Consider the following 72,089-nt stretch of genomic DNA (forward strand, 5'->3'; position numbering starts at 1 on the left):
ATGTCCTAATTAGTTCAAATGATCCCCTTTTGAGCCACATGTCCTATTTCTAGTTTGATCCCCTTAAGCCACATGTCCCAATTACGCCCATCACCTTAAGATTGCCTCATGTGTCCTGATTAGTTAATTTCCCCTTAAGCCATGTCCTAGTTAACTTAAATTCACCCCCCTATTTCCTATATATAATATATATCTAACTATTTTTTATTGTTGTAGGTTTATCTAAGTTATTTTTGTTTGTTGGTGGCATTTGAAATGAATTCATGAATCTTTAGAATTAAATCAAGATTTCCAATGAATTGGTAAGCATCATTTTTTTGTTAAATGTTTAGTTTTAATTTCTATATTTGATCTTTTTCAATGATAAATTGTTAAATTTCTTTTAATAAATTTTGAAACCATTTTGTACACTTCCATGATCTAGATTCTAATTTTATGTCCCCTTAAGCCATGGCTAGGATTTAGTTCGATCCCCTTACTTGCCACATGTCCCAATTATGTAGATAGATTCCCTTACAATTTTCCTTGTCCTAATTAGTTCAAATGATCCCCTTTTAAGCCACGTGTCCTATTTAGTTTGATCCCATTAAGCCACATGTCCCAATTTTACACCCATCTCCTTAAGCCTCATGTCCTAGTAATTAGTTAATTTCCCCTTAAGCCATGTCCTAGTTAACTTAAATTCACCACCCCTATTTCCTATTTATAATATATATCTAACTATTTTTTGTCAAACTTTGTAGGTTTATCTTAGTTTTTTGTTGTTGGTGGCATGTGAAACGAGTTCATGAATCTCTAGAATTAAATGAAGATTTCCAATGAATTGGTAAGCATCATTGTTTTGGTTAAATGTTTAGTTTTAATTTCTATATTTGATGTTTTTCAATGAGAAATTTTTTAATTGCTTTTAATAAATTTCAACTATTTTGTACACTTCCATGATCTAGATTCTAATTTTATGTCCCCTTAAGCCATTTCCTATTTAGTTTGATCCCCTTCCTTGCCACATGTCCCAATTAGGTAGATAGATCCCCTTACAGTTTGTCTTGCCCAAGAATTAGTTCAAAATATCCCCTTTTAAAAGTCACATGTACTATTTACTTTGATCCCCTTAAGCCTCGTGTCCTTATTAGTTAATTTCCCCTTAAGCCATGTCCTATTTAGTTTGATCCCCTTAAGCCATGTTGCAGGTTTATCTTCTATTTTTGTTACATAGGTGGCATGTGAAACCAGTTCATGATTCTAATTATATCAAGATTTCCAATGGATTGGTACATGCATCATTTTTTGGTTAAATTTGACTTGGTTAATTTTTGTACTTTTAATTTCTATATCTAACTATTTTCAATTGTTGTTCTAGGTTTATATCTTAGGTAACTAAATGTTGTTGGTCCAGCGTCTAATTATATCAAGATTTAGACTAATGAATTGGTAGGCATCATTTATTTGTTAAATTTATGAACTCGACCTCAAGAAATTGAATTACTTTTAATATACATGTACATTTAATAATTTAATTCTAATTAAGTTTTGCTTAAATTTTTTTATGCATGTAGATACATCGTGTGTACAGGACAATTTAATTTGTCTCTAGGCGGAGATCTAATTTATCTAGATCGCTTTTGAAAATGCTTTTAATGTCTTAGATTGCATCAAACTTATATAATACTTTAGATTTCAGAATATTGAGTTCTTTAATATATATATTTAAGACATGTGTGGATCTTGAAAGTTTTAAATTTGAGATGTGGACCAAATTTTTATTATATTCAAGAGATGCACGGATTAAACTTTTTTATATAAGCTTTTAGTACATATGTGTACATGTGCTATTTTTAAAAAGATCAATTGCTTCATTTATTTTTAATGTATATACATGTGTACATGTGTGCTATTTTTAAAAATATCAATTGCTCATGTGTATATATGTACGTTCTCTAGTGAAACAATTGCAAGCTTCATTTATTTTTAATGTATTTATTTATTTTTAGTACATGTACACATACATATATATAGATTTAAATTAAATTGTGTATTTATATAATTATATTTAATATACATACATGTCAATCATTTTTAACATTGCACATGTATGTCATGAAATACATAGCTCCAGATGATTATAAATAAATAAATATACATAAATATAATGTCCATGAAACATGTACATGTGTACTAGAAGTTCTCGTAAAACATATATATATCATGTACACATACATATCAAATCTATGTGTGATGAAACAAGTCCACATGTGGTCAACATGGAATATAATCAAAGCACGCGCAAAATAAACAAGTCCATGTACACATATACATATCAAGTCCATGTGTGATTCAAAACAAGTCCATGCTCAACATGAAATATATAATCAAAGTGCACAAAATAAACAAGTCCCATGGGATGGAATGATCAAATGTCATTAATTAAACTGCATGAAAGATACATGTAACAAAGATATATGTATATATTCCTCTTCAAGCCACGCGAACGAGAATGAGGAGAAGATCCACTCTGCAAGACAAAAATGAAATTTGGTGAGAACTACATAGTTCATACATTAATTATATATATTAAAAATAGTTGAAAATTTTTAATTAGCACATACGTGTACATGAGTAGGCTCATCTCCTCTAGAATCCACTAAGGGCTCTACATCTCTAGGTGCTATAGGGGTTGTCGATGCCACTACTATCTCATTCTATATAGTACACACACATATATATAGATTGATCAATTATTTAAAATAGAAATTTAAATTAAATTTATATTTAAAATGTTCAATTTGAACTCTAAGATAAATTTAAATATAACTAAAATTTTTAAAGGTGGACTACCTGTGTACAAATCATATTTAATTAGGTGTTTTTTAAATTTATTTAATTCAATTTTTAGGACCTACATAAAAGAAATAAATATATATATATATATATACACACACACATACACATACTTGACTGAGATCATCTCCTCTACGCAATGTATCTTGGGTGACATCAACAAAAGCTCCACTATCAACAAGATCCTACAAGGTATTAAAAAAGGAGTTGTATGTCAATTATATGCACACACGTGCATATATATTTAATATATACAAATTAATTTAATTTTTTAATAAAAACTCAACTTGTATTAAATTTAAATTTAAATCAACATTCACCTTAAATGCAAACGATGTCTGCAGAAAACTAATAAGCGGGTCAGGATGATCATATGGCTCATCTGAATGTAAACCCATCCTGATGGTCGTGTCCACTTGTACAACAAAATTAATTATCTCTAAATTAATTACATGTTTAAATTTATTTAAAATATCATGTACTTGATGAACAAAATTAATTAAATCTCTCTCTCTCTCTCTCTCTCTCTCTCTCTCTCTCTCTCTCTCTCTCTCTCTCTCTCTCTCTCTCTCTCTCTCTCTCTCTCTCTCTCTCTCTCTCTCTCTCTCTCTCTCTCTCTCTCTCTCTCTCTCTCTCTCTCTCTCTCTCTCTCTCTCTCTCTCTCTCTCTCTCTCTCTCTCTCTCTCTCTCTCTCTCTCTCTCTCTCTCTTTATATATATATATATATATAAAGCTAGAGTGTCAACGTACAGAATCTATAGGCTCATTTGCAGCAATCGATGTTGGAGGAGTTGCACTCACCACATTGGCAGGTGGATAATCCGACATGGAAGTCGGTGTCGTAGTGGACGCAAACATGGGTTGGAGACATACATGTAAATAGTGAAGATATATATAAATTTAAATATATATAACAAACTGTATGTATATATTGTAAGACCCCATACATGTTTACCACGTGAATCATGATCTACGGGATGATCATCGACACAAATAAAATCGACATATGAACCAATATTATCATGATCAGTGGATTCTCCCCATGCAACTGAAGAGGATGGACCGTGATGTGAACTCGAAGCAAGGTCTGGACGATCACGGGGCCCATAGCATAGTCGATGGAAACTCATACAAAAATGAGGTGTTGATGTGCGTGGAATGGTTGTACTCATGTCAACATCATCCTCACCTCCTAGTACATCTCCACCAGTGTCAATGTGGCCACCTACTGAATCAGATGTCTGCTTACTAAGGCTGCCAGTGAGTGTGGTCAATGAATCCAATGTGGAGATAACAGAACGATGATGAACAGTCATAGGTATAACAGGCATAGGAGCCACAATGGCCTAGAGAGAAACAGGTTTGTTGGGGTCAATACGTGCCCCCAACCTATCTTGTGCCATGTCACCACCAACACCCTAGAATGCTCTAATATCAAAATAATTGGGCTTTAAACCCAAAACAAACTCTGCATAATTCTCTCCAAAAGTATAAAGGGCACTCTAAATTGGCATGTGGTGGCGAGTCAAATACCATCTGCCACCAATCCCAAAAATTATCAGCCATGCCCCGATGTGTACACCACCCCATGGATATGTGGGATTTGTTTGGTGGAATGGGTTCACCTGTGACGGGGCTTGAAAAATATGGAACTAAGTGAGATTTGTCTATTTTTAAGTCCAAAATATCCCTATAGGAGAGGCCATCAGAATAAAACAAGAATCTCTCTTCTCTCCATGCTCGATGTGAATCGAGCTCCACATCTATAGACCTAACTGCATCAATTACGTTTTATATCTTCGATGCAAAACGCTGCATGTGTTGGGGACATATGTGGTGCTCTAAGGATCTCATTAACTTTTCCCTGTATGAAAATAACATTCTCATCAATAATGGCTCGATATCGAGCCTCATCGCAACTAGGAGGTGGAGGTTGATGCATGGGTGGAGGTGGAGGTGGGGGTGGGTGTGGAGGTGGAGGTGGAGGTGGAGGTGGGGGTGGGGGTGGAGGTGGAGGTGGTGCACCATGGGCAGGGTCATCTAGCGGGGGGGGGGGGGGGTTGAGCCCCTACTGCATTAAGCAAATCTTATATATCAAACTCATCCATGATTATGTGTATGTAATCTGAGCTTTGCGTATATATATACATTTAATTACAAATCAAATAAAAATTTAAAAACTAACTTTTGAAACTAAAACATGAATAAATTATAAATAATTTTAAAACATATCCAATCTACATATGTACATACATACAAGCTCTACAAACAAATAAATGATCAAGAATATATATATACATACATGTGTACAAGAAATCAAGAACATCTTTTTATGATCACATAAGAATTTCACATTTAACATCTACGAATTTTGTAATTAATCATAAGACACGTGACTTGAGGGGATTGGCCTAACTAGGACATGTGGCTTAAGGGGATCAAACTAGAATTAGGACAATTGGCTTTTAAGGGGATAGGCCTAATTAGGATGTATGTGGCTTAAGGGGAAAAAACTTTAAATAGGACACACGTGTGGCTTAAGGGGGGCGTTTTAAATAAATAATTACGACCATCCCCCTAAGACATGTGCATGTCCTTATTACATGTGTCTTAAGGGGACATGTCATAATTAAATTTAACATCTACAAATTTTATAATTGGTCATTTAAGACACATGACTTAAATGGATTGGCCTAACTCTAGGACACATGGCTTAAGGGGGTAGGCCTAATTAGGATGTATGTGCTTAAGGGGAAGAATTTTTAAATAGGACACACGTGGCTTAAGGGGTACGGTCATAATAATACATGTTAAAAGGGGTATGGTCGTAATTAGTTAATTTCATACTTAGAATAGGAATTTCAAATTTAACATCTACAAAATTTATAATTAATCATTTAAGACACGTGACTTAAGGGGATTGGCCTAACTAGAACATGTGGCTTAAGTGGATCAAACTAGTTCAATAGGACAATTGGCTTTTAAGGGGATAGGCCAAATTAGGATGTATGTGGCTTAAGGGGAAGAAACTTTAAATAGGACACACATGTGGCTTAAGGAGATCATTTTAAATAAGTAATTACGACCATCCCCTTAAGACACGTGCATACATCCTAATTACATGTGTCTTAAGGGGACATGGTCGTAATTAAATTTAATTTGATCATAATTAGTTAGTTTCATACAGTTAATAGGACCTATTATGTCATTAGTATATGTCATTTAATACATATAGTTAATAGGTCCTAGTATGTTAAAAGGGGTATGGTCGTAATAGTACATTAAGAGAGGTATGGTCGTAATTAGTTTAGTTCATGTGTACTTAGAATAGGAATTTCAAATTTAACATCTACAAATTTTGTAATTAATCATTTAAGACACATGACCTAAGGGGATTGGCCTAACTAGGACATGTGGCTTAAGGGGATCAAACTAGAAATAGGACAATTGGCTTAAGGGGATATGCCTAATTAGGATGTATGTGGCTTAAGGGGAAGAAACTTTAAATAGGACACACATGTGGCTTAAGGGGTATGGTCGTAATAATACATGTTAAAAGGGGTATGGTCGTAATTAGTTGATTACATACTAGATATGTTTCTTAAGGGGATGGTCGTACAATTACGACACAATGTGAGATCTTATGTGGTCAAGTTGGGTCATAAGGGGTATATAGTTGTATACACTAATGTTAAAAAGGTGACATTGTGTCCTAAGGGACCGTCATGTATATATATGTGGTCCTAAGGGGTTGGACGCATGTGTTTTAACACATGTGTGACCCCTTAGGACCACATATTCAGCCATTTTTAACATTAGTGATCCTAAATTTTGGGACATGGCTTAAGGGGATGCAGGCCTAATTGGGACATGTGGCAAGAAAGGGGATCAAACTATTTAATAGGGCATGTAGCTTAAAAGGGGAATGAATTTTAAAATAGGGCATGGCTTAAGGAGACACACATGTGTTCTAATGTACATGCATGACCCCTTAGGACCACATAATATGACCCCTTAGGACACTATATGATCCTATGGGGTCATACATGTACATTGTCCTAGAAGGGGTTGAACGCATGAGTTAGAATGTGTGCATGTGTGTGACGGGCCTTTAGGACCACATTGAGTTCTAAGGGGTCATATGTGATCCTAAGGGGCCACACATGATGTGTTAGAATGCATGTGTGACCCCTTAGGACCACATATGAGCCCTTTTAACATCCTAGTAGTGTATGGCTTATATGTGGTCCTAAGGGGTCACGCATGTGTTCTAACACATGTGTGACCCCTTATAACACAATGTGGTCCTAAAGGCCCATCACACACATGCATGCATTATAACTCATGATATAATATGGACATGGCTTAAGGGGATGCATGCCTAATTGGGGTCACATGTGGCAAGAAAGGGGATCAAACTAAGTAGAACATGTGGCTTAAAAGAGGAATGAAATTGAAAATAGGAGATGGCTTAAGGGGACACATGCATGTGTTCTAGAATGTACTTATGTGACCCCTTAGGACACTATGTGATCCTATGGGGTCATACACATGTACATGGTCCTAGAAGGGGTTGAATGCATGAGTTAGTTCATGCGTGCATGTGTGACGACCCTTTAGGACCACATTGTGTTCTAAGGGGTCATATATGTGATCCTAAGGGGTCACACATGTGTTCTCCTAAGGGGTCACGCATGTGTTAGAACACATGTGTGACCCCTTAGGACCACATATAAGCCATTTTAACATCCTAGTAGTGTATACAATATACCCCAACTACTAGGATGTTAAAAGGGCTCATATGTGGTCCTAAGGGGTCACGCATGTGTTCTAACACATGTGTGACCCCTTAGGATCGTGCATATGACCCCTTAAAACACATTGTGGTCCTAAAGGCCCGTCACACACATGCAAGCGTTCTAACTCATGCTATAATATGGACATGGCTTAAGGGGATGAATGCCTAATTGGGGTCACGTGTGGCAAGAAAGGGGATCAAACTAAATAGGACATCTGGCTTAAAAGAGGAATGAATTTGAAAATAGGAGATGGCTTAAGGGGACACGTGCACGTGTTCTAGAATGTACATGTGTGGCCCCTTAGGACCAAATATGACCCCTTTAGGACACTATGTGATCCTATGGGGTCATACACATGTACATGGTCCTAGAAGGGGTTGAACTCATGAGTTAGTTCATGCGTGCATGTGTGACGACCCTTTAGGACCAAATTGTGTTCTAAGGGGTCATATATGTGATCCTAAGGGGTCACACATGTGTTAGAACACATGTGTGACCCCTTAGGACCACATATGAGCCCTTTTAACATCCTAGTACTTTATACAATATACCCCAACTACTAGGATGTTAAAAGGGCTCATATGTGGTCCTAAGGGGTCACGCATGTGTTCAAACACATGCATGACCCCTTAGGATCACATATGACCCCTTAGAGCACAATGTGGTCCTAAAGGCCTGTCACACATGCACGCATTCTAACCCATGTGTTCAACCCCTTAGGACCATGTACATGTATGACCCCATAGGATCGTGCATGGTATCCTAAGGGGTCATGTATGTGGCCCTAAGGGGTCATGCATTTACATTAGAACGTGCATGTGTGACCCCTTAGGACCACATACATGACCCATTAGGACACTATGCACGATCTTATGGGGTCATATGTGGTTGTAAGGGGTTGAACGCATGTGTTAGAACACATGTGTACATGACCCTTTAGGACCACATATTCAATGACCCCTTGGGATACTAGGATGTTAAAAGGGGTCATATGTGGTGGACTAAGGGGTCACGCATGTGTTAAAACACATGTGTGACCCCTTATGACCAAATATGACCCCTTAGGACGTGATGTGATTCTATGTGGTCATAGGGGGTATGTTGTATACACTGGATGTTAAAAGGGGTCATATGTGGTCCTAAGGGGTCATGTGCATACATGTTAAAACACATGTATGACCCCTTAGGACCAAATATGACCCCTTAGGGCGTGATGTGATCCTATGGGGTCATATATGGTCCTAAGTGGTCGCACATATGTTAGAACACATGTGTGACCCCTTACAGTCCACTGTGATCCTATATGGTCATATTGGGTCATATGGGTCATATGGTCATGTATGTGATCCTATAAGTTTTGGTTTTTCAACATTTTTATTTTCATTTAAGAAGGTTTTGGCTTTGGTTTTTATATGTTTTAGTTAAATTTCTATGTTTTGGTTTTCGCTTTGGTAAATTTTAATAATGTTTTAGTTTCGTTTTTGTTGTAACTTTTTGGTTTTGGTTTTCATTTTGATTTTTTTTTTTTGGTTTTGGTTTCGTTTCAAGGTTTTCAACATTTTTATTAAATTCATTCATCAACCATGAAAAAATAATTTTATAAAAAAATTACTATCATTAAAAACTAGATTAACATTTTTAAAAAATCCTAATCTAATCAATTCATAAAAAAAAAATCATTATCAATAATTAAAAAAATAAATTTCAAACTAAATTTAACTAATTTTTAAACTAAAAATATAATTTTCTAATGAAAAAAATAATTTTTAAACTTAAAATCTATTTTTTTAACAAAATGGATTAATTTTTAAACTAAAAATCTAATTTATCTAAGATTAATTTAAATATGAAATATTGAAAAAAATATGGTATAGGGCGTACCTGGAAGACTTGTTGGCGGCTTGTTGGCAGCTTCTGGGGAGGGCTCCACTCCTTCAATTAGGATCCTGTATGGCAAAAATGAACTCCACTTAAAAAAAAATTATATATTCGAAACGGGATCCCGTTTTAAAATGAAATGGGATCCCATTTCATTTCAACACGGGATCCCGTTTCATTTTAAAATGGAATCTCGTTTGGGATTCTGAGCTCGAGATCCTGGGTCCCACGAGATCTCATTTGGTTTTTCGGCTCGGGATCCCAATTTGTCTCCTATTGACTCCGCCCGATTTGCACATTTTTTCTAAGTCTAAAACTTCCACATTAAGTGGACACAACTTCTTGCACTTACCGAGTGTACAAATAAACATAAATACATATGGGTCGTATTATTTCATAATCCCTTGATTCCCATAGTGGTTGACTCAAGTGTAGTTCACATATACACAAGCTGACTAGCTCATACACATCACATATACATAAGATGACTAGATCCAACATTTGTCATATGTAAATTGTGACTAGCTCCAACATACATAACAAATACATATTAACTTCCACATACATCACATATACAGAATGACTAGCTCCAACATACATTACATATATATAGTGAATAGCTCTAGCATACATCACAAATACACATTGACTAGCTCTAACATACATCACATATACACATTGATAAGCTTCAACATGCATCACATATACACGATGACTAGCTTCAGTATACATCATTAAAACATATCAAGTGGCTCATACACAATGGTTAGCAAACACCTACCCATAGTCCACCCTAGATAGCCAAATTGATTTGGTGCATTGTGCACTACACCATGGTTCTCATTCTTTTTCCAAGTATTCTATACTATCAAGTAATTGGGAAGATAATTTGATGTATCCTATACTATATTGAGGGTGCATCCTCAAGGCAACAAGGTCAAGTATACCAACTGACAATTGGGAAGAGAATTCGGTGTATTCCATACTACACCAAGGTTCCATCCTCCATCCCAAAAATTTCCACAAGTAGTGAACCAACCTAGCTCGATGGATTCCAACTTCAATCACTTATAGCCCACTAGTGGTCTTAGTCTACCCACCTAGGAAGAAATAGTATTCACATACACCACTTGGTGACCTTAGTGATATTTTTGGCTATCTTCTTCACAATCTTGAGTAGCAGAACTTGTTATTACTCACCCTCATGTTATAGGTTACTATTTTCTAACCTTCTTGATACAACAATTATCTTTGGTTATCATTAACTACACAGTAGGGTAACTACCCATACAATCATGACCGTATCATCTCTAGGGTGGCCCTTGGTAACCTTCACCTCTATGAACTAGGTGAATGTTGGATAATCCCTTGTAGTAGCCTAGACATGATCATCGACATGGTCCAATGATTGTTTATCATTGATCAAGCATCCCAAGGTTCAATTTTGTGAGGTTCATACAAAACAAGATTCACAATATCGGTCAAATGGACTTAGATAAGCATACCATAATCAATTGATTTAAGAGTCTATACATAGAGCCCTATAGGTCTAAAGTTGAATTTCACAAACACATAAGAATTACATAGAACCAATATGAGATGGTCTAGACTCAACATTTGCATGGGTAAGTGCACCAAGATGGTGAACAAAAAGGGTGGTATAAATGGTCACTTTTTTCTGAAAACGATTAAACTTGAACTTGGAGGAGCTATTTGAGATTCGGCCACTCAAGCTTTGAAGATACCAAAAGAACAAGAATTGTAGTACTCTGAATCTAGTTTCTAAACTACTAAATTTTTTCAAAAATGGATAAGATTAAGGGGGTCAAATCTTTTATGCACACAAAAGTGTTCCTATTTTTTTCAGCAAAACATAACATAGTGTTTGGTGTGCGCATGAAAAAATGTATAGTTGTATTTAGTAATTTTAAAACCCCTCTCATAGAAAGATATTTAAGATTGAGTACTAGAAGTTGTGTTTTTTTTTTGTTGAGTTTTTTTAATGATTTTTTGAAGTGGACACGCCCTGAAAATCAAATACCTATTCATGCGCATCTCATAACTTGCACTAAAATAATTCAAAAAAAAAAAAAAAAAAATTCAAAGTGTAAAGAATAAATTTTAGAATAATAATATATAATTTTTTTAAAATTTAGATAAATAATTTAAAGTTATTAAAAAATGATACACTTATGTCTCTGAGAAGTCTAGAGACATTGGTAAAAGATTAAAAATTAATATGTTAATGTTGTTCAAATCTAAAAACATTATATAGTTAGAAAGATCATAAACTAAAAATTATATGGTGGTAGTTTTACAAATACCCACTTGATAACATGTAAACATGATGGTGATGAAGTTGAGAAACTAGATTGGAAGAAGAAAACATGTAAAAAGAAGAGAAATGAAGCTCCCAAGCCTAAGGCTAAGTACAAGGCACAACGCATAGGTGTTATTTTAATTAAGAACCCATGCATGTTATTTAAAAAAATGCGTACATGATTTTATGGGAAAAAACATGCACGCATTATAATGCATACGTGTTAGGGTTAGCAAGCAAAACACGTATGTGTTTTGTTCACATTAGGCTAGAAAAAGAACATGGCCTTAGATGCTAATTATTTTGGCCTTCCCTTATTTATTTTTTTATCGAGGTATATACATAAAATATAACATTTAATTATAAGTTATCTTTTATGTATATAATGGCAAGATGTTTGAGAGTGGTTTCAGATCTCTAGGAGTCATAATGCAAATTCTAGATTTTAGGAGATCTTATAATTTTCAGACAATCAGAAATATATCCCTATATTTTCCTCTCTCTCTCTCTCTCTCTCTCTCTCTCTCAACCTACACCTCTCTCCCTCCCTACCTATTTCTCTACCTCTCTCTTTCCTTTTCTCTCTACTTATCTATATCTACCTACCTCTCTTGCACTCCCCTTGTACTCTATTTATCTAAATACCTAGATAGATAGAGAGAGATGGAGAGGGAAAGAGAGAGGTGAGATATATAGAAGTGGAGGGGAGATTTGAAGTGAGGGGGGGAAGGAGAGGTATTCAAAGAGAGAAGGAGAGAGAGAGAGAGAGAGAGAGAGAGAGAGAGAGAGAGAGAGAGAGAGAGAGAGAGAGAGAGAATGGAGAGAAGGGGGTATAGAGTTATGGGAGATAAAAGTACAGAGGAATGGAAGGAGAGGTAGGTAGAGAGAAGGAGAGGAGAGATTAAAAGATAGATAAAGAAAAATAGAGCTCGAGAAGGAGGGAGCAAGCGAGAGAGAGAGAGAGAGAGAGAGAGAGAGAGAGAGAGAGAGAGAGAGAGAGAGAGAGAGAGAGAGAGAGAGAGAGAGAGAGAGAGAGAGAGCAAGATTTATGTAGATGAATATAGGTAGGAAGGGAAGGAGGTAGAAGTATGTGGAGAGAGGGAGAGGGGAGATAGAGGTCATTAGAGAGGGAAAGGGTGAGAATGAGATAAGTAGAGAAGGAGCATGGACAGGTGGGATGGAGAGAAAGGGAGAGACAGAGAGGGAGAGGTATGTAGAGAAAAGATGTAGGGAGGGAGAGGGAGAGAGGAGATATAGATAAGTAGAGAGAGAGAGAGAGAGAGAGAGAGAGAGAGAGAGAGAGAGAGAGAGAGAGAATGTGTGTGAGGTGGGTAGAGAGTAGAGGGGAGATATACAGAAGGGTTAGAGAGATATGTTTAAAGCTTGGGGAGAGAGGAGAGCATGATATAGAGAGATGGGGGAGAGAAGGGGAAACGGAGAGTGATAGGGAGAGAGATAGGTCTAGAGGTAAAGGGAGACAAAGATAGTGAAATAGAGATAGAGAGAGAATGATAATAGGAGCTTAGAGATTACTGAAATTCGACTAAATTTGAGAAATTATAAGATCTAGAGCTTGGGGAGAGAGGAGAGAGTGAGATAGAGAGAGATAGAGATGGAGGAAAAGGAGATCGGAAAATAGATAAGTCTAAATCTTTGGGGAGACAAAGAGCATGATATAGAGAGATAGAAAGAGAATGATGATATAAGCCCATTGATTACTGAAATTTGACTATCTGAAAAACTTATAAGATCTCCTAAAATCCAGAATCTACATAATGACTCCTAGAGATCTTAAAGCACTCTCAAACATTCTACCAATATATACATAAAAAAACTAAGGGAAGGCCAAAGGAATTAGCATCTAAGGCCATGTTCCTTTTCTAGCTTAATGTAAGTAAAACAAATACGTGTTTTTCTTGCTAACAATATGTAACACGTATGGGTTATAACATGTGTGTATTTTTCTCTCATTAAAGAACATATGTGTTTTTATTTTAAATAGCATGTACGCATTTTTAATTAAAAGAACACATACATGTTTGGCTAGAATTTTCCAAGCCTTAACACGTACGTGGTTTTGAATTTATCAAAAACATTCATATGTTTTGTCTGTTTTAGGCAAATTTGTTGCTAGTGGCCACTTTTTTGTTCACCAGCTTGGTGCACATACCCACATGTAGATAGATACTAACTGTAAATTAATCGAATCTATTAACTTTATTTAGTTTATTATTTAGAAACACAATAAGTATTGAGTTTGATTTATAAAGTTTTCTTAACTCATTCCTAACCATCTAATACCCATTTCAACTTTGACTAAAGCTTGCAAAGAGAGAAGGTAAAATAGATTTTGAACGATCCCAAACTTGGGAGTTATCCCCCATATGGATTTACATCATAGGGTCATCCTTCAGCCAAGGACAATCCAAATAGGATCGGAGTCAAACATAGTTCTCCTTGCCTAGTTCTCAAATGACTCATACACATAGGTTCCCAAGTTTCCATTTTATCAACATTAGGGCTAAGCTTCTTACCCAACGTGATCTTACATTGATTCACACAAATTCATAGGAGAGCACTTCCATTTGAAATTCACATAATAGGTTCAATTTTGAGGTTCTTAAATATTAAAGAGTTAGTAGATATCTTGTATTCGTCTAAAAATCTTTACACTAATTGTGGCTCTCATGCCATGCCTTTACCCTCCTCTTTTCATAGATCCCATGGATTTTTTATAACTGTAACTCCTTATTTTCTTCTCCTATCGTGGCTCTCATACCCATGCCTTTACTCTACATCCCCCTTCCAATATTATTTAGTTTATATCCTATGTCTAATGGTATTTTTCTGAGGATGTGAAAATATGTATCTAAAACTTGGCTTTAAGGGTGCTACTTTTGAATACCCCAAAGGAACAGGCCCCCGTGCACTCCCCTAGAATAAAATGGACTCCAAAACCAATTGCAAAAAAATCCAAATAATAGACCTTTAACAAGATCGAGCTCCGTAACTAAAACCAATACCATTTAAATATTTTAGACCATTTTCCCATTACTAAGATTCAAATTCCAATTGAAACCTCCTAGGAGTTGGATAAAGAATTGTATATCTTCCTGGGGCTTACTTTACCAAAAATTTTATCATCCCACCATTTCAACTTATCAAATATGCCAATCTCAAAATTGAATTAGACTAATTATGATAGGATCTCCTAAGCATTGAGTATGTTTCCTTGTGAGTATGAGGCAAGTCATACTTAGTGTTGAGACTAACCCAATATTCATGTTGATTGTCATTCATAATGTTTCCAAAGTCTTTCACAACTCTACTATCATAGTTCTTTTCAACACCCTTGCAAGAGAGAAGGATTTAATTTTCCACCACATTGATCTAAAGATGTGCAACTTACCACTCTCCTTGTCATAAAATTTATTTCCTTTAATAATTCTTTTGACTATCTTCCAAGCCTTCCACGATACTCTTAAAAAAATTAGAGCTAAAAAGGGATGTGTGAAATCAAACAAAATCCTTCCACTTTTTGGCGTGTCTAGGAACAACCACCTAAATGTTATTTCTCAATAGGAATTTATAGGGCTCATTCCCACTGTGAAATGCATTTAATAATTCATATTACTACAAGTGAAATGAATTGCATTTTCAAATCATTCAAGACAATGCCAATGCCTCCACATTCTCTAAGACAAAACCAATCCTATTTAACAACATTTATTTTCTTCTTTCCTTTTTCATTATACCAGACAAGTCTCTTGATGCATTTCTTAATTTAATTAACTTAATACAATGAAAGAGAGTATAGTTCCAAGGAAATAGAGGATTTTTGCAAGAAACTAAGGATGAAGAGGGGATTAATAGTTTGATACAACCCACACTATAAGGGTTGCCAAAGCCATGATTCATGACTTGAACTTGTGGATGTTTTTTTTGGGTGGAAGAATGTTTTACAATAGTTTATATTTGGAACTTATGTCTTCATACTATTTTGGAGTACAACGCACTAGAAGTGAAATTCAATGGAGTGAAGCTTAAGGGGATTCATTTTTGCATCTTTGATTGTCTAGTTTACATACATATACTTGTAGATAAGAAAACAAATTATTTGGAACCTTCCAGTAGAAACAGTTTATTTGTGGATTACAATGAGACTTCAAAGGCCTATAGTCTTTATTTCAAAGTGGGGGATGGTACTAGTTAGTACGAATGTAAATTTCAAAGAAGACTTTGCATCCATTAAGACAACTGAGATCTTTCTAGTGATATAGAATGAGTAGAAAGCTCTGAAGGTTGGACATAGGTCTCTAAAGACACTAGTGGCTTCCAACTCAAGATAACATCCTTTAGATGAGGTAATTAGACCCTTTATTTCTATCACAAGACCTTAATGGTTCACATGGACATTGAGGGAAATTAGTGGCTCCTCTCAAGATGATGAATCTATGCCAAACCCAACCCTACTAAATCTCATAGGCTTCACACTAGTATAAGGCTGGGAGATATATTTAGGAAGACCTTTCTTCTACATTTGTACAACAACCCATGAAAAATTATCCAAGCTATGTGCGCAAAAGGAACATGGAATGACAAGGCAAATAAGTCAAATGTCAAACCACCACCATATGAGTAGGTTGAAGCTAAATTGAAGTCAAAGGCATTGCAAATTGAGTGACAAGAACAAGAAGTGGACAAAACTCTCCAATGGAAGTTGATGGAGCAATTGGGAAAAGATCTGCTAGTCACTCCAAAGGCTCAAGAACCAACACCTTAAGAAGACTAGGCATGTTTAGAGGATCCATATTCACTATAATTGTGCATCACTTTAATTTATTTTGATAGGTTGTTTGGGTTGTCCCATGGCTCATGGTGTTTGCTTTGCCTGCCAATTCACTGATTTATTGTACGAGTTCAAGCACTTTCAATCTCACTTTTATCAATACCAAACATAACCCCAAGTGTTATTGACATCCTCCATGATACTATACACAAACATATTGGCAACCTAACACCTGGCAACCTAACACCCACCCATGACGAAAGGAAAATCAAGTTGGTTAATCATTTCCAATATTTATTCATGTTTTTGTGAGGTCTAGTGCCCACAAGATCTCATGCACCCGTAATTGATAGCATCAACCACAAGGGAACCCTAAATAGATTGCAGCACTCACAAATCAACTCGTATATTACACTTAGAAGAGGGCACACTCGCGCAATATAAGCAAAAAGATCTCAAGGAAAAAGATGAGCAACAGTAAATGAAAGATAACACAAGTGGTGAACCAGATTGACACTCCCAAAGTTGATTGTCTTTAAGCATCAACCACAAGTGTACACACTAGAGATTGCAGCACTCAAATCAACTAAAATAGTTTTTCAAGCCCTCCAACAATGCGTCCGAGCCCTAGCAACAAGATATTAGGATGACGTATAAGCAACAAAAATCATAAGATGGTCACCAATGAGAACCTACCGACCATCATATGGCATGAGAGGAATATGCTATTAACTAACTGATCACCAAAGACTAACCTTCTAAAGGTACACTTGTCATCCATTAAAGGCGTCCTAACTAGAACATCATAATGTAAGGGATTTTCTGGAATTGAATAGCAGAAGAGTTAATTTCGCATTACTCCCTTAGCCATTCTAGGCAAAGTAGGCGATACACGCATCAGAAACAATTGGGCAATTCAACTTTAACATGTAAAATCCCATTCTGCTTGTAAGCATTTGACTTTTTAAATTTTCCAGGCACATTACTGTACATAATACAAGACCTCATTCCAGATGACCGTACGCAAGTATAAAACCACATTCCCAATGAAAGGAGTATTTGTGCTAAATGTGGGGGCGTCTATGCCTGACAACCCAAGATGGAATCCGTGTCAGGTTACTTTATGTGGAACTACTAGATCTACAGTATTATGGAATCCATGGAAGTCTACTGTATATCTCCAATAATATGGAATCAATGGGAAGCAAACCCCATTCCACATAACTGTACACAAAAATAAAACCGCACTCCCAGTGAATGGAGCATTTGTGCTGCATGTGGGGGGGTGTCTATGCCTGACAAACCAAGATGGAATCCGTGTCAGGTTACTGGATCTATTTATGTGGAACTACTAGATATACTGTATTATGGAATCCATGGAAGTCTACTGTTTATCTCCAATAATATGGAATCAGTGGGAAGCAAACCCCAATCCACATACACAAATATAAAACCACGCTCCCAGTGAATGGAACATTTGTGCTGCATGTGGGTGCGTCTATGCCTGACAAACCAAGATGGAATCCGTGCAGGTTACAGGACCTGTTATGTGGATCTACTGTACTATGAAATCCATTGAAAACTACTCTGCATCTACAATAATATGGAATCCAATGTAGGCTGCTGGATTTCCTGTAATATATGTGTTGTAATATATGTGTTATGGAGTGAATCATGTATGATTGTTACTCATTTGTTTTAGCTTTATGTTATGTTACAACAGTTTTTGGTTTATGCATAACAGTAAAGATATTGTTGTTAAAAAGATTTGAAGTACTGATTCACCCCTCCCCTCTCAGTACTTCAAATCTTTTTAACAACAATATCTTCATGGCCCTGCTTGATGATCGAATTACACCATTCTACATTTTTCTTTGACACGTACAACACATTGTCATCCAAGTTCTCCATCAGTTTCTCAGCCAGGAATTTCATTACTCCATACTTCTGAATATCTTTCATTTGTGCTAGGGGGGATAAATTGGAAATCAGTAATGCTATATTCAGAACTATAAGTATTAAATCACTTTATAATACTAACTAACTATGGATTATGATAGGGGTGTGATTTGCCTAAAGGAAAGAGGCGATTATGGAGGGATATGTGTGGTATCCTTTGGGAGTGCAACCTATCATATTCCATGGAAAACCTACATTTTCAGAACTTGCAGTGTAAATTAAATAACTAACTAATACCTATCATTCTTAAGCAAATTAATTTTGACATCTTTTGAATCTGAATTCAAACACATCAAATTCAATATCAGAATGACATACACATTTTACAACAATAAACACAAAATTGCCAACACCAACAAATTTCAATATACTAACCCATAAACAATATCAAAAAATACACAAAAGAGTATATAAGAGACCAGTATAATAAAATAATTAAATTTTTTGCAGAATTAATATGGTACAAAAATAACACAAACATAATCTATCAGAAAAGAAAGCAAACAATCATAAGAACTTTTTTGAAATGGTGAAAAGAATGTCAATGTAACATAAATTGTATAGTAGACATACAAAGTTTATGTCTAGCATACAATTTATTCCATGTTAGATGAATGGAAAATTTAAACAATACTAGACATTTGTAAATCTTTTACAACTAATTACATGCTTCTTTCTGGACCAAATTTGACTTAATCATTTGACATTATATAGAAAGCAATCTTACAAATTCATGCCACAGAAACATGTCATGAAAATGGAAAAGTTGTTTTAAAATCATATATACCATCACTAAACACTAGACCCTTCTTGTCCAGTCAGTAACATGTCAACCCATTTCCCTCTGCTAGAATTAAAAGAATACTGTGATACTCCAAATTAAATGCAAAATTGAAACATTATTGCCAGAGTACAAAATCAAAGAAATAACAAAAGTGGAACTGTATATCCAAAAAATCAGATCATCTACCACATATAATAGAAATACTAAACTAACGAGTACACTGCTCCTCAACCTCTTCGGAACAAAAGTGTCCTACAACTACGTCCCTAAATTTATGTAAACTACAGTTCCCAATACATGAATTACCCCGGAAATTTGAATTGGACTACCACCATCTTCTTGTACAAAACATGTACTTGCAAATCTGTGGCCATGCAGTTAAAACTAGAAATCCATAAATCAATTGCTGTATTATCAATACACCTGTACATTATTACCATTTATGGTTCCTGCCGGTACTGTTCCTTCAGTGCCTGTAAATTGAGAAGAATTGTCCACAGACACATTATAATTTGGCACGAAAGCTGTATTAGCCACCACACCTGGTGGAGTAGGCTCAGCATAAGTCTGTGTATTGGAGAATGTGTTAGCAGAATAGGTAGCTGAGTTTGCATATCCTGTTGTATCTGCATAGCCTGCTGGGTTGGGATATGTTGGTGGAGGACCATTATTATACATTACAGGAGCACTTTGCATGGGAACTTCATTTGTCATGGATCTGTTTGGCTGACGAAGATTATTTGGGGGTCGCAAGTCACTTTCTCCATGAGCAAAATGACATTTGTCTCCAAAGCGGCAACCTTCAGGAGTGTTGAAACGGTTGCACAGTCGAGTTTTATAACCATTAACAGTCACACTGGGATCTGCAGATGGTCCAGGCTGTTTCCTTGGTGGTGGCATCACATTGTTAGGCATAGTTTGAACAGGAGCCAGACCAAGAGCGCTGATTCCTCCTGGCACATGATGCAAAAAATGGCAACTTTCACCATATGGACATCCAGATGTGCTGTAACAAGGAGCATGAAAGATGGCAAATTCAGTGACCAATTCTACAATATATCTCAAACTTAATTATGCCATAAAAGAAATGCAACTCAATATATATAAAGAATAAACAAGTTACTGGATACCAGATATTGGTGTACATAATGATAACCAAAAGAATGAGATAAACAGGTTGAAACAAAATTGCTCCTCACGATAGTTGTATGGTGACACAACCAACCTGGATACATGTTTTCTGCAGCTTGCATTCATCTTAGGACAGTTTATTAAATATTTATTTTCATTAAAAAATAATATATTATGATTTGATTGGCTTCTTAATAAATTAAGAGCTTAAGACTACTTATATTGTTTTGCATTTTTTTCTTTTGTGTTAGAGCTCAATATCCCAAAGGGAACCTCAAAAAAAACTAATTGTTTTATCCACCTGATTCCATCAGAATATGTTTGTTTAGGTTCCACTCAAAGAAGCTCTCCCAATTTTCACTTAAAGACACTATTCTTTTAAATTATACCAAATGAAGAAAAGTTAATTCTTTTAGGTTCTTTAAATGAAGAAAACTTGTTCTTTTAGTTCCTGCTTAAAGAACACATTTGATTAGGCTTCACTTAAAGAAGGAAAACTATTCTATTAGTTCCCACTTAAAGAAGCTGTTCTTTTACGTTCCACTTAATGAAGCGGATACTTTGGGCACTACCAGACCATGTACCTGATATCAATCATCAGAACTTCAACACAGTCTGACACATGAATCACAGAATAAATCACTTGCCACTGAAAGCTGATCTCAAAGTAATACTGCTGCCTTCAGAGATTTGCTACACCTGAAAGACAAAATACTAGTACAGTTCAAGCTCTTTGGACTTTCTATATCTTCCTTTTTATGCCTTTAATTTAGGGTGTTTAGCAGGGTCTCCAGGTTATGCATGTGTGTCAAATATGAACATCGACTACAAACTGCAAGATCTATGTAGAGGAAAACAAAAACGAACCTGAAAAACTTCATACAAGGTTTTGTCTTGTTTCCAGATGGAGGCATTTGATGACCCAGCTCCCTGTCATCTGAGAAAAAGTCATATAAAATTTGATTATCATCTATACATGTTTATAAAAAGTAAGCAAGCACATGGATTCAGGAGGTTGATAAAGTTACAAGAAAATCTTCAGACAAATAGAATAAACATGATAAAAATTGTGCCACAACCACAAGTTCTATCATGGTACTTCAGTCAAGCACACATTTCCTTCTCTACCTACCTAGGATGCTAATACCAAATATATAAATCAATACAGAAACCAAGGCAACCAAAGTTCCTTGTCAGTTATTAAAAAAAATCAGCATGCAGTAAAAAGGAAGTTTCAAATTTCAGAAGGTTCATTTTGGTTTCCTAATGTATCATTCCATCCCTAAACAATTTCTTTACACATGAAATTTTCAAGCCAGAATCCTGATTATAAGTAACAAAAATTTAAGTTACGTTATGCCTGAAAGTTTCTTATGAAATACTTCATGAAAGTGGTATGTATACCAATGCACACCGATGCATATTCAAAATTCTTGATTGCATGAGGAAAATCAGTAATCAGAGAATCAATCCCCTCAATGATGCTCAATTTTGCATTAAAAAAATAAAAGCACAGTTCAGTGGGTAAGAAGCAAATGCCTAAAAGATAAAACTTCCAAACAAGTAACTCCATACAAACATTACATGATATACATAACAAAGAGCATGTTGATAAACAAACACAAATAAGCCACCGGAATGCAGTCTTTGTGAATGCCCTGCAAATTTGCAATCTTACTGACTCTTATTATCTAGTTGTGTGTATTATCGCAGATTCTCTTAACGGATTCTATATTCCAAATCCCAAACTATCGTGAAAATTAATAATGCCATGCAGCCCCTTTCAACAGTTAAACCGTGAAATACAAGTTGGAAAACTTGACAATATAATCCAAGTTCTAAGCCTATCAAGTTTACATTTTTAGTACACTTGTTTATGTAAATTAAATGCTAGTAGACATAAACATTCACAATGTTTAATACAAAGGCAACAAAAAATAGACATGTCATATATGCCCCTCATCTTAGGGGAGCTTTCATGTTACAAATCTGGAATCATTTGTAAGGGAATCAACAGAAAGATTAGCAATTGTCACTACCAGGACTTTCACCTGATAACCAGGACTTCCAAGAGGTCACACACATAAAACTACTCCACTTCAGGGATGCTTATCCATGGCATTTTCCAAAAAAATCAAGTGCACTTGATTTTCCTAGAGTGATGAGAAACGGGTTATCCAAGAAATGACAGAAATACTAAATAACCCTTGCAAAAGAAAAACTAAAAAGCCTACACATTGCTTGATAAAGGCTCATGTAAATTCTAAAGCATAAATAGATTATGTCTGGCAGGCATCTGGAAATAATAGATAATCAACAAATAGAACATCAAACTACATATGACAAAACAGTTTTCTTTAAAATACAGAAAGATTGCATCATGTAATGAACCTCTCAGTGCATTACAGACAAGCATTTAATAGATTGTTAAATGAGATAAACAAGTTCCAAAATATCATACACGCTTAGATTCCTTAAAGAGATGTGAAACGGGTTACGAAGGAATTGCTAAGAAATACTAAATACCCCTTGCAAAAACAAAAAATTCTGAAAAAGTATACAATTAGCTTGATAAGGTTCATGGGAGTTCTAAAGCATAGATAAACTATGTCAGGTAGGCATCCAGCAACAATAGATAATCAAAGGTTAGGTTATCAGACTAGAGGTGAAAAAAAGGTTTTCTAAAAACCCTAGAAAGATTGCATCATGCAATGAATATATCAGTGGTTTGAAGAAAGGCATTTAATAAATTGCGGAATGCGATGTACAAATTGCCAAAGACTCGAGGGCTACTATAATCTCTGAGAGTTGTTCAGTAATTTAAAGGCAGCCATTTAATTAAATTCCTAAATGGGAAAAATAGTTATCCAAAGCTCTAGGAACGCTGAACGTTTGAGAGTATATCACTAAGTTAAAAACATGTTCAATCCTCGAAGGTGAAAATAACCTCATAAAGCCCTGCAATCCGTGACCCAAAAACAGGGATAAAAGCTCAATTTCAAACACGTCAAAAAATTAACTAACAGAATAATGAAGCAGAAGAACTACCTGTAGGACCATGTTTGAAGCGGCAGTTAACACCGTATGGACACCCATCTGGAGTATTATAGCGCCTGCACTCCATATCACCACTTCCATTATAACCTTGATTCTGCTGTTGAAATCCCCCTCCAACGAAATCCCCCCCATTATTCTCATATGACCCTGGCCCACCCATGTATGGCCCTGCAGTAACCGGAGGGAAAGAAGAACCCATGCTAGGAGCCACCTCATTAACTCCCTGGTTTGGGTTAGGGTTTGGGTTTGGAATATAATTGTTGATCCCAGGGCCAGGGTTAGGGTTCGGACTAGGGTTAGGGTTAGAACCAGTACTGTAATTATTTACCCCGGCAGCAAGATTATTAACCCCAGGAGTCCATGATAAGCCATTTCCTGCTGCATTTCCTGTGTCGTAGCCTCGGGGCTTCTTCATCATAGGCTCGAAGGAATCCATCCTATTCGAAAGGAAAAAGAAAAACCCAGAAAAAACTTCTGTCAAAGAAAAACCCAGATGAATTTTCAATGCCAAAGAAAAACCCGGAGTGTTTTTCTCTGTAAGAACAAAAACCCTTATCAGCTCTTTCAAAACGCTTTTCGGATTCAGTGATAAAAAGCGATTGGTTAGAAGGGTTTGGTCGAAAATATATTAAACGGGTAAAATGGCAAAATCCCAACTGACCAACAAGTAAAATAGCGAAGTGTAAACAAGATTGGAAGATGTTTTCTCTATCAACAAGCTCGGCCAGAATAGGTTAAAAAATGGTGATAGTTGGGACCAATACTATCAGGTAATGAAGTAATTGTTTGAAGCTCTGAAGCTTTGGAGCTGGACTGATGCTGACGTATAGAGGAGCAAGGTGCACGGCATATGAATTTAACTCTGAGATTTGGATAATGTTTGCAATATTTATTTTGAATTGCCTAAAGTTGGCTCAAACAACTGTGGTATGTCAAGGTGCACATACACTCCAAACAATCGGGATTAAATCTACATTATTGTCTCTGGATATTTGAGCTCTTTAATTAGGGAATGTTTAGTTTTTTAATGAAGAATTTGTTATTTATAACAAAATAATTATTGTTTTTCTTCAAAAATATAGATGAAAATGGGATTGCATTTTTAAGTTTTGTAATAAATGTTGGGGATGAGGTCCTGAGTTCATAGGTCCATTCAAAAGAATTTATCTCCATTTTAAAAAAAAATTAAAAAAAATTGTATAAATTATCTTAGTTCTTTTGATTTGCCTACGAATGTGGCATGTCCTTCTTAGCTTGAAGTTGTGGTCTTTATAATCAACTTGTTGACTAATAAGTCTAATGAATTAAGGAATTGGGTCAACATAACCTCAAGATCTTAAAATTGTTCTTAATTGAGCTCAATAAAACAAAGTTGAAGTCATTGTTCTTGGCCAAACGATGTTACTAAGGAGGTGGGAAAACTAAAAAAGGGAATTTTAAAACGAGATGAAAAATGGAGATGGTAGAGAAGGGCTTTGAGAAAAATCGATACAAATTGGAGGAGATTGGTGGATTTCAACAAGGCATCCATCAAAAGTATTGAAATGTTGTAATGAATTTAAGATCTAATTCACACATGATTAGGTTGGACCCAACATGAGAAAATAGGGGATGATGGCCAAGGAGATGCAAAAGGAAAATACAATTAATGTTGTTGTGATGGACAAGCACCTTAAAGTGTTGCAAGAGGAGTAAGATGCTTCCATTGCTCTCAATCAAGTCAAGTTGCCTTATGGGTTTTGTTGTGGTCTATTTTTTTTAGGCTCTTTCTTTATTTTGAGTTGATCTTTTGGACCTTATTGTTAGTATTTTGTTATATTGTTCTTATTGTCTACTTGTATTTGGGTTGTTTTGTTCTAACTTTCTCAGTTGCTTCTATACAGGGGTTGAGGCCCTTTCAAAAACCTCCCACTTACCTTTTATCAAAATGAGAGTATTAAAAGAACAAAATTAATATACAAAATAAATTTTATCTCAAAATTGATTAAAAAAACTTGTAGATTGAGGGTTTTGATCATCAAAGTTATCCTAGCTTCCCTAAGGGAAGTCATTTCCAACATTTATCAACTTCCAACCAATGGGAGCATTCTCTTCATCATCACGTATGGGTAGTGATAACATCAATATCTTAGTTATCATCATTTTGAATATTTGGAAACAAGGTGAGTAGACACATTCAACTGAGTATATTTATCCTAATGAAAGGTCGAGCCTAACTATATCACTAAGAGGATGTTAAGGAATGATAATTGGTGTGGAGAGGAGACCAACTAATCTTTTCAAGGTGGAGAGGAGAATAACATATGCGTTGGCTAGCTCACAAAGAAGAACCACCTCTGGTGACTATAGAGCACCATCGGGAGAAGATAGAGTGACTCTATCTTTGGCCCCATCAATGTAACTAGTAGAGAGGAGTGAAGCCAAAGAAATGTGTGTGATGATTCATAAGGTGTTCCCTATTGATCCAATAAATTTCATAAATTAGCTACCTCTAGGTCACTTTATTGACCTGGACTTGGATTTCCATTGGCACATCTAAAATCACTAGAGATTTGGTGTGAATGGTAAAGCCAATATATAGTTAATTTTTATTATACTTTGCAATGGTGTGGCCATATTAATCTCATTTTATCAAAAAACTATACTTTTATTTTTCTTGCCAAATTTAGCATTTGCATGTACTAAGATCAAGATCACAAGTCACTATTTTTGGTTAGTGAAATTCGTAATAGTAAGTATAAAGTGCTAAGATCATATGTTGTGGGGGGGATTATAAATTGAGTGAATTCAAGGGTAATCTTCTTGTGTTTTTGGTTATATTCTTCTTGATTATGTTACTTATCTATTGCTTCAACATGGAAAAATATTTGATTCCACTCCTAACACCGTACAACTTTCTTAAATGAAAATTAAAAATAAACAAATTGTTAATAGTAAAGAGGTTGTATATAATATTGGTGAACTAATCAATGATGAATTCAAAAGGGAACAATTCATTGAATAGTTGTGAAGAAGTTGTCTATTTGTTCTTGTATGTCTCTCCTAAGTAGTTATTTCACATTGAGCACTTGCTTACACCTATGGTTATGTGAAATTTGAAAACAGATAAAATCCAAGGACATTTTTTGGAAAATGAACTAATAAGTCACAATCCATAATTTTGACAACATACAAGACTTCATCACTAAACTCAAGTCACAAAATTATAGTTGAAGGGTTCTAAAGTTAAAAACTTAGATACACAATTTGTACGATTAAAGTTAAAAACTTAGATACACAATTTGTACGATTAAAGTTAAAAACCTAGATACACAATTTGTACTAAGTGTTCTCTCAAGCTAGGACCTGAATATTCAATGTTTGTGTCTACCTTATATGCTAAAAAGAATGTCTTTCAAAGTGATTTTAAGATGCACCTTCTTTTGAGAATTTTGCTATGCAACTCACTAGAGATCAAGATAAGCTTATTAAAATGGTCCCCTTCAAGCCTTCAAAATCACAAGCCTTGATTACAAGGGATGAGAAGACTTCTACTAGCAAAGATAAGAAAAAGAAAAAGCCTAAAAAGAACACATAATTTACATCTACTTACATTCTAAGAATTAAAAAAATTCTTCCACCAAAGGGTTGTAGCTCCTTTGGTTGAGCATAATTGGTGGGGATGATGGTATATGATATAGAGGTCATCCACCAAAGTTCAACCCTTTGGAGATGCATTAAAGATAGGTTCGACTCTTAGGTGAATTTAACATCTACTATATTCCCATACAAGTGCATATTGCAAGAAGATTGGACATGAAGAACATTATTATAATAAGAATGATTCACCCCCCCCCCCTCCTCAGTGTTTATTGATTCCGACAATTGGTATCAAAGCCAAGTTCCTCAGAAGAAGTCTAACAACTTGAGGAGGATCCTGTAAGTGAATCAATGGATTCTGGTAGTCTTAGAGAGCAACTACTTGTTGCGCTTGATATCTAGATCAGTCCAAAGCTAAGGTCAAGCAATTGAAGGAAAATCTAAAAGATGCTGAGAACTTTATTGAATCACTAAAAGATCACTTGAACAAGTCAAGAGACAAGAGAAAGGAGCTTGTTGATCAGCTTCAGGAGAAAGAAAGTCAAAGCAATGATGAAGAAGTTCTAAGGAAGACTGAAGAATGTGAGAAACTTGCTAGAGCTAATGCAGTTCAAAAAAATGAAATGGAAGCTATAGTAATGAAATTGACCAAGGAGATTGAAGAAAGGAAGAATAATGAAGAGAAGCTTGCTCAATCCCTGAAAGACAAAACTAAATAATGTTACAGACTTGAGAATGAGAATGGATAGTTGATAAGTGACCTTCAAAATGATAGAGAACATGAGGAAGATCTTGGAAAGTAGGTCCTACTTCTTAAATATGATCTTGATGTTGCAAATGAGTACAAGGAGAAGTTCTGGATCAGTTCAGCTAAGCTTGATGAAATGTTTGTCGGTCAAAAGAATCCTAATGACACTCAAGGACTCGGTTTTGAGAAAGGTGAAAGTTCCAAATGAGCTCAACAAAATAATAGTTCAAGAAGGCCTCTGGTAAGGCAACCTAATGCTCATAAATTCAATGGTAACTACTTTGTTTGCAATAAATTTGGTCATATGGCTAGTCAATGCAGAAATAGGATGATCAATAATGCTACATCTTTTACCGGCTAATGTTTCAAATGCAATAATATAGTCATAAGGCAAATGTATACAGAACTGTGATGAATAATATTCCAAATAGAAGAAATGTCAGATGTTATGAATATGGTATGTTTGGACATATTGCTAATCAGTGTAGAGCAAGAAGAAATCAGATGAATTTCAGGCATATGCAAGGAAATGTTGTTTGTTATGCTTGCAACACATCCGGTCACATTGCAAAATACTACAAAAGCATAAATATGAATAGGAGAGGTCTGGAAGACAAGAACAAGAATGTGAAGCCAGATGAGAAGGGTAAAGAAAAATTTGAAGAGATCAGAGAACAAATGAAGAAGACTTGGGTAAAGAAGAGAAGTGATAGTGCAAGAAGTGGGTCCACACCTGATTCTGGTGTTGTAACCTCATCTTGTAACTAAGCTAAGGCTCCAAGCCTTAGGGGGAGATTTTCATGAAAAGCTTTCAAACCCCTTGTTGAATATTTGTACCTAGTTTGGACAGGTTGTAGATGCTTGTTTGGTGATTTTCCAGAAGAGTTTGATGGTCCACATAAGATTTCCTAAAAATTTGTCGGTATGTACGGTAACCAAAAGAGTTAGGGATAATAGCATTTATTATACCTAAAAGTTAGGTATGTGGTGGATAAAAGGCAAATAAACCTTTCATTTCTCAACTTGCATTCGAAGTGAAAGAGCGATAGAGCGAAAAAGAGCAACATTTCTAGAGATTTAGAGGATAGAAGAATCATCATTCGATCTTGCATCTAGTTGAGAGTTATTTATTGACTGACACTTTTTTAGTTTGAAGCTTGAAATTTCGATATGGCATCCTCTAGTATTGCAACCCCATTGGTACTTGATGTCACTGAAAGAGCTAGACCCATTTTTAAGAAGCGTCCTTATAAGTCTATGGGAGATGATCCGAGTGGTTCTTTCCCATCCATTTTGTATGGAGTATTGCACGTGGAAGACATTAGGGCTTACATCCACTGTAACATTGAAGAGATTAGAAGTGCCTAGATGTTGAATTTATACACATAGCACATAATTGATGGAATGGGTAACCTAAAACCTGAATTCAAGTCAATTAAGAAGAAGGGTTTCACACAGTTTGTTCATTTTCTGGTGTTCGATGAGCTAGAGTGGGTTCGATACATTTTGAGCAAGATACATGATGAATTCATGTGTCTTGAAAAACCTTACAAGATTACTTAGAGTGAAATCAAGGTAATAACCTGTTTAACTCAGTCGATGAGGTGCCTACTCTAAGAAATGTCAAGAATCAGATGGTTACTAAGGCAACCAGTTCACAGTTTGACACCAGATCAATGACTATCCATGATATTGTTGAATATGTCATCTGATTTGCATCTATGGTGATGGGTTACAAATTATATCAGACCAGTCGAGACAATTCAGTATCCAGTAGAACTATCTATGTGGCTTATCATATATTGAAAGAAGATAAAAAGTACGATTTGTGTGAGGTGCTCTGAAGAGATCCATTGAGCAATTTAAAGAAAATCAAGCAAGATAAGAAGCATGTATTCAAATTTGGAAACTTGATTATATGTCTATATTTCTATTTTATGAATGAGATTTTGGGAGTTGGAAAGGTGCAGTGGGCCTATGGCAGGCCGATAGTAGTGCAAATCAAGGAAACATTGTATGGTCTTGGAGATGCTACAGTCGGGAATAGTATTCTATGGGGATACTTTAAAACACTTCAAAACATGATGTAGAGCCGTGAGAGAATTCCTAAGGAGATTGTGGAGAAATATGAAGACTCAATATACTTCATGGTTGATATTGACCAATGTCTTATGGAAGTTGTAGAACCTAGAGCCTCATGGATCATGCCCATGGGATATGAGTCTGAAGCACAAATTCTTGATACCTATGCTTAGCATTTATTAAGAAAACCAGTGGATATTTCTGAAGAAATATTTGGGACTTATAAATAGAAGAGCTTGGACTTACACTCTAAGTTGAAGAAGCCAGAGATGGAGAAAAGTCAAGAAGGAAGTTGAGCAACTGGCAAAAAATATGGGAATTACCAAAGAGGCTATCTGGAGAGCTAGGGAGAAGAATATTCTGAAAGAATAAGATATGGTCAAGCCAAAGAAGGCTAAACCAAAAGATCATATTCCTAAACCAAAGTAGCCAAAGGGTTTTGCACCCTCATCCAGTGGTCAGAAACCTGTTAGTTCACCTAAGCCTCAAGTCAAACCATCTAGTGAAGGTAAGAGGAAGTGAGGTCAAGCTAGAGAAATCCTTGATGATGAATAAAAAATAGAATTAGATGATGATGTCAAGGAAATAAAGGAAACTGTTAAAACCGCCATAATTGTCAAAGACAAATCATCTAGTGAGAAGCAGCCCAACAAAAAGACCTAGTTAAATGACTCTGTTATGACTATTAGAAAGCTTAAGGAAACCATAGTCAAGGAAGGTAACCTCAAACCTATTTCTAAATATTATGAGCTATTGGATGATGTCGGAAAGAGAAACATAGAAGAGGCAACCATTAAATATCTGAATAAATATAATAGAGCTTTAATTGAGATAATATCAGAGATTCATTGAAGTTTATATGACATTATAGACACGAGGAAAGAAACAGCTAGGATAGAAGAGGAAAGGATAAGGGAATATGTGTTGGTCTAACTCTGTCCTAGAATAGCCAAGGTAGAAGCTGACAAGATTCTTGATGAAAACAAAGAAAAATTTAGAAGAAAGAAGAGAGTAAATAAAATTATGACTGGTACAAGTGACGAAGTTAGAAAAGAAACTAAACAAATTTTGAGGGCAATTCTATTGGAGAATCAATATGAGGTGATAAGTGATAAATCTCAGGAAGATGTTGAGAAATCAGTCCTGGAAGAAGTTGAAGTTGAAGGAGATAAGGTTGATAATCCTTCAGTCGATGACAAGAATGCAGACTCAGAGGAGAATGTAGTTCAGGAGGAGTTAGAAGTTAAGGTTACGACTAAGGAAAGAGACACTAAGGATTTGGTAAAGGGGAAGCAGATTTATTTAGAGGATCCAAAATTCATTCAAGGCCCCATCAACCTTACTTCTTTGTCCCCTATTTAGGTGCTTAAATTGGCCGCATTTTGTCAAGACAAAGCCTATGAAGCTTTGGAAAAATCATGTTTAGAGAACAGTGAGTTGATCACTTTGGCATCCAGTGTGTTGGAGAAACCCATGCCTTCATTTCAAAAGGACTTATCAGACACTCCATCTGGTAATCTGAAAAGCCTAATCAAATCTGTGGATAGTCACTTTCAATGATTTAAAAAATTTGTTGAAGAGAAGGTTTGCAATGAATTCTATGCTAGAAGGACACTGAAGAATATGATTGCAGATGATAGAGTCACTCTAGATGTTGGTATAAAAGGCATTCAAGATGCATTGTCTGAGGGTGGAAATATCTATAAGTCATGTTTAAAGCTACCCAAGTTTACCCAGGATATTGAGAGTAAGATTAAAGTGCGTGAGGATCAACTTGTCAAATTATTTCAGTCATTTGATCCATTATCAGTCTCTTTGAGCAACCTTGAAAAACAAGTAACATCTTTTCTTGAGAAAGTTAGGAGTTTAAATTAGGAAAAGGAGAAAATAATCGGTCAAGTCAGTGAACTTAGGAGCCTTATCACTCTTAACCTGGATATTATGCTTAGTGGTTTGGAAGATGCTCAAGTTGCCATGAAGTCCTCAAAGCCATCCAATCTAAGATCAATAGAGGCACTTGCATACTTGCTCAATGGGCTCACAACTATGACGGAGAGTCTTAAGAAGAGTTGGGATAGCCATCTAAACTCTCTGAGAAATTCTTATGCAGATATTTTTCATTTTTTGTGAGTATAACTGTGTACATATGTATGTAGCATTTTTGGTTTAGATTTTTGGTTTCCGGAACTCTACCTTTGCCATTGATGTCAAAGGGGGAGAGTAGATATGTGAAAAATGTTGATCTTAGGGGGATTTATTGACTTTTGGAGTCCAGTAGTCATATTTCTAGTTGCAATGTATATATTTTGGTTTTCATCCGACACTTAGTCATTTTTCACTAAGTGTTGCCATCAATGCCAAAGGGGGAGATTGTTGGCAAGAGACACTGCAAGTATGTTGAGATGTTGTCATTAATGGAAACTCATATCAAAATTTACATCTGCAATTCATGTTTTCATCATCCTGGAAGATTTAGTGAAGATTTATTGAGTCTGGTGAGGTCCGGTAAGGAAGCATGACATCTGGTAGAACGATCAATGTTTTCGTTGGCGGATTATTTTGGTCATGTATTTTTCTATGCAGATTTTAGAGAAGGTTTGTGGACATGTAATATGTCTTATTCCAGAATTGTGGCCTCCGGTAATGAGTTTCATGATAGTTGGGAGATCCAATAATCATGTTTTTGGTATGGACTATGCATATAAGTTGTAACGTGTGGTAATTTAGTTCGTGGATCTTGCTGATTGATTTTGGTGATTGTTTATGTGTTCGAGGTTGATGAGCTATCATATGGGAAGCACGTGGACATATTGTTTTGGTCCGCATGGGTGTTATGATAGGATTGAGCTGACTTATGCACACGTTTCATCCTTTGTGACGTGTTCTTAAAACCACCATGAGGTTGTGACTTAATTGGTGATGCGAATATATAAGAAAAGTTTATTTAGTCATTTTGGTGTGTGTTATTGATATGAGTGGTGGGTATGAGTGATTGTGCATATTTTCACATGTGCAAGTGTTATATTTGTGCTCTGGATTATAGTAGAATATCATATTAGAGCAGAGTTGCGGAGTAGTGCAAGGATATGCTATATGTGCTTAACCAGAACTATATCCAGGCATTTGTTGATGCTACTTCATAGTTAAAGCTTCATTGTAATCTCTTACAAACATTTTGTAAGGTAGTGAGCCTTTCAGGTTGTATCCCTTATTGTAAACATTGAGCATAGAGCTCTAGGTAGTGTGCCTGAATGCATGTGCATCCCCTTATGTAATATTTTTATACTTTTAGTAGAGTATATTAATATTGTGGGTTAGAATCCCACCGTGGTTTTTCCCTTAACTGGGTTTCCACGTAAAACTCTTGGTGTTATGGTGTTGGTGATTGTTTGCTTTATTTCTTGCATATATCTTTCATTTAGTTGCTTCAAGTGGATTAAGAATCAATTAATGAATGTTTAGTATTGCAAAACACTAATTCACCCCCCCTCTCAATGTTCATTGATTTCAACAAGGGGGTCTATTGTTATTTAGGAGGACACCTTCGATGTTTCTTTGTGTGTACTTTACTTGTAAAAAAATCTCCTTTCCATCTATTAAATCACCTATAATAAACAAGGGAAGGTTATGAAATTTATTATTTAGGAGGACACCTTCGATGTTTCTTTGTGTGTACTTTACTTGTAAAAAAATCTCCTTTCCATCTATTAAATCACCTATAATAAACAAGGGAAGGTTATGAAATTTATTCCTAGTTTAGTTATCATTAAATATTTGGATAGTAGAGAGATTATTGTTATTAGGATGGTTGATCGTGCATCTTAGTCACACACCCTTTTAGACTTTGTTCCTCATGATGGCTTTGATCCCTTGGATGATGATCACACTTTCATTGTGGACTTTAATTTGAAGGAGAATTTTGGTAACTTGAACTAATGTATCTCACAAGTGATCTAGTTCTTCAACCTTGTTTCTCATCTCCTCCATCTATTGTTGCTTATAATAGGACTAATAAGTAGCCTTTCCATAACAAACTATAATAATTAATCACGTTATTCCTCCTAGGCCCTCATTTTAGAAGTCATTTTCATGTAGGATGCCTTTGTCTTTGAATCCTCAATCCCCCTCTTCCACATTGGTTCTCTGAGTTCTCAAATTTATTAAGTACAAAATGATCAGGTCAGGTGTATGAAGCCCTATGAACTACTAGTACTCTTTACATTTTATATGAAAATGGGGCAATTTTCTTTGTTCATTTTGTACATCATGCCCATCTAGCATGGAAGAGGGTTTTAAGGGTTTGTTCCTCTCAGGTCCTATGATCTTAGGATTCATTTAAATTCATTTAAACTCAAGCATATCTTCTTTTGGCATATAGTCGCATCATAAATTCATATTATTTGCATTTGCCATGTAATATATTATCCATTATTGCATTTCATCAACATCTAGACCTTACTCATGTGTATATCCATACAATTCATTTAAAACACATATAACATCATGCATAATTCCACCCATGCAAGTATATCATCCACCTACATCACAAAACATATCATTATCATCATGGATATCATGTATCCATCTCATAGGCATAATTGCATATATCATAATCAACCCATCATGACAACATCCATCCCACATCACCACATATTAGTCTCATATAAATCACATCACATACAACATCATACATGATAGTCATATCATAAACATCCACCTTGCATCCCAAAATGTTAGTCACATTATAAACATGACACATCATAATAGATCATAATATCATCATCCACATCACAATATAAAAAAACCCATCATAAAGTCCATCATAAATTTCCATGAACACAATGCCTAATCGCCATCAAAATCATGCTCATCTGATATGTATATCAAAAACTAATCATAATGTGTCAAATCATGGTACATATAACTATTCTCATAGGGTCAAAAATGGCTATGTCCATAACAAAATCCCTATCAAGCACTCTCTCCATCTGATGGTGCAAGGCCTACCCATCCTAAGCTTGGTCCTAGTGGTGGTGGTTGTAGCACCCTTATCGTAATTGACCTGCTTGATGCCTCTAGTCTGGTTCTCTTGGATCATGTACTCTTTGCATATGAAGGAACCCTTTGATCTGTTGGCACTACCTAATGTTATAAATCTTAGTTATACTGTGCCTCATGACTGACTCACTTTTTGTGTGCCCATGTAGCTAATGCATCATTGAGAACTTGTGGGATTTTCTAAGGTGATAGAATTTGTTGTGTTGTATCTCTCTCTCCCCTAAGACGAGTCTCATTTGCCTTTACTCAAACTAACTGCGCTCATAACCTATCCATATCCATCCTCATCCCCTTCATCTCCTCCACCATAACCACCCTTCCCAACTCCTATAGGGACTCTTACACAACATCTCTCTCAGTCTTATAGGCATCCCTCTATTAAACGGTTGTGTCTAATATCGTCTATAGACTATCCCTCTCCATCTGCAACCCATTTTCTCAAGCCCTCTCCTTCTCCACCTCTACCTATAGACTATCCCGCTCTACTTGCGGTGTGTTTTCCCGAGCCTACTCCCTGTCCACCTACATCTCCTAGCTCATGGCTCTCTCTCTCTCTCTCTCTCTCTCTCTCTCTCTCTCTCTCTCTCTCTCTCTCTCTCTCTCTCTCTCTCTCTCTCTCTCTCTCTCTCATTCCATCAAGAGATGATCCCTTAACCCCTAAAGACAATCATAAGCCTCTTGTGTCACCACTGGAGCTCCCCTCTATCGTCTCTAGGCCCCACCCTTTTTTGCCCCTCCTACTCTTGCATATGTCCTTGTACTTATACCAGTGCTTGTACCTATAACCCTACTTATCCCTATCCCTGCACTGGAGCACTCACATGTACCTATGGTTGTACTGGTAACTGAATCTATATTGGGGCATGTCTAGCCCCTCCTACCACCCCTCTCCTCTGCCTCCTCTACATCGGTACTTGTGGTGATCTTTGTGCTCATTCCTATCCTATTGTTGAGGTCTCGACCATTGGTACATCTCTTTCACCATCCCCTTTGTTGTCTCCATCACCACCATCATCTTTATCTCCTTTCACTACCTCATCCACCCCCACCCCTCCCTCATTTGCTTCTAATACAGCGAGAATAGTCAATCTGATAGGCTTGTATAGATCCAACCATGCTACATTATCTAGACTCATCCTTGCATATAAGGATCCTAAGGCACTAGTGTCATGCCTAGAAAGATAGAACAAGGCCACATGATGTCAATCATGTCTCCCTAAACACCTATCTCCCACGTCACCCAACGATGTGTCAACTCCTCTCCTACCTCCTATCAGATACCGAATTGGCCCATAATCTTGTGCGATAGATACTAGTCAATGACATGACCATCTGCCCTATCAACCAGCAATCGACCTGCATGAATGACAAGTAGTCATCCTTTTCCCATACCTCCATAGTTGTGTAGGGTCTCCATGTAAAATCTTGCATCTCGTCTAAACAATGTCACCAATATCCCAACACAATTCACACATAATACGGTAAACCCCCATATCTGAATACATAGGACTATTATGGCGGTCTATCCCTCACTCCTAATGGCTGACAAATGACTATGTGCTCAAACACCCATATGTGAAGAAGTGTCACCCCTGTCCCTAAACTCTTGTACCTATGATAAACACACATGTGAATATCATGGTACAACTAGCCAAGCAAAACATAAACCTAGGCATAGCTAAATACATCCCATAGCATCATGTATAGACACCTATATTAGCCAATTGATAATCCATGTACGCTAAGAGTGGGGATCAAGGGCCAACTAATCAATCCAGCTACATATAGGGGTACCCTTAGAATTTGTTGATGCCTCTCCATCGTTGGATTAAGTCACATCCACATTTGATCTATTGACAAATGATCTATCTCAAACACCAATCGCATGTAATGCTCACTATGGTCTAAACAATACTTAGGGATGACCTCCCAAATAGGAATGCATGAGATCTACCACACATCCTTAAATGTAATCAAAGCCTCCCTTGTTGGCAGGTGGAAGCTATAGCTATCATTGTGCCAATGCTCTAGCAAGGTTGTCATCATCATGTTGTACGATTGCACATGCAACCATCTTTGTACCTATCCCATCTCGATCACAAGCAATACCTCTCAGTTTGTGTTCCATAGCCAGTCCCATAGCCACATGGTTGGAGACCAATGCTCCCTTGACTCTACCAATCCTAAACGCTCCTTGTTCATAACCACATTAAGTCAGCTTTGTTTTCTCCTAAGCCGATCCTCTTCCCACCTATTCCAGTCGGGGCATCCCCTTTCTTGCCTTTCTCTTTTTACCTTCTATCGGAGACGTTGTTTCCCAGGTGCCCATGTCGAACAACGTAGATGCTGAAACTATGACAAAGATATTGTTTGATAGGCACCTATGATGAATGGCGCAAACATCATTACTCAGCCCCCCTCCCCCTATTTTCTAACCTAATCTTAGTCACAGACATTGATCCCTTGATCGACACCTATGCATGTGGTACCCTGCATGCACTTGCATCATGACCTATCTGTAGGCATCGCTACCCAATCGTAGACGTCAAGAGATAGGCTTAAACATTGAAATGGTGATCAATGTCTATGCCTTGATTTCTTTTCCCCCTACTCTAGCAATAAATGCTCCTATTTACTAAAATTAATGAGGTTTAGGGTATGTATTGGCTCCCCATACTTGGGTTGTTGCTAGAACCTCCTCACATGCTTCCTACACTGTGTGTGTCATGAAATTTTCACCATTCTATTTGTTCCTTCACTATGGGCTCCTTCTATTCATGATAATTGAGAGTGCACAAATGACCTGACATGGGCCCTCCATAGCCTATATGTAGCCCTTCCTTCCACCTTTTGACCTTAAGCATTTTCATTAATCTTCTCCTTTTCCTTTCATTTCTTTGCCACTTCCTTTCTCTCTTTCTCACTCCCCTTTCTATCCCCTTTCCCTTTCTTTTTGAGAATTTACCCAAAAAATTCAAATTTTCTGATTTAAATTCTTAAGGGGGCATCATCATCCCACATTTCTCCCTCTTCTCTCGTCAGGGCATCATTTTTCTTTGACACATGTTGTCATAACACCATATCAAAGAGGAAAAAATGTAGAGACCCAAAATTAATTAAATTTTATATATTGATTATCATTTAGAGCATGGTTAATTTTATTAATTATGTCACCCCCCATTATTATTTCAAAATAATTAATTAAATATATTTAAATAATTATGCCCCCATCTAATATAATTAATTTACCAATTAGTTAAATTCCCCTTTCAAAAATTTGATTTATTTTAATAAATCAAATTCCACTATATCTTATTAGCCAAATATTCCTTGAATCCAAATTAGATAAATAATTCCTAATTAATTAATATTGTAGATTCCTACAAGCCCTCCAACTAAACTCATTAATTGATACTGAATTAATTAATGATTTAGGATAACTAATCTTCGTTAACATTTCTCCCAATTTTAAATTTCTCACACCTACCCAAGTCCACATGGGACACCCCTCTTAAATGGACTTGCATGCACAACTGATTTTCAAGCCTCCAACTCACTCTTTAACCAAAGGTTCTCACACATGTGTGACAATGCTCTTCCCAATAAAGCCACCCTACACTTTCCTCTTCCATCCATTATCATTTCCCTCTTCCTACACCTCTTCCATTTTGTCATTTTTGCATCCACTTATCATTCTCTTGTTCTTCCCAAGATGTGCTCACATGTGTGAGAACACCTTTCCCTCTTCCCCATGCCAAGTGTTCTTCCCAATATTCCCACAATTGTGACACTTGTCACAAGACTAGGCCTTCAATTTCACTCACCTCTATTGGCATTTGCATGAAGATTGTATTGATGAACTATTATGTTATCATTGATGTCAATTATAACCGGTAATGATATTGTTATGATGTTGTTTTGGAATTGGTAGGTGAGCTAGTGAAGGAAACCGATATTACTTGAGAAGCAGTGAGATCAACCGGTAACCCTACCTGTTGATGTGCTAAACCCTAACTGATGGAGCTTGGTGAATCAGTTGTATTGGTTTATGATCAAATGATGAATGGTAATGATTATGCCACATATGCATGTTGTATGTGAAGAGTTTCAAATGGTTTTTGGCACGTAGAGATAACAATTTTATCTTGGGAATGAGCGAGTACATTGCATGAAATGGAAACCGCGTGATGAGTTACAGGAATCAATGAAGCGGTGATCAAGGAGCGGTTGAGGTTGTCTTGAACAATGTGAAATGATTTCTATGTAATCCAACGGTCATACTTGAACCGATTTGTTTGTAATCTCTATGAGATCTTAGGTTTGTGATGTGTTACCGACCTATTGTTTTGCTTATAAGGTTGATGATTTGTTTTGTTTTAGTATTGGCAATTTTGCTTAGGTGTAAGTGTGATTGGTTGCCGAACTAGAAGGTGTATTTGCAGTATGTGTGAAGGCAGGTAGAAGCACGAAAAGGATCTGATCAAGCAGAGTAGTGCTATTCACCAGATCAACAAACCCCTGTTGTTCTCTAACAATTACAACAGTCAAATCCCTTAACCAGGTAAGCTTTAATAGGCTTAGTGCTATCTAAATCCTCTAACCAGGTGATCCATTAGCTTGGATTTCAAATCCTCTACTGAGGTTACTCCTAACAGGGTATTGCTTCTAATAGGGCATTATAGTCAATGCCTTAACCAGGTGGTCCCTAACATGATCTATTCTTAACATGACATTTTGTAAGCTTTAACAGGCTTGGCTCCTAATAGGGTGAACTTCAAAAGAGTTCAGAATGCTTGTGGGTATTCATCCCCATCATAGTGTTTCCCATTTGGGTTTCCATGTCAAAATCATTGTGTCAAGTGGTGAATGGTTTTTGTGATTATGTTTGCTATGGTTAATTTCCTTAACTGCTAAATCCACTTAGATATGATAAGATGATCGACAGTAATCTGAAATATGCTTTTACTATTGTTAGTAAAGTATTTGAATATTTTTGTTGAAAGGTTTTGAGAGTTTTAGATCTGTTACATTGTTATTTTGATATGCCAGTCAAACCGGTAAACCGAGTTAAGTGTTTGAACCAGTTAGTTCTGAGATTGGGTTGGAAGGTTGTTTTTGAGTTTGGTGAAAGTTTAGTCAGTTTTCCATCTACTGATTCACCCCCCCCTCTCAATAGTTGTCTGGATCCTTATTGATTCATCATACCATCAACCTCTTCTCCTTCAATCCTAGCCATCCATCAAATTTTGATCTCAACCATCCATTTCAATCTCAAAAATCTATAAATTGGAGCCTCCTCCCTCATATCCAACAAGCACAATTTCATACTACCCTTATGCTGCTAAATTTGTTGATTGGTGTGCAACAAAGGAGAGCAACCCACATACCATCAACATCAAGGACAAATCAAGTAGAGTGTGGGCGCATCTACTTGAAGTCCAATCTAAGGAGGTGTAAAGCGGAAAATCGCGATTGAACCCTAGTTGCTCTCCCCTCTTCCAACTCCAAGGAGAGAGAAGGGAGAGTCACTAGGGTTGATGGTTTTCACTTAGGGGAGAGACTTTACATTCAAAAGAGGGGTTGAAACCCACAAGATCCAATCCCACACAATGCAAGATTGGATGCTAAATGTGTTTCAAGGGTTAAGAAAGCAAGGCTACCCTCTTTTGTAAAGAATGTTGATAGAAGAATTAAGCTAGGAATGCATAGAAAGTGACAAAGATTCGCTTATAAACTGAGATAGGGATATGATATGAAGCTGCGGACCTGGAATTAGCTGTAAAATGTCGATACGGCACTGTCCTGCAAATTTGGGCAAAAGTTGACGGGACGATGGCGCCCGGTGTGCACACGGTCCTCCGAAAAATCCGCGAAACGAAGGGGGATTTGTTCGTCTCTGCACAAGGATTCCAGATCTTCAATTTCAGCCGCGTACCTGCAACCTACACACAGAAAAGCGAAGACGATTGGGGGGTTAGGGATTAGGGGTTTGCCTTTAGGTCAAACCCCGGTTTTGGAATTAACCAAGAAATGAGAAATGCTGTAAATGTATGTAATGTAAAACAAGTACTAATACCTTGTTGTAAGGATGTTTGTATCCTTATATGCGAAGGTATAGATGTTGTTGTTTGTTGTATGTTGTATGTTGTAGCATGTAATGTGTTGTAAGTGATCTCCTCTTCAATGGTTGAATCCTTGTCTTGAATGCAACACTTAGCCTTGAATGGAGACTTAGAATGATCAATTGCTTGAAGGAATGCTTGAATGCTTGAATATTGTTTCCCACTTTTTTCCATCCTCCCCAAATGAGAGAGGAAAAGTAGTTTATATACTTGCCAATTAGGGTTACAAGACTGATTTTCCCGACCTTAGGCTGACCAGGAAAGTTTATTTTCCAAATTGCAAACAAAAGGACCCGAAGCCCCATAGGAAACTGGGCCCAAAATAGGGCCAGGGACCAGGGCGCTGGGCGCTCTGGTCCCACCTCCCGGGACAGCAGGGTGCAAAGGAGGTTCAGGCCAGGGTGCAAGAAAATGCAGTTTTCAGTGTCATAATCAGGTTTTGGGGTCTCCATTCAGGTTGCGTGTTGTGTCGCCATCGTGAAGACCCAAATGCAGTCGAAATTGCAAGTGTCACAATTTTAGGACGCTACATTTAGCCCCCACTTTAGCGGGAGTATAAGCGTACGCCAATACTTCCGATAAAGTACAAGGAAACAACATTGAAAAACTTTCACCACGTCAAGGAGGCAAGATACACCAAGCCCCCAGTGGACTAAGGATCTTACGACTTCGATTGACAAAGTAAAAGGGAAGATCACGAGGGAGAACCATGACTGTCAGTAGTAAGGTTCCCTCACTATGAGTCATGCAAGAAAGATATCAAAAATTTTCAAGGCAAAGCTAAATTTGTCAAGAAATTTTCAAGTATCTTGAAAAGATATGAACGGGATGTATGCCCCCCTACGTTAAAGCGATCGCACACGCCTCACCAGGGGTGATTCCTTTAAGGTAGTGATACATATAAGAAATGAGAAGGAAAGGAGCACGTTATCACAAGGATTTAGCCCCCAAGTGTGAGATAAGCCCAAGGATAATAGACACAAAACACAAAGCACAAGGTGACTTCGCTTTCCTCGGGGTCAGTATGCTGTATGATAATTCATGTATATCATATGTATGTATGCATAATTGTTCTTCATTCCCCAATCAAGGAAAGTCACCTAGAAGAAGGGAACACATGTGTCTTTTGAGTCAACATGAGAGAGACCAAGAGATCTCAATGCTTTGCATCGTCCTCAAGTAGACAACACTAAGGACAACAAATAGAAGAATGAGAATAACATATAGAAGAAGTAACGAAAGAGAGGGGGAGAGAATCTGCTATGCTAATGAAACTAGTCTAGCACGTCATCTACCCCCCGATCTTGCTGATCAATGTTTCGGGAAGGTAGGGAACACGCTAGAGGAGGAACATCCAACACAGCAGATGGAGCTATCACAAGATCCAAACAAGGGCTATGTTCATATCCCAAGCCGCGGTGTTCTTGTCTAGGAGCTAGGATAAGTGCTTTAGAAAATTCATTAGATAAATGGTTATCAATATCAACAAGTTCATATTCACTATCAGAATGAACAGGAGAAGTAGCATTTTCATCATGAATAACATTTTCATCTATATCATCATCAAGATTTATGAAAAGAGGATCTTTAACTCGCACAGGATCAAGACCATCATGCATCTTATGTTTAGGAGATTCCGGCTCAATCGTCGGTTGAGGAGAAAATGGAATAATGCTTGTTGAAGGTGTTTTTGGGTATTGCAAAGTTTGAGCTCTAAGACGACGCTTTCGCCGGCGTTCACGTGCAGAACGATTTCGTCTAGTCTTAGTAGGAAGTTGAGAAGATTGAGGAGGAGGAATGTTCTCATCCTTATCACTTGGGTGTTTAGGTTGAGGTCTCTTAGGTTGAATAATAGGAGAAGAGGAAGGTCTCTTCTCTCTATAAAAGGAAGGAGGAGGAACTGCTCCATATAAAGGAGGAATATTTGGTTTAGGAAGGAGACCAAGTCCATCATGACGAGGAGGGATAGGTCTACTCTTAGGAGGTTTTGTAGGCATAGTCACATCCATGGGAATGGGTTGAGAATCTTCTTGAGGAAAGACATTGGTTTTATCTTTCAAAGGAAGAACTTCCTTCTCAAGAACAATAGGAATGTCAAGTTTGGGTGTTCTAGGTTCACTTAGAGATAGGATCATATCTTTTTTCCACTTTTGATAAGATTTGAAAAGATGATCACTTCGCGGAGGAAGGGATTGGAATTGTTTAGGCCAAAAATAATCAATAGGAATGCTAGAAGTTCTTTCAGCTGGTTTAAAGAGACTATGATTGATAGTAACAACTTCACCATTATGGGGAAATTTCAAGCACTTATGAATAGGAGAAGCAATAGCTTTCATGGAAGATAGCCAAGGATAGCCTAGCTTCACACGAAATTGTTCGGATGATGGAATAATAGCAAAGTCCACATCAAGGGATTTGTTATGGACTTCAATAGGTAATGTAATAGAACCAATTGCAGGAGAAAAAAATGCATCAAATAGTTTCACAACCACATTTGTTTTGTCATAGATTACTTGATTCAATTGCAAAGTAAAAAGAAATTCTTCAGTAATGACATTAACCATACAAGAAGGATCAATAAGCACCCCACGGCAAGGTGTGTTCTTGACTTTTGCAACTATATATAAAGGACCATCAGGTGCCCTAATAGTTTCACTGGAATCAAAGGTGATGGAAGGTTCTTTAGGGATTTTCTGCTGCTCCACAAAGTTAATCACATTCGGAGTCATAGACACGAGATCATCAGGTGAGACAGAGGAATCAGTAGTATCAATCGCATTAGAGGTATGAGAAGGCAATGGATCAGTGAAAATCTGAAGATTTTGGTTAGGAGGAGCTACAGATGTGTTGGCTTTATCATTCACACCAGAAACAGAGATAGTATTATTATCAATCAAATCTTGAGTTTTCCCCTTTAAAGTAAAACATTTTTCAGTATCATGCCCAGGTTGACGATGAAATTGACAAAAAGATTTGTTATCAAAATAAGGTGAATTAATCTTTGCAGGATCAATTTGCCTTATAGGAGGAAGTGTAAGCACATTTTGTTCCAATAACTTATTCATAATACTATGCAATGATTCATTCAAAGGAGTAAACTTTCTTTCTTTCTTGAAAAACTTAGCAATAGGAGACACACCTGATGTTGCATTCACATTGTTGTTGATGATGTTTTCATTGAATTTAATGGACTCTCTGTTCGGTTTAAACTTCCCAAATGGTTGTTGACTACTATCACCCTTATCACTCGGAGCCATAGGATGTGATTGTTCCATTTGACTCACAGTCAGTTGATAATTGTGAAGAGTTGCGCACAACTGTTGGAAAGAAGTAAACTCAGAAAACAGGAGTTTTTCTCTAATGTCTTTTTGTAAATTAGAAATAAAGATTCTTTGAATATCATTGTCAGGAACTGGAAAGGAAATTTGAGCATACAAATGCTTATATCTACCAATGAAATTAGTCACTTTTTCTTTAACACCTTGTTTACAATGCATTAAATCAATCAAAGTAACTTTAGGACTTATATTGTTTTGAAATTGTTGAATGAAAGCATTTGCAAGTTGTTCGAAAGAAGTAATAGAATAGGAAGGCAATGAGCAATACCATTGTAGGGCTTTGTCTCTTAATGTTCTAGTAAACAGTTTTGCAAGCAACCTTTGGTCATAAGCAAAATCGGTACATATTGTTTGAAAGGTCTTAACATGTGTTAGAGGATCACCCTTACCATTATAAAGCTCCAAATGTGGGATTTCAACATGTTTAGGGGGAATAGCTCGAACAATATCAAGAGAAAGTGGGCTCGCAACATCAAATGTGGGCACACTAAACTTAGATTGATTCATAGAGGCAATTTGTTGCTGTAAAGAAGAGACAGTTTGTGCAAGATTGTTAATGGTCGCTTCAGTCGAAGAGTTCATATTAGACGTGTTAGATTGTGATGGAGGTGTTATGTTATTGAAAGAAGGTAGAGAGTAAGGTGGTGGGACACTATGATAGTTAGTCATAGGAGATGATTGGATAGGAGGAACACTACAAGGAGGAATGGAAAATGAATTGCCCCCTTGTGTCATGTTCATTTGTGGAGATATAAGAGGAACACTCACTGAAGGAATGAATGAAGAAGTTGGATTGAATGAAGGAAGAGGGTTGATTGAAGAAGAAGGATTGCCCCCATGATTAGTGATCATAGGAGGAATGTCTTGTATTGAAGTAGTCATTATGTTTGATGTAAAAGTAGGTATACTAGCAATAGGAGTTGTCAAAGGAATAGAATGATTGTCTTGAGTAGGAGGTTGTGTATAACCTAAGGTTTCGGCACAACTTTTCATAGGCATCACATTTGAATCCACAATGTGTGTAATACCACGCAAAATATCAATTCCATTCTTATCACTTTGAAGCATACGTTTTAGACCCTCAATTAAAGGAAGAGCTTGACTATCAGGGTATTCTTGAGACATCCATTGTCGAAAATCGTCAAATTGGTTATCCAATTTTGAAAGTTGTTCTACAGAAACCTCATGGAGAGCTTCTTCATCATTAGGAGGATTAGAGGAATTACCCATGTCCTCGTTAAAAAGACCATTCAAATTAGGCTCCATCTCCTCAGTAATTAAACCTTGGAAAGACTTAATTCTAAGGCTTCGTCTAACGGGAATAGTGTAAGTAGGGCTTATTGTTGTAAAACTCATGCACTAAAGAAAGAGAGAAGATTTTGAATTTTAGAGGTAGCAAATTTCAGTAAAACCAGCCAATCTTCTAGATTTAAGCTGTTAAATACAATCAGGACAATCTCCCGAAATTTCGGAAAAAATGTCCGGGACCGTGGCGCTCGGGGTGCACACGGTCCTCGCAACTTTTTTCGAAATTTGCAGGGATGAAAGTTATGATGATTTTACAGCTAACCTGAAAAAATTGAGTGTTTTTACGATCTGTAGATAGGCCAAATTAAAGTTGCAATCTCGAAATTGAACCCTACCAAGATTGTCGAAAAATGCAAAATTTGAATTTTGAAAAAGAGGGGGAAACTGAAATTTTGAATTTTATGATTTTAGAGGGAATACCAAAAGCAATGCAAGTTTTGAAATTTGAAAGTTGACTCAATTTCACGCAAAATTCAATTTTGAAAGTGGAAATCAAAGTTGTTGTAATTAAGCACTTAATTTCAAAAGTCACAAATTGCAAAAATTTAGATAAATCACTGAAATTTCGAATGAATAATAACACACTTTTCAGATTTAGGACTGTAAGAAACACAATTTTGACACAAATTTCAATTTCAACAATTTTTGAATGATTAGAAGCCTCAATCCAAGCAATCACTAGACCAACTTTGACTGTAATTTTGAAGGTGTTAAAATTGAAAAAATCAGCCAAAATTCTGGATTTTAGCAGAAAAATACAGTAAGATCTCGCTCCCGAAATTTCGGAAAAAATGTCGGGGACGATGGCGCTCGGAGTGCACACGGTCCTCGCAACTTTTTTCCAAATTTTCAGGGATGAAAGATATTGTGATTTTATTGCAGAATCCAAAGTTACAGCTGATTTGGAGATGTTTTGATCAGTGAAATTGTCGGACAAAGGTTGAATCAAGAGGGTTTCAAAAATTAGGGTTTTGACACTTAACCACTTAATTTTCGGAATTAAAGCACAAATATGAATTGATAATTTGTAATAGAAAGGCAGATCTGAAACAAGCATTAATAATTAAACATTTCACAAGTTTAATTACTTAAAAAGAAAATTTAGGGTTTTTTTAATGCAATTAACCTCTAAAATTTTGCAAAAGATCAAACATGGAAATGTAATCAAGGAATCCAATTTTCAGATCTAACTATGAATAATCAGAAAGGATGTTCACGTCGGGTTCACCAAAATGTAAAGCGGAAAATCACGATCGAACCCTAGTTGCTCTCCCCTCTTCCAACTCCAAGGAGAGAGAAGGGAGAGTCACTAGGGTTGATGGTTTTCACTTAGGGGAGAGACTTTACATTCAAAAGAGGGGTTGAAACCCACAAGATCCAATCCCACACAATGCAAGATTGGATGCTAAATGTGTTTCAAGGGTTAAGAAAGCAAGGCTACCCTCTTTTGTAAAGAATGTTGATAGAAGAATTAAGCTAGGAATGCATAGAAAGTGACAAAGATTCGCTTATAAACTGAGATAGGGATATGATATGAAGCTGCGGACCTGGACTTAGCTGTAAAATGTCGATACGGCGCTGTCCTGCAAATTTGGGCAAAAGTTGACGGGACGATGGCGCCCGGTGTGCACACGGTCCTCCGAAAAATCCGCGAAACGAAGGGGGATTTGTTCGTCTCTGCACAAGGATTCCAGATCTTCAATTTCAGCCGCGTACCTGCAACCTACACACAGAAAAGCAAAGACGATTGGGGGGTTAGGGATTAGGGGTTTGCCTTTAGGTCAAACCCCGGTTTTGGAATTAACCAAGAAATGAGAAATGCTGTAAATGTATGTAATGTAAAACAAGTACTAATACCTTGTTGTAAGGATGTTTGTATCCTTATATGCGAAGGTATAGATGTTGTTGTTTGTTGTATGTTGTATGTTGTAGCATGTAATGTGTTGTAAGTGATCTCCTCTTCAATGGTTGAATCCTTGTCTTGAATGCAACACTTAGCCTTGAATGGAGACTTAGAATGATCAATTGCTTGAAGGAATGCTTGAATGCTTGAATATTGTTTCCCACTTTTTTCCATCCTCCCCAAATGAGAGAGGAAAAGTAGTTTATATACTTGCCAATTAGGGTTACAAGACTGATTTTCCCGACCTTAGGCTGACCAGGAAAGTTTATTTTCCAAATTGCAAACAAAAGGACCCGAAGCCCCATAGGAAACTGGGCCCAAAATAGGGCCAGGGACCAGGGCGCTGGGCGCTCTGGTCCCACCTCCCGGGACAACGGGGTGCAAAGGAGGTTCAGGCCAGGGTGCAAGAAAATGCAGTTTTCAGTGTCATAATCAGGTTTCGGGGTCTCCATTCAGGTTGCGTGTTGCGTCGCCATCGTGAAGACCCAAATGCAGTCGAAATTGCAAGTGTCGCAATTTTAGGACGCTACAGGAGGAAATGAAGGTATAATTATTTCTATTTAGTTTTGAATAGTAGTTCATGTCTAAATGTTTGGTCAGCATTGCACCTTTAATTGTCTTCATTTTGGAACAACCTATGGGACCCATGTCCCTAGATACTAACTTGCAAATTTGAGATTTTGTGAAGTTCACAAGTTACAGACTATGGTTTGGCTTCTCCAATCATAGTTCAATGTTTGTGCCTTTCAACATCTCCATCCTATTTATTTTCACAATTTATTTTGTAGAATGGACAGAGTGATTGGAGACCTTAGTTTTAATTTTAGTTTATATTTGCTATTTTCTACTAATTATTGACAAACTAACACTTTGGAAAGTAACAATAAGTGTCAACACTAAGGTTTGTTTTTCAAGTTTTGGAACTAAATGTGTTTTGTAGGTTTGTCATTTGACATCTCCACTTGTAGAACGAAGTATGTGTTGTTTGGCATTTGCGTCTACAAAACACTATCTCTGCAAGTATATTTTTTGTGCCTCATTTTTTTAGCAATTAGTATTTTGATTGCTATTTCTACTAAAAAATAAAAAAACAAATAAAAAATCTCAAAGAAATAAAGGAAACAAAGTAAGTAGTTATTTTTTTATTTTTCATAAATCAATGTCTACATAGTTCAACATCTCCACTGTTTGGCGTTTATGCCTACACTTCATCATCTTCACATGTGCTTAGGTTATGGAAATTTTTACTAATGCTAACCAATCTTTGTAGATTGTCTCATGTGTCCAAGACCAAATTAATAAAACTACTAATTGTGGTTTTGCAGGGTTAATGGTTAAAATTGATTTTTTGTTAATCCAGTTGCATGTAGTTTAGTTAGGGGTTTAATTTATCTTTTATTATTGTGTGTTGAGGTAGTAGGCATATGCTCTCCCCTTGTGTAAACTTGAGGATCAAAATATAGAGACACCTCCTTTGTGTTTAGTTTAGGCACCCTCAAAGGGTGGTGAAAGTATCATCTTCCCTCATGCTTGTGGAACTTGTGTGTAAGAGACTTTATCACTATTTTATTTAAAAGGAATTTCCCTTGGAGATTGCTTTCCTTAATAGGGGAACAAACTACGGTGGTGTTTCCTTTGGGCTACTATTTAAATGACTGAGGCAAAATCCAAGGTCTAATAGACGAAAACCTTGCCAACAGTGCCAAACTAAAAGGGGAAGTACCCACATATATGTGTGAGGTATATAAGTCTCCAAGTAGGGTTGGTTAAAGCCTTAAGTGGCTTCTTAGGCATTAGCAAGGTATTAAGTCCTCAAAAAGTGACTAGAAACCTTTGTGCATAGTAGCCAACTTCTGTTGATTGAACATTGTGTTGGTGTTAGTGTAAGGGAATAACATCATTCACTAAAGTTACTTACCATATGGATCTCTTGAGATGAGACAATTTTACCTGACTTAGCATAGGCTACTTGTGGCCTTCCAGGGAGAGAGTGATTGGGTCATCCTTCTACTCTTGGAGGCCCCTAGTTGTCCTCTTTGGAAAATATCACAAGTGTCCACCACCCCTTAAGGTGATTGCACACTTTAGTCAATGAAGATTCCAAGTTTGCAAGCTTAGCATCATCATAATGAGCTTTGACCTTAGGATTGAAAAACATGCTTGAAGTATCTTCATTTTTGTTGAGACCTGTGGAAATTGGATTTGACGAGCCTTACCCATCCAACCTTGATCAGTTAAAAACTTGGCCAATGTGTCTTGGTGATTGATGTTTCTTGCCAAGAGATTGATAGACTTGACACTGCCCTTCAACATCTGCGTCTCTATTTTAGTGTCTACATCTGTGGAACCCTGTCTTCACCTTTAGGTGTCTGGGACTAAGAAAATTTGTCTCTACTTGGAATTTTCCATCTAAATTGTCATAAAATTGAGATATCACTTCTTGACACATCAACTAATAGATCCCTGACATTAAAAAAAAAACATCGAGCTTGTGACCCTAAAGAATCCAAGTAAACTTTCAAACCAAACCCCACCTTTCATCATCCTAGTCACCTTCCACCTCACTATCCCCATCACCCACTTTCATCCTATCCATTCTAAAACCAATATTCCATCAAATCAATCTTAATCAATCCTAATCATCATCAAAGGTCAAACTAAACAAAGTTTGTCTAAGATCCTTAATCCTTTGTGACCCTTAATTGGTGTGGTGCTTAAGAACATGCATATCTTAAGTATTACACTTAATTAATCGTGATCATTGGGTTAATAATCCCCATTAGATTTTGTTTAAGAACTTTGCCTATCCTAAGTAAGAAAAGATGCAAGCCAAAACACAATCCTTCACTAAGGATCTAGGTTTACCTAGTTTTTGTTTTGACCAAATTAAATTAAATCTAAAGAAAACCTTGACCTAATCCCAATACAAATCAAATCAACCTAATCCATATCTAAATCCAACCCAATCTAATCCAATCCAATCCAAATTCAACCTAATCCATCCAATCTAGTCAAGAACAAGCACATAGTCCAAAGGTCATCCAAATTTTCACAATTTATCTTAAGCTCAAGACCTTATATTAAACCTATTCACCCAACATTCATGACCGCATTCCTTTTTCTTTCCACCCTCCTAAGAGGTTTTCCCTTGTATGGTCTACATGCAAGCTCAAAAGAAAAATCTAATGGATTCTCATACTAGTGAGCTCCCTATTCCAAACCTCCATTATGGGATTCATGAATCAAACCAAGAGGAAGAGGTACTACGAGATCAATCCAATGTATCCCCGTGATTGTCCTCTTTCTTAAAAGATGCATATAACCAAGAGATGATAGGAAAGATAATTAAGACTAATCCAAGTGCCTTTTTTATGGACCTCATTCAACATGGAGCTAGACTCCCTCCAAACTTTGATACTTCCATCCTCACCACTCTAATGACCAATGTGTTTCTTCACACTACCCAACCTATCCTCACTTTTGTTCTCAACTTGTAGTCACATACTTCCATCCCATTAACTGTGACTAATCCAACTACAACTCCACCTGTCACCTCTACATCTTTAAACAACATGGCCAACTTCATCCACACAATCCTTCCACCTACAAGTACCACACAAATATCCCAACTTCCTAATACTACTTGTACTACTACATATACATATCAATATATTAGTTCTAGCATTCTCCCCACCTCTACTTACCATCCATCTAAGTCTAATCTATATTGATATCATCCCCTTTACCATCAACAACATAATGATCCTCAACTTAGAAATTTGGAAAAAGAACTACAATACATGAAAAATCTACTTAATAACCTAAAGGATGGACATCAAAAGAAAGCCTATACGTTTGAAGAAATATGTCCATATCCTTTTGATAAATCGATCTTCATGGCACCTTATCCTCCCAACTTTGAGATCCCAAAATTTGTCAAATATAAAGGAGAGGGAGAACCTAGAGAACATGTCAAGGAATTATTCATATCTTGTCAAGAGGTCTCTTATAGTGATGTCTACCTAAGGAGCCATTTTCCAAAGAGTCTAAGGGGCCCGCCTCTCACATGGTTCTCCGATTTTCCACATGGATCATCCACTTTATTTCTTGATCTAGATAAAAAAATTGTGGCCCATTATGGTACAACATTGAGAATGATGCATCTATGGTGGACATATGCAATACCGAGAAAAGAAATGGAGAAACCTTTGCCAACTTCTTGCAAACATGGCATCACCTTGTTAAGAGATTCCCTTGGGAGATTCCCAAGGCATAGCAAGTAGAATTGTTTATTCATAATCTTGTCCCTAAGATGTCTTTCCACTCGTGTGAGATGTCTCAAAGACTATGAATAAGTCACAAAGAAAGTCTTAGCCTTATAAAGAGAATTAATTGAACAAGGTGTCACTAAACATTATCAAAAGGAGTCCCAAGGTTCATCTTCCAATGCCAAACCGTGGTCAAACCTAAGTTTTGGGCTAAAAATAAGAATGTGGTGAAATTATGGTGTGAAATATTCCAAACATGTCCAAACAATGCATGTACCATCCAATCCACCTCCCAAATATAATCCATCTTGCAATCCTCCGTCTCAACAAAATCAAACCAAACCCAGTCCAACATTTCCATCACTCACAAGCCACCACAGTTCAACAATCAAGCAAAGCGTGAGTACACAAGTCTCACTTAACCTATTGATATTATTTGTCAACAACTATTTAAGGTCAACATGGTTCAATACCATACCACACGACCCTATGATGAGAATCAACCTAAACCTGCATGAAGTAATGACAATGAATATTGTGAATATCATTGCATTAAAGGTCACAACACTAAAAAGTGTAAGAAATTAAAGAACTATACCTAAGACTTAATTGATAGAGGCGAGGTTGAAGTTGAAGGGGCCAAATCAAGTACATCCAATTAAAATCTCAAGATTTATTAGGTTCCCTTCCCTAAGCATGATAAAGGAAAAGTCTCATCATCTCATTTTGTGCCTTATGATCATGCCAATACCATATCATCTTTTGACTCCATTGTTGGTCTAATAGAAGTAGTTGATGACTATGTTAATATCATTGCCATCAAGGGAGTTGATAATCCTACCACACCCCAAAGAGGGAGAGTTGTTATCCAAAAAACCTCTTCTCCTTTTGTTGATTGTAATGTAACCACCCACCATGGGAGGGTCTCTATTTAAGGGGCTCCTCATCCTCCAACACTCCATCCACATCTCATTATAACATCCTCGATCATCTTGGAAAAAATATTGCACAAATTTACATCCTTGAGCTTCTCATGTCATCACCCATTCATAATAAAATCCTTGAAAAATATTTACTTGAGTCATGTGTCCCCGGTAATATCAATGCCTCACAATTTCAAGCTTTGATAGGAAACCTCGTTGACCAAAATAACCTTGTCTTCACATCCAAAGATGTTTTTTCCAATGATTCATCTGCCTTAGTCAAAAAAATAAAAATAAGGATCACAATTCCCCTAGTGAAAATCTCAATGAGATGCTATTGAACAATGAAAAAGTAAAAATAAATGTCGTATGCAGAGAAACTAAAACATCTATCTTAATTAAAGAAATCAAAATATCTGGAGACTAGTGAAGATCCAAAGAAAACTTTCATTGCTAAAACTCTCAGCACTCAAGAAAAGTAGAACATCACAACCATTCTCAAAGAAACACAAATAAACTTTGCATGCTCATATGTTGACTTGCCAAGTTTGGACCCTAACCTTGTGGTTCATCACCTTGTCATCCATCCTCATGCAAAACCCATCAAGAAAAAAGTGAGATAGATGCATCCTCAGATCACTTTATTGGTCAAAGTAGAGGTATAGAAAATGTTAGACATGGGATTTATTTGACCCATTGACTATCTAGAATGGGTCTCAAATATAGTACCTGTTGGTAAACCAGCATGGGGCATTCAAATTTGCATAAAGTTTAGATACCTTAACAAAGCATGACCTAAAGATGATTTTCCTTTACCCAACATTGATATAATAGTGAATCTTACAGTAGGACATGAGATGCTTTCCTTGATGAATGAACTTTTAGGCTACAATTAGATTAAAATTACCGCAAAGGATTATCACAAGATAGCCTTCATGCCCTCTGGGTTAAAGAATGCTGACACCACCTATCAATGATTCGTAACAACCTTTTTTTATGATATTCTTCATGATATCATGGAAGATTACATAGATGACCTCCTAGGAAAATAAAAAATGAGAGAAGGACATATTGCTATGTCAACCAAAAATTTTCAAAGACTTGAGAAATACAAAGTGCACCTCAATCCTAAGAAATGTTCCTTTGGGGTCACTTTTGGAAAATTCTCAGTTTCAATGTATTAAGATGTGGCATCAAAGTTGACCCCCCAAAGGTAAAAGTTATCATGGAGATGCCACCTCCTAGGAATCTCAAACAACTTTGCAATCTTCAAGGCAAGATTTAGTACACTACAGATTCATTGCTCAACTCACAAATAAATGTCAACCCTTCACCCACCTACTTCTCAAGGACACAAAAATTCAATGGGATTGCCTATTTTAGAAAGCATTTAATAAACTCAAAGAGTATCTTGCTTGCTCAACAATCTTAATGCCCTCTTATTTCTAACCAACTGCTACTCTTGTATATATCAACTATGATAGTTGCATTGGGGGCACTACTTGCAAATGTTGATGAGCAAGGAAAAGACATAATTAGTCATACTCTCATGTATAATGAGCTCAACTACACCCTTATTGAATGGACATGTCTTCCTATGGTCTTTGTAGACGTATAAAAATGACCATATTCCTAAATGAATATTTGATGTTCATTTTATTCTCATTCCTCTATTTAGTTAAATCTAATTTAATTAAATCACTCACATTCTTCTATTTAATTAAATAAATTATTCAATTTATTTATTTAAATTCACTTGAGCCCTTTGCATCATTTAATTGAATAAATCATTTTATTTAATTAAATCCCTTCTCCCTACTTTTTTAATTAAATTTACATTTAATTGAATAGTTTACCCCAATTAAATAAATCTAATTTATTTAATCCCCAATTTGCAACCAAATTGAAATAAAGCAATTTATTTTAATTAATCCTATTATTCCTCATCCACTTGCATTTTCCTACATCTCCCACTTGCATCCTAACCCTATTCCTAATTTCTTCTAGAATCCATCTAATCCTAATCAATTAGCCTAAACCCATCCATTATCCCTTTTCCCTAAATTTGAGGAGGTCACTTCTCAAATTTGGAGTAAAGTCTTTTAAAGGCATTAAAGCCTTTATGCCTTCAAAAAGCTAACTTGTTGAATACCCCCAAATTTGGAAGGACTCTTACAAATTTGTCCCCAAAGTCTTCAAACCATTAATGGTTAACTAACCCTTAGTGGCATGGTTAGAGACTTTTTGACTAACTTAACCCTCATCTAACCCAGGGGTCTCATCAAGCATTCATTGCTTTGACCATGGTTATCCCTTTAACCTTTGCACAAGAGTTTATCCTTTGGGTAAAAGCTTTATCCATTGGATAACCCTAACCTAACCTTAACCCTTACCTTCTAAGGTAACCATGAGGTCTTCTCAAGCATTTAATTCTTCTTACATCTCCTCTCAAGAAGTCTTATGTTGACAATTGTCACCATTTCATTGGTGAAAATTGTAAACATGGATTGATAACTTTCAATCCTGACCCTTGATTAACTCCTTCAATCTTGACCTTCCATTGCCCTATTTTCCCTATAAATAGAGCTCTCATTCCTCCATTTCAAAGATCATCCAAGCTTTTAGTATCTCATTTATGCTCAATTTTATCAATACATCTAGCCTCTTTTTGTAATAGGAATTAATCTAATAAGCATTTTAGAGTATTTATGTTATCATTAGTGATGCCCTCCTAAATGGCACAAGATTAGTTTATGATCAAAGAACACAAAATCACAAGATGTTAGAGTTAATCAATCAAAAACTGAAACAATGAAGGCATTCCAAAAGAGACACTAAAAGAAACATGCTAAATATATCTAATAAATAGAACAAATGATCATGGGACATCTCCAACTGCCTCTTAGCATGGCCTTAGCTTCTTCTCCCTTGTTCCTCTCCTCTCCAAGTTCCAAAATAGTGTAGCTCTCAGCAGCTTTTTGCACTATGGATGCTTATGGAGGATTGAGATTTGTATAATAGCTCCAAATATGAAATGAAAAGCTAATAGTAATGCTAAAATGATGTATTTTAACTAAAAAGACAAGATTTAGTTATGCTATGCTAAAATGCTCTCTTAGAATGGCTATAGTCTAAATGCTTACAAGTTTTCAGGATCTGGATTATGAAGGAATGGGCTCTATTTATAGGAAAAATGGAGCAATGAATGGCCAGGATTGAATAATTTAATCAAGGGTCAAGCTTGAAAGTTGGGGATCCATGTGCACAATTGGCACCAATAAAATAATGACAAGTGTCAACACAGGATTGGGTTGAAAGAAGAGGTTGGAGGCATTAAAGGCCTGAGAAGACCTCATGGTTATCTAAAGGCTAAGGGTCAAGCCTAAATTAGGATTACCTACTGAATTAGGAGTTAATCCCAGGATAAACCTTTGTGCAAATGATTAAGAGATAATCATGGTCAAAGTATTAAATGCTTGATGAGACCTTTGTGGTTGGGTAGAGGTTGAGTCAAACAAATGTTTTAACCATGTGGGAGGGTTGAATTAACCATTAATGGTTATTGGAGACTTTGGGGAATTAAGTGGTTGAAAGTTGGAAGCCTTTAATGGTTTTCAAAGACTTTGGGGTTTTTGGTGGTTGAAGGTTGAAAACCTTCAATGGTTATCCAAGACTTTGGGCCATTTGAGAAGTGACTCCATTTTGCTTAGGAATGTGACAATATTTAGGAAATGGTTTAGGCTAATTAGGAAGGGTTTAGAAGAATCTAGAAGGGGATTAGATTTTGCAAGTGGATTTGGTGGGTGAGGGAAAATAGGATTTTATTGAAATAAAAATTCATTTATTTCAATAATGTGTGCAAGTTGCATTTGTAGGAAAATGCAAGTGGGGTGGGGATAATGATTTAAATAAATGTTTTATTTAATTTATTTAAAAGAGGAAAAGGAATTTTAATTAAATAAATTGATTTTATTTATTTAATTGATTGAAATTTGATTTAATGAATTAATTAAAATAAATTAAATAATTTATTTAATTAATAGAAGAATGTTTGGGGATGAATTAATTAAATATTAATTTAATTAACTGGTGGCTAGTGGATTTTTAATCAAATAAATACGAAATATTCATTTAATTAAAATGGACAGATTTGTGTGACTACAATTAGTTTAAATCATTAACTAGTATATCATGTTAGGATAGTATTGCTACTAATCTTGTCATCTTATAATCTAGTTTAACTCATTCATAGAATCATTCATAAATAGGATGCATTTCATGTTAAAATCAATCTAAAGCATCCCTCATTCTTTCATTCGTCATCCCTAAGTCACTTTGCCTAGTGATCTGAGAGCAAAGGCATTGATTTGAGGGATCTTGTGAGATAGAGAACCATGGAACCTACCTTGGGAATTTGATTCATTCTTCATGACTCCATAACTTGCACCAAGAAGTCCTGTGGGTGTGTAGACAAGTCTCTTTGAACAATATTTTCACATTTTAAGTTTCATCAACCCGCTTTTCCTGCACACAGTCTTTAGTGTCCAAAAACTACACCATTGCATGCTTAATCATAAGACTAAGCTTATTATAAAAGTTGACCCACTGAAGTATCTTCTATCCAAAGCCACTCTTACTGGGAGAACAACTAAATAAGTAATGATCTTGAGTGAGTTGGACATTGAATATGTGGATCGCAAAGCCATTAAAAGGGCAAGTTATTGTAGATTATTTGGCTAATGTACCTCTACAAGAAGACCATCCATTGGTTATTGACTTTACTGATGATGCTATCATTACCATCCCACAACCTACCCATTGGAAGCTATACTTTGATGGATCATGCATACAACATAGATTGGGGATAAGCATTTATTAGTTACCTCTCAAGGTGATTGTATTCTTGTCATAAAAGATAGGCTTTCAATGTACCAATAATATTGTTGAATATGAAGCTCTCATCATAAGACTTCACATTGTTATCAAATAGAAAATAACTAATTTACATGTCTATGGGGATTCCCAATTAGTCATCAAACAAGTTAATGATGAGTACTAGACTCATCATGATAAGCTACTTCCCTATCACCTCATGGCTAAGGATTTTAAGCAACATTTCACCTTTATTCAATTTGAGTAGATTTTCAGGGAAAATAATAAGGTTGTTGATGCTATGGATACTATTGGATCTCTCCTATATATGCGTGAAAACAATCATAAGGGTGAATTCCTGGTTGAGAATCTTCTCATCCCATCATATGATGTCCCCGAATCTGAAATGGTATACAAAATTGTTGGTCCTGATTCCCCATGGTATCGTGACATATACACCTATCTTTGCCATAACACCCAATCACCTAATATCACTAAAACACAATTACAAACCTTCATTTTCCACTCATCCCATTACACTATTCTTGGTGATACCCTATATCAGAGTTTCTTCAATGGAACCCTCTTATGGTATTTAGACAAGGAAGAGGCTGAATGAGCACTTTGTGAGGTACACAAGGGTATCTATGGAGCGCACTTAAGCAATCTGACTTTGGCTAAAAAGATCCTTCAAATAAGATATTATTGGCCTACAATGGAATATGAAGCTTATCACTTTGTGAAGAAATGCTTTCCCTTCCAACAACACAAAGATTTAATTCATGTGCCTTTTCAAGCATTGCAACATATTATTACTCCTTGGACCTTCTCACAATGGGAGCTTGATCTCATTGGAAAAATCCATCCCACCTCCTCCAATGGCCATAAATTCATTATTAATACCACTAAATATTTTACTAAATGGGTTACAACCATTCCACTCACCTATACTACTAGCAAACAAGTAGTGAAGTTCATCCTGAATTACCTCATATGCCATTATGATATTCATAAGGCCATTATTATGATAACATATGACCCTTCAAAAATCAAGATGTGAAGGACCTATGCCAGAAATTTAACATCCAACATCACTTTTCCACCCCTTATTACCCACAAGGTAACGATCAAGCTAAGGCTTCAAATAAAACCCTTATCAAAAATCTTAAAAAGATAGTTAATGAAGTTCAATTTTGATTGGCAATTACAACTCAATCTTGTCCTACGGGCTTACCATACCAACATCAGCACACCCACTGACACTACCCCATACTCCCTTGTCTTCATTTTTGAAGTTGTCCTACCAATTAAGATCGATCTTCTCGTTAAGGGTTTCATAACAAAACATCTTTCTAGATGAGGAATATAGAGCTGCATGACTTCAAGAGCTTCATTTGCTAGATGAGAGGCACCTCAATGCCTTGAATCACTTGCATGCATATCAAAATTGTCTTCACCTTTAGTACAATAAGAAATTCAGAACCCTTGAATTTGAAATTGGTGATCTAGTGCTTAAAGAAAACCAGAGAAATATTCAAGATGGAGAAAAGAAAGGAAACTTTGAGAATAATTGGTTAGGGGCTTACATTATCATAGCTAAGTATGGACTCGGGGCCTATTAGCAAGAAACAAGAAAAGTTGAACCCTTGGATGAGCCCTTGAACATCATCCACCTCGAGAGGTTTTATGCTTGAATTCTTTGGGTATCCTAGTTTTCCAACTACACCAAAAAAATTTTAAAAATGTTGAAAAATTCAAAATGATGAAAAAATACAAAAAAGATTAAAAAATAGTAAAGAGAAATAAATTCATCCATTAGTGAAAACCACTCTTTGGTGCTATGGGAAAGTACCATGGTAAAAACCTATTTACATGAGCCATGAGTAGTTGACTAGATCTACCATCTATTTTGCATTACCCTCATCTCCCTTTTCCACTCGCTAGCCCACCTTTTATACCATTGTCATTTCTTTCCTGCCTCTCATTCATGCTGAAGTATTTAGTATCAACTTAATGGCATTCATTTCACACATCACTTACCCCTTTTTGTAGTTATTTGCCTTCCCCTCATGTATTCACTCTACAAACTGACCTTTTCATCCCAACTCCATCTCCCACCTCCCTTCATGGGATGATGAGCTACTCCAAATCATGAATAAGGATTTGTCCCATCACACTGAGCTTTATCGCATCACACTGAACTTCCCACAAAACTGAGCTTACTAGAATTGGGCATACACCAAACATTCATCAACAATGTGTCTCCAAAATCCAACTTGAGTCATCCTTGTTTGCATCCTTTAACCAACATGACAAATGTTTCACCATTCATATTTTCTTCATCATGCCCATTGAGATGTATCCTTCCTATGCTTGGTCATATAATCAAATCATTGTCCAAACTCTTGGCAAGAATTCTATTGGCCAAAAGAGTCATTTGCATGTGTTAATCTATTATTTTGATTTTATCTTTTGTCTCATGACTATACCTACTTGGGACTACCTAGATATTTCTATATCTTAGTGTGTCTTCATGGGTGTATAGTGGGGCATGGTTTGTGCTTCATGGCATGTTTATGGGTTTTCTTATGAATGGTCCAACAAGTCTATCTATAACTATGAATATGTCGACATGATGGTGGTGGTTCTCCTTCGCATATACCCATCAAGTTTGTGTCAAGGGCTTGTGTGCATAAGGATGCCACCATACTCTCATGCCTCATATATACTGTCATAGTTATATATGAACTTGCATACACAAGATAACCTTTTGTTTGAGAATCTAGTCCATGCATATGGAAGATCATTGCATATTGGCTCTTATAACCAATGGTGTTGTCATCCCTTTGCAATATATAAAATAGAATTTCTCTCTACATAAATGCACAACAATCCCATCATCTTCATTCATAAGCCTTCCATTCAACCTATTCCATTCATCTCCCTTGAGGCTCTAATTTATTTCCACCTACCCTCCCATTTCTTCCTAATCCTATGTACTATGGTTGCACACACAAAAAAATGTATTTTGATCACTTACATACACACACCCCTTGCATCCATTACATGGCATGTAAGCCATTAATTACCCTCCTTTATTTTCCTATCAAATTTTCCTCACCCATGTAGGTTGCATTTAATAAAATAATAAAATATGCAAAAAACTATGCCTTGGTCAAAAGCACCATGTTCCTTTTCTTATGTTGTAGGATGACATTGTGCACTTGTGAAAGCCATTATCTTGTTATAGGTAGGGTTTATACCATTATTTTTGGCATTCGATGTCTTGCATCCATGTTAGGATCATGTCATGGCATTTGTCTAGACCTGAATAAGTCGCCTTTTCCATAAAAAAATATAATCATTAATCACACTATTCCTCCTAGGCCCTCATTTAAGAAGTCATTTTCATGTAGGGTTCCTTTTTTACATGAATCCTTGATCCACCTCTTACACATTGGTCCTCTAAGTTCCCAAAATTAGTGAGTATAGAATGCTTGAGACAAGTGTGTGAATCCCTATGAACTACTAGTACTTTGTGCATTTTGTATGAAAATGGGGCAAATTGCTTTGTCCATTTTGTACATCATGCCCATCTAGCATGAAAGAGGGTTTTAAGGGTTTGTTCCACTTAGGTCACATGTCCTTAGGATTCATTCATATTCATTTAGACTCATACATATCTTCTTTTGGCATATAGTCCCATCATAAATTCATATTAGATGCATTTTCCATAATGTATTATCTATTATTGCATTTTATCAAAATCTAGAACTCACTCATATGCATATCCATACAAATAATTTAAAACACAATAACATCATGTATAAATCCACCCACATAAGTGTGTCCTCCACCTGCATCACAAAATATGTCAGTATCGTCATGCATATCATATATCCATTTTATAGGAATAATTGCATATATCATAATCAGTCCATCGTGACAACATCCATCCCACATCACCACATATTAGTCTCATAAACATCACATCACATACAACATCATACATGATAGTCATATCATAAACATCCACCCTGCATCCACAAACATTAGTCACATTATAAACATGGCACATCATAATAGATCATAATATCATCACGCATAATCATCATCCACATTATAATAAAAAAAATCCATCATAACATGCATCATACATGTCCATGAACATAATGCATAGTCACTGCCAAAATCACACTCATCTCATATATATCAAGAATTAATTATAATATGTCAAATCATGGTACATAGAAAAATTCCCATAGGGTCAAAAATTGTTGTGTCCATAATAAAATCCCTATCCTACACTCTCCCCATTTGATGGTGCAGAGCCCACCCATCCTAAGCTCTCATCCTGGTAGTGGTGGTCATATCATCGTCATCGTAACTAACCCACCTGAAGGCTCTGACTTGGTCCTCTTGGATAGTGTACTCTCTACATATGAAGGAACCCTCCAATCTGCTGGCACTACCTAATGGTATAGATCCTAGTAATATTGTGCCTTGTGATCAACTCACTCTATGTGTACCTATGCAACTAATGCATCATTGAAAACCTTTGAGAGAACCTAAGGTGTCAACATCTATCATGTTGTATCTCTCTCCCCCCTCAAATGGGTCACAACTACCAATGATCATGCTAACTAAGCTTGTAACCTTTCTAAATTTGTCCTCATCCCCTCCATGTCCTCCACCATAGTCCCCCTCCTAGCTCTTGTAGGGACTCTTACACAACATCTCTCTCTATCTGATAGGTATCCCTCTCCTAAATGACTGTCTAGTGCAGTCTATACACTAGCTCTCTCCATTTGCAATCCGTTTGCCCAAGATCTCCCCCACTCCACCTATGTTTGTGTATTATCTCGCTCTACCTATAGTGTGTATGCTCAAGCCCTCTCCCTGTCCACCTCCACCTCAAGGCTCATGGCCTGTGCGCTCTCTCCTTCTCTCATGCCCTCGACAACTAATCCATCAACCCCTATAGGTGATCATAGGCCTCCTATGTCATCATCAAATCTCCCCTCGATCTGTCTCTAGATGAAAGATGCCAACTAATAATTAGCACACCTTGACAGGTTGGTTTCTATAAAAAAATTTGACCAACATGTAGATGTTTTGGGTTTGAAGAGATTTTGAGGATATCTTGCATGTTATTGACTTTTAGAATGTTGCACAAAAGACACAATTCAAATATAAAACTAAACTAATTCTGAAAAGTGAAAATCAAAACTCCGATTTTTATTACAACAATGCAATTTGAGAAGGATATACAATTTATTTTGCTCAAGGTGCAAATTTGCATACCAGGAGTCTTGAGCTTGCCTGGTAGAGCCTCCTTATTTGACTGAACTTCAATACATGCTGATATGGGAGCTCCCAAAGTGTGGAATTAGCTCCAAAAGACTTTATTGACTCTAAAATGAATTACCAAAAACAATTGAAGAAGAATTATGCAGACTCAAACTGATTTCCAAAACCTTGTCATGAGAAGACACCAAATTTGACCTCTTTTTCCCAATAAATTGCACATGTAGCTCAAATGAAATATGGATTCTCTAAAATAACTACTAATCTACCTTAATCCAATCCCAACAATGAATTCTCTGGTAAAAGCTGATTCCAAAACCCTCTTGTTTATTTATTTGATCCTCCAGGCTAGCTAGAATGGCATGACCTAGTTGGGAAAGTATGACTAGCCCCAAATGTGCACAAATTTTACTAAAAATGATCAAATTCCTACCCAGATTTGAATTTCAGAATGATAACCTATTGTAGCTATCATTAAAATTCTAATTTTAGCTCTCCTTGACCAGATATAAGCATTCTAGGCAAATCGATGTGTTGAAAAGTGAGAGGGATTTCGTCCTATCACCAAGAAATGGAGGTTATCGTCTCTAATTCCACTCCAGAACTCTCCCAAACTCGCTGTAGACCTGTAGAATATAATATTCTCTCAAAAAATAAATAATTCAATGCCAAAATGATTGTCAAAATCATTTTTTATTTCAACTCTAACCCTAATTTTGAATTAGGGTTTCATCTCCCCTTTTATTAATAAAATAAATTTATTGTATTTATGCCTCCTTATGAAAATCGAACCACAAGGGGCCTCCATCATTTTTGATTTGGCCCCTTCATTATTATAGTAATATTTGCTAAAACACCTAGGTAAGAGGGCCAATGAATTATTATAACTTATTTCCCCACAAAGTCATTATAATATCACTTTATTATTATTTTATTAAATCCAAACTTAGGAAATATTAATATATTTTCTTATTTATTAATAACATGAGATCCGGGGTTCAGATTGGAATTCCGTTTGAAGTGCTATGATCACTACTAACGACTGAACCCCTGCAGGCTGACTGACAGTTCCTCCTAAAAAATAGGAACTCGTCCTAAAAAATAGGAACCTTTCTCAAAGTCTCAGAAACTATTCGAGAGGTTCCTACTCAACTCCGTGGTCCCTGCGTGGTCAACCCATTAACTGCTAGTTCTCCCTAAATAAATATGAGACCTCCCTAAAAAGTAGGAATTGTCATTTGAAAGATCAAAATGGCTCATAGAGCCCCCACAAATCTCTATGCTCCTCAGAATGGGTCCCCTAACCATCTGGTTGACCTATGGAAACTCGAGTGAAAGGTCGACCCTCTGCTCATCTCTTGTCGCCTAGAAAGGGAACATTCACTAGTACATTTGGAGCAGTTTTCCAACAACTATTCATCGGAACTCAGACAACCAAACGTCGGAATTCTGACGTATTTGTTCATCGCTATTTTTTTGTCAGTGATTCCGATGACGGGATTCACATTGAAATTCAGACGACACCACATCAGAAATTTCTATGCACCCGCGACATGTTTTTTTGATGAGAAGACGTCGAAATTCCAACCTCATTGTATCCTTTATCATCGTAACCTTTGCCGATGACCCTTTAACATCATAACCTTTGCCGATGCATTTTAATTTTGCCAGTTTCCATTGGGATAAGTCTTACCGATAGCCCCATCGACTATTGACAAGACATGATTTCTCCATTGCTGCTAGTGTGTGTTCTACCGATAGACCATCTTCAAGGAGAGGTCGGAAATTTTACGATTACGACGACAGACGAGGCTGCATCCTATGAAGTTTTGGTTGTCGCAGGTATGGCAACATTGTCGGTTGTCTTGTGGTGTTCATTGGAATTCCGACCTTCCCCAACATTTAAAAAAAAAAAATCTCAATTGCTTTTGTCTACACCAATGACCCTTTATCGTCGTAACCTTTGCCGACGCATTTTAATTTTTGCCAGTGTCCATCGGGATAAGTCATACCGATAGCCTCATCAGCTATCAACAAGACAAGATTCCTCCATTGCCACTAGTGTGTGTTTTGTCGATGGACTTAAATGGTGTATGCTATCCCAATCACATGCTTCTACTTGTCGGTGTTACCATCGGGTTGACTTTCACTGATTACAAAGGATTAATATTAGCAACATTAATATCAGTGAGCTTACAAAGGATTAAGCACAATAGGTACTTCATTATCAGGAAGATACAGATGAAATCGCTACAAGAATGCATGAGAAGACTTATCATAATGAATCATAATAGTAAATGCCAAAAATGTCTTGCAGCTAGTACATAAAGCATTCATAAATAGTCATACAGATAGTCATATTGTTGTTTAAAAATACAATCAAAGGAGGATATTATAAAGATAGAGACCTATAACTTGGTATGTAGTCATGGATAATAGTGTAGGGTTAGGTATAGTCCTAGACCTTGTTTAAAGGGCAACACGTGATAGTGCGCATGCCTAAGGAAAACTCTACAAAATAGTGAGCAAGACTATCAAGAATAGTATTTCAATCTTAGGCATACATAGCTCAAGGAGATAATGATTAACAAAGAAAACACTTACATAGATATATCTAGTCATAAAAGATAATCATCTGAGTTGGAGACATGATAATATTGTAGAACACAAAGTAGACAGTGTCATCATAAGGTGTACACTCCATTTCAAGGGCCCAAACTTAAGGGCAATACAAGGAGATTCCATCAATGTCAATTGTAGTCCATAAAAGCCTTGTCGTAAAGCAAATCAAAGACAAAGTACAGTCATAGAGAGATAAGAAGATCAAGTCTATAAAAGAAAAAAAAGAACTCAAAGGCATTCAAAGATGTAATAGTCATAAGGCATGCACAGAGGCTCAGTACAATGGTGATACAGTGTTGTAGACCAGTAATGAGGAGTGAAGAATAAGGATTGTAATAGAAATCAGGTTCTAAATACAGAGGCACATGATAGTAAGTTTGAGATTAGACAATGCAACATGGAGATATGATCACCTTCTATGAGAAATGAAAGTGCAGTCATGATAGTATTTTTTAGTAGATTGGACTACCATAAACATGTACATGGAAATGACTAAAGGGTGGTAGTTTCAGTGAAGTGAACTTCAAGTTAGAATGCAAGTTCTTAGTATCATTTTCATCAGTTCAGGCATTAATTTTTAGAGAAAATGTGAATTTCTAAATTCATCATCAGTTTGAGGCCTGAAAAGGTGGAGTTTTAAGGATAATTTCATTACTTATACATCAGTTAGAAGCCCCTCATAGGTCATACATGAGACAAGATGACTTTTAGATAATTTAACAGCTAAGTTACCGATTCGGGTACACATACGGATATAGAATTGGGTACGGATTCACAGAATCAGATACTGATTCACAAAATCGAGTACGGATTCACGAAATCGGCAAAAAAATAAATCCTTGGGTATAGGTACAGGTACCTTCGTACGCACACACATATATATATGACATAAAATCTACTCCAATGATATAAAAGCAGTTGAGAGAAAATGTAATCTTGAATTTATTTAGTTCATGACAGACTGAAATGAAATCAAAGTAAACACTCATACAGTGAATTGCATAGATGCAGAAACTGATTTGATTAATGATGCTCAATTAGGTCTTGAAACCCTCAGAAAAATATTGACAATACCAGATCTAGTCATCAAGATAGTAGGACGACAAAATCTAGTGATAAATAGTGCCACTATAACTATTGAAAGATCACAGAGCTGATTACTAATCAATATGATAACCAGTTGACCAATAAGAAATCACTAATAGTAGTTTCACATCCTTATGATAGTATGAATAAATCAACAAAAATAGAAATAAAGATCATATTGCACCAATGATGCCAACGAGATTGAGAAAATTGAAAGGCTACTTGCAAAGCATGATAAATTTGATGCAGCATTACAAAAAGAATATGATGACTATAAAGATGTAATCCAACATGGTATTCCTATGTTAGTTGACTAGAAAGGTGAAATTAAGGATAAGGATAAATGGATTGTTGAATGCCAGAGTCTCCTTAGTGTTGCCCTTGATGTTGTCCGGACAGATGGAATAGAGTTAAAGGAAACCCCTACACAGATGGAGCGGTTTGTCACATTGGAGATTGTGGTTAGGGACGCGATTTATGATGCGGATACCTATAAGTCAGAAAAGTATTTGGAGCATATTAAGAACTGTGGCGAAGTGCTTGGCAATTAGCTCTTGTTCTGAATGTTTCAAATTGTTGTCTTTTAAAGTCTTATTTAATATGTTTGTTATGTTGGTAGTTGTGTTTAGGTCAGTTAGTTGTTGTTTTTTAGTTAAGATATTACTTAGTGTAATTCTAAATGAAGGGGTATGCCCTTTCATTTTGAAACTAAATCCTCACCTCTATATATAGAGGATCTTTTGATGAAATGAGAGATAGATTCGGAGATGCAATTATCTACAATACTCTTGGGGTTTATTTTCTGGAAATGCCAAACTGGTGAAAAGACATTGTGCTATATGTAATCAGTTGATTATCTTATGTTTATTTCAATACAAAGATCAAGTGTTTTTCATCTCTGAGGGTATTTATTTTTTTGATTGTTTGATTATTTCCCTGTGATAAATCTGTTCAATTGGATTATTTCAATGTGCTATCCTATGTTATTATAGTTTGGGTTAAGTTTCAGTTTGATTATTAGTTTGAAGGATTGGATGTCAAGCTTCATTCTGTCTTATTGGTCTTTCAAAGAAAAGTTAAATTCAGTAAGACTAGCTGCAACATTATGTCAGGGGTGAATGTACTGGTCTACTATTATTTGAAGATAATTTAATCAAGTGTTTTTCAGAGTAATCTCAATTAAGAAATCTGTAATGTCCCCACTTTGAAATAGGATTCAATAATATATAATAATAATAAAATTAAAATACAAAAGATTAAAAATATAACATTTAAATTAAAATATAAATTAAATAAAATTAAAATTTAATATTAAGTTAATGAATGATCAAAAGACTTAAAATGAAAAGGTGTGACTCCCTCAAACATGAGATATAAAAGGGAGAAGAGAACCTCATTTGAAAGAGGGATAATTGGGGAATGAGAGGTGTATATGGTGAAAATGGATAGCAATAAACAACAATATTGAAAGACTAAAATGGATTCAACCACCAAACCCTAGCCTAACAATGAACAAAGATCCACCATAACACATGAAGATAACCTAAGACAATGCAAATAACTCAAAATCACAAAGATTATACCATCACATGTCCACTAGGGTTTTGATCTCCATTCTTCCTATCTCCATTGATCTTGTTTGATATGCTTGCTCTCAGATTTTTATGTGCACAAGAGCTCAATAAAGAACGGAATGTGGTTGCAAGTAGAATTGTAGTGTAGCCAAGTCCTCCAAAATCAGTCATTAGTCATTAGGATATGTCATTAGGGTTTGACAATGAAGAAAGCATCTCCTTAAATAGAAGACACAATAAGAAATGGAGGGTTTAGATTGAGAGGTGTAAAAAGAGAGGTCGGCTAGGATTAGAGGGTAGGTATAAGAAATACCAAAATAATGAAAGAGGTAGGTAGTGTAGGAAATAAGAGATGAATGACATGTGTCATGTGTAGAAAAAGATAATGAATTAATTAAATAAATAAAGATTTATTTAATTAATAGAAGAAGTAGGGCAATTAAATAAATAAAATATTTATTTAATTTAGGAAAGGGATAATTTAAATAAATAAATGTATTTATTTAAATGAGAAATAAGGCTAGAAGAGGATAAATGAATTAATTAAATAAATAAAAATTTATTTAATTAATAGAAGAATTAGGATTAGATAATTAAATAAATAAAATATTTATTTAATTAAACATGACAATTTTGGGTGTCTACATTTTGCCCCTCTTTGAGACAATGCGGCTTGTCGCGTTGTTTCAAAGAAGATAAGATGAACTGATACAGGGTTGCCCCAGAATAAGGAAGTATATGCCCCCTCGAGAGATTGGATGAAAATGTCTGAAAAGATTGCAGACAATCTCTCGATAAGAAAGATGGAAGAGAATGGGTTGAGCGAATAATGTGACAAAGTCACAGGATGAAGAATACTGACTCGGGAAATGAAGGGCAGGGCTAGGGTAGGCTATAAGATAGACCACGGGCAAAAGACATCCTCATTGTCATCCACACCCATAGAAGATCACAGTGCAGAGCGAGAAAAGAGCAGCAGCAGTCAGCAGCGATGGCATTCGTTCATAGATTCGACCGTGTCCGCCGATTCCAGCGACCAGCCGATGCAGGAGAGCCGGTAAGTACCCGAAAACCTCCTCGTACTTTCACGCATTTCGAGTTTTGTCATAAATGCATGTTTAGGAGCAATAAATGCGCTAGGAATAGGATAGCTTAAAAGTGCAAAAACGCGCAACCGCGTCTGTGTCAGCGCCAGGCGCGTCTGTGTCCAACAGGCGCGTCTGTGTCGGATCCAGGCGTGTCTGTGCCTGGAACCGCGTTTGTGTTGAATGCGGACGCGTTTGTGAAATGCAGCAGCGTCTGTGATTTGTAATAGCGTTTATGTCATGCAGGGACGTCTGTGTTCCCTGGTCGCGTTTGTGTCTGGTATAGGCACGTTTGTGTTCAGAAAGCGCGTCTGTGTTGCATAGGCGCGTGTATGCAGTCTATAAGCGCGTTTATGAGTTAAAAGCGCGTTTGTGTTGTAACAGTGCGTTTGTGTGTGCAAATGCATGGTTTTAGTCTTTTAGGTCAAATCGACAGTTCTGTGATGAACATACGCTGTCGATTGGATAAGCTGCTGAGAGGATACACTCAAGCAGGTCCTCTAGGCAGATTAGGATAGATCAAGGCACTTTGTGATGAACAGGGAGCACCAAGATAGACAACACTTTGTGATGAACAGGGAGTGCGAATGTGAGTGACACTTTGTGATGAACAGGGAATGTCACACACGTAGTACTTTGTGATGAACAGGGAGCACTACTAGGATAAATAGCAACACTTTGTGATGAACAGTGAGTGTCACTAGGGTAGATAGCCATATGCATTTAGGTAGCGAGTAGCATTTTGTGATAAACAGTGAATGCCACGATAACTGACATGATTGAGTTGCTTGACTGCAGGAGTATTTGCCGATGTTGGAGTCACGGGAGAGATTCCCGTCGACTCAGAGACTGCGACCAGAGTTGTCTATCCAGGACATGATTTCCATTGAGGAGATGGGTCTCACACATATGCTCTATGTGCCTGAGTTTCGGGCCAACATGGGGTTGCTGACTGCGTTGGCCGAGAGATGGCACTCGGAGACGTGCACGTTTCACCTGCCGATGGGTGAGATGACAGTGACATTGGAGGATGTATACAGGATACTACATGTTCCCATTGATGGAGAGTTGATCCCCTATGACCGTGACGGTGACCGGGAGGCCTTGAGACGGGTTTTTCAGGATCCTGAGTTGGAGATGCGAGCAGGTCATGTAGCCTGGGACACCATGACTGCCACAGGATTAGCATTGCCGGCAGTTGTTGGGGGAGTCATCAGTGGATACTTGTGTCCAGACAGGGCCACACGAGGATTGGCGGTGGGTTGGGGAGGGGCCTTGGAGACGCTGATGGCAGAGCACACTAGGTATGCATGGGGGCCATGTGTCCTAGCACATTTGTATTATGAGCTACATCAGTTTGTATACCATGGATCAGTGGGTTTGGGCTGCGGTGTGACTCTCTTACAGGTGTGGGCCTATGAGCACCTTCCCATCACACGGCCGATTCACTTCAGAGGAAGAGGACAGGGACAGAGTTTTGTGCACCTATATGCCATGATTACATCCCAGCCGCGGATTGGGAGATTGGAGCACTGGAGGAGAGTCATTGATGACATTGACATGGTGATCTGGAGGCCGTACCTGGGGTGCGAGGAGTGGGAGGACGACGCATTGGAGCTGCCCTACACCTTCCGGAGCAGGTACCTGATTGGGCGGACGCCCTATATTTTAGAGAGACAGCTGGTGGACAGGGTATGCAGGCAGTATGGCAGGATTCAGAGGATGCCACGAGGCTCGGGCATGTATGCCCGTACGGTCAGAGATCAGGTGCAGTTTGGCCCACTGCTATCATATGATCAGGCAGTTATGCAGCTAGCGGAGATGATGCCGATGCCATGGGACATGTGGCCAGAGGTAGATGATGCAGGGATGGACGCAGAGTACTCTACGTACTGGGTAGAGCATCCATTTCCTAGATTGACAGATCCAGCAGAGCCAGTGGATGGAAAGGGTCGAGGAGAGGATGATGATGGAGGAGGGGATGGAGGTAGGGGCCGGCGGAGGCGGAGGGGAGTGGTGGGAGAGAGACGGGTAGCACCTCGGAGGGAGGGAGGACAGGAGAGAGCAGCTCCAGTGGTTAGAGGATGGGGTGGACTGCCCCTACAGGTGCCAGCAGCACAGGGTCTCAGAGAGGGACAGAGACAGGTGCAGCCAGAGGGACAGAGACAGGTACAGCCACAGGTACCTATACAGGCACAGGGACAGGTGCAGGCAGAGGCACAGGGACAGGCACCTGTAGAGGAGGAGCCACAGGCAGGGACGGAGAGCGGAGACTCTGAGGAGGATGAGGTGCTTAGGCTGCGGGAGATCTGCCAGGGCCAGGCAGATGAGATTGAGGATTTGGTTCGAGAGAGGAACCACCTCAGGATCAGGGTCCAAGATACAGAGCGGGAGAGGGATCAGGCCATCCAGAGATATACCGAGGCCGAGACAGCTCTGAGGGCAGGTAGGCGGGCAACAGAGGATGCAGGGGCAGGCTACGCATACGTTTTGCGAGCCGGAGAGGAGATCGCCTACTGGAGGGATCTATACTACGCAGCCGTGCCAGCAGATCAGCGGGCTAGGAGCTTCCATAGATCGTCGCGCACAGCGATGGCTACGGGAGGGAGCCGCAGGAGACAGGCATCCAGCGGTGGGGTTATGGGGCCTCCACCACCAC

At 37.0% G+C, this 72,089-nt stretch overlaps 1 protein-coding gene across 1 annotated transcript; it reads right to left on the reverse strand.

Annotated features, from left to right (window-relative positions):
- Positions 1–19,462: 19,462 nt before the first annotated feature.
- Positions 19,463–24,513, reverse strand: LOC131030722 (uncharacterized). Its single transcript, XM_057961616.2, has 3 exons — positions 23,547–24,513; positions 21,366–21,435; positions 19,463–20,373 (listed from the first exon to the last, which is right to left on the reverse strand). The coding sequence occupies exons 1-3, from the start codon at positions 23,989–23,991 to the stop codon at positions 19,782–19,784; spliced, it is 1,107 nt and encodes a 368-aa protein (XP_057817599.1). The 5' UTR covers positions 23,992–24,513; the 3' UTR covers positions 19,463–19,781.
- Between the last annotated feature and the right edge of the window lie 47,576 nt (positions 24,514–72,089).

This window comes from Cryptomeria japonica, chromosome 10, assembly GCF_030272615.1.
Source record: "Cryptomeria japonica chromosome 10, Sugi_1.0, whole genome shotgun sequence".
Lineage (NCBI taxonomy): Eukaryota > Viridiplantae > Streptophyta > Pinopsida > Cupressales > Cupressaceae > Cryptomeria > Cryptomeria japonica.

Excerpts from the sequence above, each read along its gene's own strand:
- LOC131030722 (XM_057961616.2), bottom strand. The coding sequence starts at position 23,991 with ATGGATTCCTTCGAGCCTATGATGAAGAAGCCCCGAGGCTACGACACA. Across the intron at positions 21,436-23,546 it reads CTTCAAACATGGTCCTACAG|ATGACAGGGAGCTGGGTCAT; the intron begins GTAGTTCTTCTG and ends ACTTTTTCTCAG. Across the intron at positions 20,374-21,365 it reads CCTTGTATGAAGTTTTTCAG|CACATCTGGATGTCCATATG; the intron begins GTTCGTTTTTGT and ends TCCTTGTTACAG.